This window comes from Bufo gargarizans, chromosome 2 (assembly GCF_014858855.1).
Source record: "Bufo gargarizans isolate SCDJY-AF-19 chromosome 2, ASM1485885v1, whole genome shotgun sequence".
NCBI lineage: Eukaryota > Metazoa > Chordata > Amphibia > Anura > Bufonidae > Bufo > Bufo gargarizans.
The window spans coordinates 689464754-689536842 of NC_058081.1; positions in this window are offsets into that span (position 1 = coordinate 689464754).

Consider the following 72089-nt stretch of genomic DNA (forward strand, 5'->3'; position numbering starts at 1 on the left):
GCTCCCTACACAAGATACGGAGGGAGTCAGGGTCACCTGGGATCCAGCAAACAGATAATAACAGATGAAGGTACAATACTTAGCTTTGAAGCAAACAGGAGGGCAGAGTCAGCGTGCACACACACTCCAGGAAGAAGTATAAGCCGCCCAGAAAAGCCTTCTGGGGAAGAATTTAAAGGGAAGCAATTAGTCCAACACATGACAGCTGAGAGATGCTGACGAGAGAAGGAGCTGAATACCACAACACAGAAACTCAAGGAGGAGGTTCTGAAAGGCCTCTGTCAGAGCTTCTCAGCTGTCTGGTTGTGACAGTACCCCTCCCTCTACGAGTGGACTCCAGACACTTAGAACCCACCTTCTCAGGATGGGACCTATGGAAAGCCCTGATGAGACGAGAGGCCTTAATGTCCGTCACTAGGACCCACATCCTCTCCTCAGGACCATACCCCTCCCACTGAACAAGGTACTGAAGAGAACCGCGGACAAGACGAGAATCCACAATCCTAGAGACCTGAAATTCAAGATTCCCATCAACCATAATCGGAGGAGGAGGCAAAGGCGAGGGTACAATGGGTTGAACATAAGGTTTCAATAAGGACTTATGAAAAACATTATGGATCTTCCAAGTCTGAGGAAGATCAAGACGGTATGCAACAGGATTGATGACAGACAGGATTTTGTAAGGCCCAATAAACCTAGGACCCAACTTCCAGGAGGGAACCTTCAATTTGATATTCTTGGTAGACAACCACACCAGATCACCAACATTCAGGTCCGGACCAAGCACACGTCTCTTATCTGCCACACGCTTATATCTCTCACTCATGCTCTTTAGATTATCTTGAATCTTTTGCCAAATAGATGACAAAGACGAGGAGAATCTGTCCTCATCAGGTAAACCAGAAGACCCCTCTCCCGAGAAAGTCCCAAACTGTGGATGAAACCCATATGCACCAAAAAATGTTGACTTATCAGAGGACTCCTGACGACGGTTATTTAAAGCAAACTCAGCAAGGGACAAAAAAGAACACCAATCCTCTTGATTCTCCGCCACAAAACAACGCAGATATGTCTCCAGATTCTGATTGACGCGCTCCGTCTGGCCATTCGACTGCGGGTGGAAAGCAGAAGAGAATGACAACCGAACCCCCAAGCGAGAACAGAAAGCCTTCCAGAATCTGGAAACAAACTGCGTGCCCCTATCAGAGACTATGTCTGAAGGAATACCGTGCAATTTGACAATGTGATCAACAAATGCCTGCGCCAGCGTCTTAGCATTGGGCAAACCAGGAAAAGGGATGAAATGCACCATTTTGCTAAAACGGTCCACCACCACCAGAATCACAGTCTTCCCCGAGGAACGAGGCAGGTCCATTATGAAGTCCATGGACAGATGTGTCCAAGGACGGGAAGGAATGGGTAAGGGAAGGAGAGGACCTGATGGCCGTGAATGAGGGACTTTGGCACGAGCGCAAGTCTCGCAGGCTGCCACAAAACCCTCAACCGACTTACGAAGCGCAGGCCACCAGAATCTCCGAGCGATGAGATCCAGTGTGGCTCTTACCCCCGGGTGCCCAGCAAAGACCGTATCGTGGTGTTCTTTAAAAATCTTGTGTCTTAAAGCGAGAGGCACAAACAACCTCCCAGGAGGACAAAGATCAGGAGCCTCTGACTGGGCTGCCTGCACCTCTGCCTCCAATTCAGGAAAAAGAGCAGAGACCACCACACCTTCAGCCAAAATGGGACCCGGGTCTTCAAAATTCCCGCCTCCCGGAAAACAACGTGACAGGGCATCTGCCTTCACATTCTTAACTCCAGGGCGGAACGTGACAACAAAATTAAACCTAGAAAAGAACAACGACCATCTGGCCTGTCTCGGGTTCAGACGTTTGGCTGACTCCAAGTAGGCCAGATTTTTATGGTCAGTAAATACGGTAATAGGGTGTCTGGCTCCCTCTAGCCAATGGCGCCATTCCTCAAAAGCCAACTTGATGGCCAACAATTCCCTATCTCCCACATCATAATTTCTCTCTGCGGAGGAGAGTTTTCTTGAGAAAAAGGCACACGGTCGCCATTTGGCAGGAGAGGAACCCTGAGACAAGACCGCCCCCACACCCACCTCAGAAGCATCAACCTCAACTATGAAGGGTAAAGAAACATCAGGTTGCACCAAGATGGGAGCGGAAGCAAAACTCTCCTTGATATCAGAAAAAGCCTTACGCGCCTCTACTGACCAAGAAGAAAAATCTACCCCCTTTCTGGTCATATCAGTGAGTGGTTTAACAATAGAAGAATAATTCAAAATGAACTTCCTGTAATAATTGGCAAAGCCCAAAAAACGCATCAGTGCCTTTTGATTCTCAGGAAGCTCCCACTCAAGCACAGCGCGGACCTTCTCGGGGTCCATGCGAAAACCAGAAGCGGAGAGAAGAAACCCCAGAAATTGAATTTCTGGAACCGCAAACACACATTTTTCCAGTTTCGCATATAATTTATTCTCCCGCAGGATGAGCAAGACCTGACGTAAATGTTCCTTATGAGTTTTGAAATCGGGAGAAAAAATCAAAATGTCATCCAAATACACCAATACAAATTTTCCCATCAAATGATAAAAAATGCTGTTCACGAAATGCTGAAAAACGGCTGGGGCATTCATCAAACCAAAAGGCATAACCAAATTTTCAAAATGGCCCTCAGGGGTATTGAAGGCCGTCTTCCATTCGTCCCCTTCTCTGACCCTGACCAGGTTGTATGCCCCTCTTAAATCTAATTTGGAAAAGACTTTAGCCCCAACAACCTGGTTAAATAGGTCCGGGATCAGAGGAAGCGGATAAGGGTCACGAATTGTGATATTGTTCAGCTCCCTGAAATCCAGACAAGGTCTTAAAGAACCATCTTTTTTCTTAACAAAGAAAAAACCAGCGGCAACAGGTGACTTCGAGGGTCGTATGTGTCCTTTTCTCAGACTCTCAGAGATATAAGCACGCATAGCGATCCTCTCAGGTTGGGAAAGATTGTATAAACGAGATTTAGGCAGCTTGGCGTCTGGGATGAGATTAATAGGGCAATCGTACTCCCTGTGCGGGGGCAAATCCTGAACTCCACTCTCAGAGAAGACATCCGAAAATTCTGAGAGAAAAGATGGTACAGTCTTAGTAGCAACCTCAGAAACAGATGTCATGAGGCAATTCTCTCTGCAAGAGTCACTCCAACCATTTATTTGCCTCGCTTGCCAATCAATGGTGGGGTTATGCTTAGTGAGCCAGGGCAGCCCCAACACCAGAGGGGTGGGTAAACCGCTAAGGACGAAACATGACACATCCTCAACATGAGCATCACTCACAATTAAACGGATATTGTGAACTATGCCCTTTAATGATTTTTTAGAAAGTGGAGCGGAATCGATAGCAAAAACAGGAATATCCTTTCCCAAAGTGCGCACCTGGAAACCATGAGTTATCGCAAATTGATTATCAATGAGATTAACCGCTGCTCCACTATCCACAAAAATCTCACAAAAAATGTTCTTGCTCTCTAGCGCCAGCTCAGCTGAATCTTCTATTGTCAGAAGCAATCAACCCCAGCTGCATGGGCTCCTGCTCAGAAGGGGCTGACGGCGACTGAGACCCCTGCGCACAGAGCGGGACCGCTGCACTGTCCTGGGACTGCGTATGACAGGAAGGAGACATCTCTCCTCTCTCTCTAAGACGCCTGTCAATACGAACGGCCTGAGACATAGCAGAGTCCAAAGAAATAGGCCTCTCATGAAAGGCAAATGCATCTTTCAATCCCTCTGAAAGACCTTGGCAAAATTGACTTCGGAGCGCAGCATCATTCCAACCAGTATCAACTGCCCATCTCCGAAATTCTGAGCAGTATATTTCTGCGGATTGTTTACCCTGGCATAATAGACGTAGTTTAGACTCAGCCAGAGCAATACGATCCGGATCATCATATATCTGACCCAGGGCTAAAAAGAATTCATCCACTGAACGGAGAGGCCGTGCCCCCTCCGGCAGCGAAAAGGCCCAGGACTGAGCGTTACCTCTGAGCAGCGATATAATGATCCCCACCCTCCGTTCCTCATCACCAGAGGAGTGGGGAAGAAGGCGAAAATGGAGTTTGCAAGCCTCTCTAAAACGCACAAAATTCTCACTACCCCCGGAGAACGTATCCGGGAGCGAGATCTTAGGCTCAGAACAAACTCCATAAACGCAAGCTGAACCGGTCACTTGAAGCTGAGAAAAAGTCTTACGGAGATCAGCTACCTCCAATGAAAGACCCTGGAAGCGTTCAGCCAAAAGTGAAACCGGATCCATGCTCGAGACGGTTATGGCGGCTTATAATGTCACGGACGGTGTACAGGAAACACGGCAAAGCAACATGTATAAACGACTCGCTGGATCCAAAAACTAAGGAACCAAGGGAGACCCCTGCAGAAGACCTGGCACTTTCCCTGGCTGCTCAGCCTATGCAAAGATCCGAATGGTGGAGGTTTGCATATCCACGAACCTTGACTATAAAGCCCTGAGCACCCTACAATAGTGAGGGGACACGACCACCGGCTCCCTACACAAGATACGGAGGGAGTCAGGGTCACCTGGGATCCAGCAAACAGATAATAACAGATAAAGGTACAATACTTAGCTTTGAAGCAAACAGGAGGACAGAGTCAGCGTGCACACACACTCCAGGAAGTAGTATAAGCCGCCCAGAAAAGCCTTCTGGGGAAGAATTTAAAGGGAAGCAATTAGTCCAACACATGACAGCTGAGAGAGGCTGACGAGAGGAGGAGCTGAATACCACAACACAGAAACTCAAGGAGGAGGTTCTGAAAGGCCTCTGTCAGAGCTTCTCAGCTGTCTGGTTGTGACAGAAGAGTGCTGGATCAGGCTGTAGATGAGCGGGAAGAGGAAGAGGAAGAGTTGTGTTCACCATCACCACCAGAAACAGCCTTGTCATCATCGCTTGCCGGACCTGCAGCAACGCTGCAAGAGGAGTATGAGGAAGAGGAGTCAGAGGAGGAATGTGGCTTTGAGGAGGAGGAAGACCAACCACAGAAGGCATCCCAGGGTGCTCGTTGTTGTCACCTATCTGGGACCCGTGGTGTTGTACGTGGCTGGGGGGAAGAACAGACCGTCAATGACATCAGTGAGGAGGAGGAACGGGAAATGAGTAGCTCGGCATCCCACCTTGTGCAAATGGGGTCTTTCATGCTGTCATGTCTGTTGAGGGACCCCAGGGGCGGACTGGGCCGGGGGGCAGGGGGGCAATTGCCCCCCGGGCCTCTCTGTCAGCTCATTGTCCCGGCCGGCTGGGCCGGAATTATATGTGACTGCACACTGCTGCCTGCCCTGCGGAGGGAGACGGGGAGCTGGGGAGGCGTGCGGCCGGCAGCCTATCAGAGAGGCCGCCGGACCGGCGCAGGCGACGAGATGACGTCATCGCGCCGCCTGACTGAGCCGCTGCGCGGCCGTAAAGTAAGGAGCAGCGCTGGAGGCGGGACGGGAGTATTTCAGTGAAGGTGCTGGACTCGGCTGGAGGTAGGAGGTAAGTATAAGTCTGACTGGCTTTTTTTCCTCCTTATTTCTGTCACTGATAGGGGGGCCTATCTGGCTACTGCCACATTATAGGGGGGGGGCCCTATCTGGATACTTGCACATTATAGGGGGGCCCTATCTGGCTACTGGAACATTATAGTAGGGGGCCTATGGGCTACTGGCACATTATAGGGGGGGTATGGCTACTGGCACATTATAGGGGGGCATATGGCTACTGGCACATTATTAGGGGGGCCTATGGCTACTGGCACAATATATGGGGGGCTATGGCTACTGGCAGATTATAGGGGGGCCTATTGGCTACTGGCAGATTATAGGGGGGCCTATTGGCTACTGGCACATTATAGGGGGGCCTATTGGCTACTGGCACATTATAGGGGGCACTATGGGGACATTAGCTCAACTGGAGACATTACAAGGGTGTATTTTTGACACTGTCTATTATAAGGAGAATTATTACAACTGGGAAGGGGGCATTATGGTGGGCTTTATTACTCCCCCATGGTATGACCCCCTAGTAGCAGCACCAGCCTCTCCCTGCTCTGCTATCCCTCTGCCCCTTCTCCAAATCCTTATTATGATATTTTTCTCATTAGGATAAAACACATCAGCTCCGCTGAGCCCCCGGACAAAGTGTGGAGGTGTCCGAGATCCCCAAGGGCCAAGCCAAGTAATTGTAAGTTTTCATATGAAATATGTTTATGTTATACACACATAGCATATACCGTGCCCCACAATATACAGCTGACGAAAGTGTCAAGGGGGGGGGGGGTCAGGAGGAGGCAGGGGAAATGGGTAAGCAGGAGGGGGGCTCAGTGGGCCTCTGCGTGTTACTTGCCCCCTGGGCCAAAAGTTGCCAGTCAGCCCCTGAGGGACCCTCATATAAAAAGGATGAAGGAGAACAACCTGTACTGGGTGGCCACGCTACTAAACCCCCGGTATAAGTAGAAAGTGTCAGAAATGTTACCAAATTACCGGAAGTCAGAAAGGATGCAGCAGTTCAAAACCAAACTAAAAAATATGCTTTACACACCTTCTAAGGGGGATGTCACAGCACAACGGGAATCTAACTGGGGAAGAGGTGAAAGTAATCCTCCTCCTACCACGACCACGGCGGCAAGGACAGGACGCTTTACAGAAGTGTTGTTGATGGAGGACATGCAGCGCTTTTTAAGTTCTACGCATCGCCACAGCCCTTCGGGATCCAGCCTTAGAGAACGACTCGACCGACAGGTAGCAGACTACCTCGCCTTAACTGCAGATATCGACACTCTGAGGAGCGATGAACCCCTTGACTACTGGGTGTGCAGGCTTGACCTGTGGCCTGAGCTATCCCAGTTTGCGATAGAACTTCTTGCCTGCCCCGCTTCAAGTGTCCTGTCAGAAAGTACCTTCAGTGCAGCAGGAGGCATTGTCACTGACAAAAGAAGTCGAAGTGTTGATTACCTCACCTTCATTAAGATGAATGAGGTATGGATCCCGAAGGGACTGACAGTAGGGGATACGTTTAACTAACAAAAGGCCTGATGACATGCCTTGGCCTCAAAATGGTCCCCACGCTGCTGTATTTAATGTCTGCATACCGGATGACTTTCGTGAATTCTCCGCCACCAACTAGGGTGCGCAATGCTTTAGTCACCTTTCTGCCTTGAAAACATCAATTTTTCCGGCCGCTGCTACAACAGCGGCTGAAACAATAACATTATTTCTCAGGCATGTGTACATGCTAAATTTTTCTGGCCTCTGGTGCTGCGCTGTGGCTGCAAAAACAAAACAAAAAAAAAGGCACATACAAGTGTCAATTCCCCTTTCGTGATCGTTACCTTGTTGTGGTGAAGTGGCTTGTGTATCACAATGAAGCGATCATCACCTCTATGAGTGTGTTGACAATGTTGCCACACCCCAGATGATAAGGCCGTTGCTTTATTATGATCAGACCAAAAGCGATTGGGACGGCTGGATGTTTTTTCTTAGAAAAAAAAAAATATATATATATTTTTATTTTTTAAGTTGTATGGGTGGGTTTTTAATACATAAAATAAAAAAATCATAATAAAGTCTCTTAATAGTTTATTAGAAATAATGCAGACAATTTAAAAAATCCCCATCAATTCCAATACAAATCAAGTACAAAGCTCAGAACGAAATTATTCCAGGATGTCGTAATGGTTTGTTAATTCGACAATGGTTAATCAATTCGACACACGTCCCCGGACAGGGGACGTAACAGGGATTAAACTGATAGGAATAGTACTAGTTAAGACACCACTCATATAGGGTGTCACAGTACATTGCTCCGTGCACGTGCAGTGCCCCAACTTGGGAGTAAGAGGACCAACCAAGCTGCTTTTTCCATCTCCCGGTTCCTAAAATCAATTCAGTTTGGTGTATCAGAGTTTGGTCTGTCACTGTGAAGGCAGTCGAAGGTACCCGGCCTAAATTTTTTTTCACAAAAGGCAATCCCACCCTGATATGGGACGTAACAGTGATTAAACTGATGAGAATAGTACTACAGAAAATAGCACTCATATCGGGTGTGACAGTAAATTGCACGGCGCAGTGACCGTGGCGTGGATTCAAACAAAGGGGAGGGAGCCAGCGTTTTTTTAACCATCTCCCCGTTCGAAAAATCTATTTAATAAATGGACCCCAGATTGGGGATGTCACGTAACAGGGATTAAACTGATGAGAATAGTACTACAGAAAATAGCACTCATATCGGGTGTGACAGTAAATTGCACGGCGTAGACACAGTGACCGTGGCGTGGATTCAAACAAAGGGGAGGGAGCCAGCAATTTTTTAACCATCTCCCCGTTCGAAAAATCTATTCAATTCACCTTTCCGGGACCCTTGGTGTTGTACGTGGCTGGGTGGAGGAAGAAACCTTCAATGACATCAACGGGACATGGCTAGCTTGGTATCCAACCTTGTGCAAATGGGAAGTTTGCGGTTGGGCAAATGGACTGTTTGCGGTGCATTAAAAGGGGAGTTTGGTCTGTCAATGTCTGTGAAGCAGGCGTAACCCTTACACTACCTGATCGATACAACATCATACCTGATCGTATACACACACTGGATGTTTTAAACCACGTTGTTCAAAAAAAATTGGATTGTTAGGTGATTTATGCCCTTTATGGATTAAAATCCAACTCTGCGTCAACTATGTAATTTTCCATGGAAGTTTTGCCATGGATCCCCCTCCGGCATGCCACAGTCCAGGTGTTAGTCCCCTTGAAACAACTTTTCCATCACAATTGTGGCCAGAAAGAGTCCCTGTTGGCTTTAAAATTCGCCTGCCTATAGAAGTCAATAGCGGTTCGCCCAGTTCGCACGTTCGCGAACATTTGTAAAAATTTGCGTTCGCTACTCGCAAACGGAAAATTTTATGTTTGCGACATCTCTATTTACAATTCGACTTATTGTCTGCTGAGGCATGGCATCCCACTCTTCTTGAAGGGTGGCCCTCAGGTCATTGAGGTTCTGGGGCACAGAGTTACGAGCCTCTACACGGCGACTCAGCTGATCCCATAGGTTTTCAGTGGGATTTAGGTCTGGAGACTGAGGGACCTCAAATGGAAAGGCCTGCACTGTCTCCAGCAGCCATTCCGTAATGATGCGACCTCGATGAGATGGCGCATTATCATCGATGATGATGAAATTAGTCCTGTGTTGTTCATGCAGAGGCACAATGACTGGATTAATGATGTTATTCAAGTAGTATGGGCTTGTCACTGTACTATTCACACAGTTCTGTATTGACTAGCCACACCTGCCCACACTGTATATACACCACCACCAAAGGCCCATCTGGTGACAACAGTGGCTGATGCATAGCGCTCCCCTTGATGTCTCCAAGATCCTTGGCAGCCATCATTTCTGCTCAGCGTGAATTGACTTTCATCAGTGAACAGCACTGAGGTCCCCCTGGTGCCTCTTCCAGTGTATATGCTCCTTGGCCCATGCCAGATGATGAAGCCTATGTCTGGTGGTGTGGTCAGGTACCCTTGCAAGTCACCTAGCACACAGACCATCCTGATGTAAATGGTTTTGAATGGTCTAACGTCACACTTGGGTGCCTCTCACCTCCCTTATATGTTCGTGGAGTTTGGCATTCATCATCCAGTTCCGCAGGGCATTGTTCACAATGAAGTGTTCATCAGTGTGGGATGTAGATGTCCACTTCTATGCCTTTCTGTGCCTCTTCCAGTCTCTCTGTATCTCTGTTGCAACCTGCTGATGACACTCTGTGACACTCTAAACTCAGTGGCCACTTCCGTCTAAGAACATCCTGCTCGAAGCCTCGCAATGGTATTGTTGATCAATTGTTAGGTGTCATCTGGGTCTCATAATGTCAAAATGTAAACAGCATGATGAGGAAGACTGTTTAAATACCAATTCTAATTGAACCAGTAAATTTATTGGGCGATTCATGGATCAAACACCTGTTGTGAATTTTGCCGTTAAGCTCCTTGTTATAGAAAGTATTGAACAGTTGGACATGTGCATTCAAAAGTTTAGGGAGGGTCATATCAAATGGAATCTGTCACCTAGAGAATGGATATTAAACCAAAAGTTTGTACTTATGATACTTTATACCTTCCTTGCATATGTTTTTGTTTTTCTTTGGAGCTTGTATTATATCTTCATAATATCCACTTTAATCCATATGCTAATGAGGAATTAAGGTGCCCAGATGGGCATTTTTTTCATTCAAAGATCCCAGGAATACCCCCATCGAGTGCCTAGGCCTGACCCCATACAGAAGCATGCCACTCTCTCTGCTCGTACAGTACTCCACCAGCAGCACTGTTGCCACCCCTCCACTATGTCATTAGCAACCAATAACCCTGCCCACCCTTTACCTTTAGCATAGCCAACAGGTGCAGTGCCCAACACTGCATATGCCTGCGCTCTTCCAGTTTAACTGAGGGCATCAGGTTCAACTGTTTCATTGGGGCATGCGTCGAGCCCAGTGGCTTTTTTGGCGCATGCCCAGTGAAGTGCAGGTGTAGGCAATGTTCGGCACTACACCTGGTGGCTATTATGAAGGGAATAGGGTGGGCGGAATTATTGGCTGCTAGTGATGTAGTGGGGGGGGGGGGTAATGGTGCTACTGGTGGAGTAGTGTAAGAGCGGAGAGAGAGACGTGCTTGGTTTCTGTAGGGAGCGGGCCTGGGCAATCGATGTGGGGAATTCCTGGACACCTTTGAATAAAAAAATAAAGCCCCTCTGGGAACCTTAGTGCCTCATTAATATATGGACTAAAGTTAATTTTATGAAGATGTAATGCAAGCTCCAAAAAATAATAAAAACATATGGAAAGAAGGTATGAAGTACTATAAGGGCATACTTTTGGTTTAATATTGATTCTCTAGGTGACAGATTCCCTTTAAGTTCACTTGTAAAGATTAGAGTGCATTTTAGGTTCATCCTTTTTCATTTTCATAGCCAGGTGTTTCTAAATGCTATGAACTGCCTGTGGGGTCAAGGCATTCCATCAAAATCTTCTCTCCAAAAGATAGATGGCACTTCTTCCCTTCTGAGCCCTGCTGTGTGCCCATGCACCAGATTACGACCACCATGCGGTGTTTCTGTGAACTGCAAAATCAGAGTAATACATATTTAGGTTTGTTCTCTGTTAACTATTGCTGTGCTACTGTAAAAAGTGGATTAAAATGGAAAATTTTCCAAGAAAGTGAAATTTAAAAAGTCCTCTCTATTTTCCTTTAATTGTTGTGGAACACCTAAGTGATTAACAATGTTTTTAAAATCAGTTTTGAGTAATTTGCACAGTGTCGTTTTCTAAAATGACCTGATTCATTGGTGGTTTCTATTATGTAAGCCCCTCAAGGTGACTTCAGGACTGAACTGGTCCTTAAAAATTGTCAGAACTTTTCTTGAAAAATTACTTCTAAAATCCTAAACCTTCTAATGTAATGACTAATAAAATGACATTTACAAAATGATGTCAGGAGACTTATTAATACTGTGAATGTTAATGAATAACTATTTTGGGAGGCATCACTGTCTTAAAAGCAGAAAGATTAAAATTTCAAAAATAGCAAAGTTTTGTATAATTTTTTTAAAAATAAATAAAGGTCAAATATATTGACTTAAATTTACCACTAACATGAAGTACAATGTGTCATGAGAACTGTCTCCGAATCTGTTAGATTCCAAAAGTTTCTAGCACATAAATTGACCTATTAGATTTGCAAAAATAGGCTTTGTCAGGAGACTGTGCCTTGATATAGTCCTCTGCTTGTCCGACTAGTTAGGAGAAGGGCGAAAAGGAATATGATTGTATTGCCAACCTTACACTCTAACTCTTTCAATTATACCCATTCTATATACTTAGTAGTGTACAAAACCTGTTTCCCGTCTTCCTTCTGATCAATGTCTGCTGTCTTTTGCTGAAGGTCCATTGCCTGTTACCTTTGTGTTGTCTCTTTCCTGTAGTATTTTGCTTATCAAATGTCATACAAAGTTCAACTAAGTAATTGTAATACAAGAGCGTCCCTTGAGCTGTAAATGAGCATCTAGCATAATACAATGCTATAATAAACATCGTAGCAAGATGAAATGCAATTAAAAGCAATTATTTCTTGCAGCAGAGTTGCCATCTTGACTCATAAAGTAAAAAACCAAAGATAGACTGAAACATGTCAGGGTTGAGTGAATGTTGTTGTCGGCTGTCTGAACTGCAATAATAGATTTCTTTATATAAGTGACCTGCAGGTTTATTAGAGGACTTGTTTTATTGTACTTCGTGTTGTCTATTATTCTCTAGTTTCTGTTTTAAATGTCACATGTGTGTGCTGTGTGTGTAGTGTTGTATCCGGCATAAAGGGCATAGATGATCTGAGTCACACCTAAGGACAATACAAATAACTAATCCTATAAAATCACAACCTATACCACTATGTGCATACCCAAATCACCAAAGAAAAAGCGACCATATGTAAGCAAAAAATATATACTTTATTCGAGCAACACAATAAAAACACATATAATGGAGTCTTACATCACTGGGTGGAGTAATACAAGTATAAAAGAGAAACATGGGGGGGGGGGGCGATAAATCTAAATACATATAGGGGAAGCAACAAATGTAATTAAACAAATAAATACACAAGTGTAAACGCTACCCCAAGTTAGTAACAGAAAATAAAGGAAATAGATACTATAGCAGGTTTCCACACACAGACAAAGAGCCTAGTAAAGTGCATAACAATAGTGCCTCAGGTAGACCAGGAACCACATATACTGTATATTTCTGCGTATAAGACTACTTTTTAACACATGAAAATCTTCTCAAAAGTCGGGGGTCGTCTTATACCCCGGGTATGGCGGGCGCTGCAGTGCCGGGACGCCCGAATTATCAACAGAGAGAGCCCGGGCTATTGCCTTGTATCGCCAGCAGCTGAGAGCTGCGATGTAACCCACAGCATATGCCCCCCCTGCGCTGTACCTTGTATACCGCCCCCTGCTCTGTACCTTGTATGCCTCCCCCCTGCTCTGTACCTTGCTCTTTGTACCGCCATCCTCCCGGCCGCTCGCATCTCGCTCCTACGCATGTGCGAGATTTCATGCGGCAAGCGTGGATACACGGGATCCTCACGGCCGCTCGCATCTCGCTCCTGCGCATGTGCGAGATCTCCGTGCGGCGTATCTAAGTGCGGCGCAGATGTGCATATGTGAATGTGAATATGAAGAATAACATAACAAAAACATGTTCAGGGTATAGGTGGCACATGTTTAGGGTCTGGGAGGCAGGGAGGGAGGACAAGGAAGGTGGTGGGATGCAGGGATGGTGGTGATACCATGGGATGGCGGTGGTACCTAGGGATGGTGGTGGGATGCAGGGATGGCAGTGGTATCTAGGGATGGTGGTGGGATGCAGGGATGGTGGTGGGATGCAGGGATGGCAGTGGTTCCAAAGGGGTAGTGTGTTGGCAGTGTGTTGAAAAAGGGGTAGTCTTATACGGCGAGTATATCCCAAACTCTATATTTTCAGTGTAAAAGTTGGGGGTCGTCTTATATGCCCAGTCGTCTTATACGCCGGCATATACGGTAATAGCTCAATCAATTGTAAACAAAGGTATTAACGGTCACATCACCCATCCAGTGTCCCTCACTTACCCTACGTGTTTCGCCAAATGGCTTCGTCAGGGGAAGTGAGGAGCAGTGAGATGGATGTCTTATTTATATCCAGCACATAGTGCTGAATTACAGACACCTGTGCGGCGTTTGAGACTCACGAGTCATGTTGGCACACAGCCACGCCTCCCAGCATGTAATCAATAGGGCAAAAAGAATCCTGAAACCCTAGAAGTATCCAATTGGAACTTGAAGGACAAGGTAGGGGCGTTATTAATACCAAACCACATCCCCCACTCCCAAACACATGACCGCTAAATCTAAGCAGTCATTGGTGCACATGTCTTGATGTGTCCGGCTCCTTGTCACATGACCACTTGTTTAATTGCAACACCAGTAGAGACATTCTTGGTACACAGGCAGTATACATAAAAGTTGCGATCACGTGATTAAGGTAGGTGACCACAGCAGGTCATGAGACCCATAGTCAAAAGGTCCTTCACTGGTGAAGACCTTCTTGATACACAAACAACATGCGAAGGACTTGCAATAACGTGACTAAGTCACGTGACCGAAACAGGTCAGTTGACCCATAATTAAAAGAGGAGCCGGACATGGCCAGACAGGTAATCTAATAGAAAAAGGAAATAGGAACATCCCTTAAGAATATGCCCAAATTAGAAGAATGCAGTGTGCTCTGTGACACAGACCTACAGACATTTTAAAAACTGAATTATAGACAATTGGATAAACACCATAATACTGGTGTGTTAAAACAAAGTGGCATGTAGATGATTACATCTAAGATGAATGTCTTAGATCATGTGGCAATAAATATGAACCTTAATGAATACATAACCCCTACATATACAGGTCCTTCTAAAAAAATTTGCATATTGTGATAAAGTTCATTATTTTCTGTAATGTACTGATAAACATTCGACTTTCATATATTTTAGATTCATTACACACAACTCAAGTAGTTCAAGCCTTTATTGGTTTAATATTGATGGTTTTGGCATACAGCTCATGAAAACCCCAAATTCCTATCTAAAAAAAATTTGCATATCATGAAAAGGTTCTCTAAACGAGCTATTAACCTAATCATCTGAATCAACTAATTAACTCTAAACACCTGCAAAAGATTCCTGAGGCTTTTAAAAACTCCCAGCCTGGTTCATTACTCAAAACCGCAATCATGGGTACGACTGCCGACCTGACTGCTGTCCAGAAGGCCATCATTGACACCCTCAAGCAAGAGGGTAAGACACAGAAAGAAATTTGTGAACGAATAGGCTGTTCCCAGAGTGCTGTATCAAGGCACCTCAGTGGGAAGTCTGTGGGAAGGAAAAAGTGTGGCATAAAACGCTGCACAACGAGAAGAGGTGACCGGACCCTGAGGAAGATTGTGGAGAAGGACCGATTCCAGACCTTGGGAGACCTGCGGAAGCAGTGGACTGAGTCTGGAGTAGAAACATCCAGAGCCCCCGTGTACAGGCGTGTGCAGGAAATGGGCTACAGGTGCCGCATTCCCCAGGTCAAGCCACTTTTGAACCAGAAACAGCGGCAGAAGCGCCTGACCTGGGCTACAGAGAAGCAGCACTGGACTGTTGCTCAGTGGTCCAAAGTACTTTTTTCGGATGAAAGCAAATTTTGCATGTCATTCGGAAATCAGGGTGCCAGAGTCTGGAGGAAGACTGGGGAGAGGGAAATGCCAAAATGCCTGAAGTCCAGTGTCAAGTACCCACAGTCAGTGATGGTCTGGGGTGCCATGTCAGCTGCTGGTGTTGGTCCACTGTGTTTTATCAAGGGCAGGGTCAATGCAGCTAGCTATCAGGAGATTTTGGAGCACTTCATGCTTCCATCTGCTGAAAAGCTTTATGGAGATGAAGATTTCATTTTTCAGCACGACCTGGCACCTGCTCACAGTGCCAAAACCACTGGTAAATGGTTTACTGACCATGGTATTACTGTGCTCAATTGGCCTGCCAACTCTCCTGACCTGAACCCCATAGAGAATCTGTGGGATATTGGGAAGAGAAAGTTGAGAGACGCAAGACCCAACACTCTGGATGAGCTTAAGGCCGCTATCGAAGCATCCTGGGCCTCCATAACACCTCAGCAGTGCCACAGGCTGATTGCCTCCATGTCACGCCGCATTGAAGCCGTCATTTCTGCAAAAGGATTCCCCACCAAGTATTGAGTGCATAACTGAACATAATTATTTGAAGGTTGACTTTTTTTGTATTAAAAACACTTTTCTTTCACTGGTCGGATGAAATATGCTAATTTTTTGAGATAGGAATTTTGGGTTTTCATGAGCTGTATGTCAAAATCATCAATATTAAAACAATAAAAGGCTTGAACTACTTCAGTTGTGTGTAATGAATCTAAAATATATGAAAGTCTAATGTTTATCAGTACATTACAGAAAATAATGAACTTTATCACAATATGCTAATTTATTTAGAAGGACCTGTATTCTACAGTCTACAGGGTGGGCCATTTATATGGATACACCTTAATAAAATGGAAATGGTTGGTGATACTAACTTCCTGTTTGTGGCACATTAGTATATGTGAGGGAGGAAACTTTTCAAGATGGGTGGTGACTAGAGTTGAGCGAACACCTGGATGTTCGGGTTCGAGAAGTTCGGCCGAACATCCCGGAAATGTTCGGGTTCGGGATCCGAACCCGATCCGAACTTCGTCCCGAACCCGAACCCCATTGAAGTCAATGGGGACCCGAACTTTTCGGCACTAAAAAGGCTGTAAAACAGCCCAGGAAAGAGCTAGAGGGCTGCAAAAGGCAGCAACATGTAGGTAAATCCCCTGCAAACAAATGTGGATAGGGAAATGAATTAAAATAAAAATTAAATAAATAAAAATTAACCAAAATCAATTGGAGAGAGGTTCCATAGCAGAGAATCTGGCTTCCCGTCACCCACCACTGGAACAGTCCATTCTCAGATATTTAGGCCCCGGCACCCAGGCAGAGGAGAGAGGTCCCGTAACAGAGAATCTGGCTTCATGTCAGCAGAGAATTAGTCTGCATGTCATAGCAGAGAATGAGGCTTCACGTCAGCCACCACTGCAACAGTCCATTGGCATATATTTAGGCCCAGCACCCAGGCAGAGGAGAGAGGTCCCGTAACAGACAATCTGGCTTCATGTCAGCAGAGAATCAGTCTTCATATCATAGCAGAGAATCAGGCTTCACGTCACCCACCACTGTAAGAGTCAATTTTCATAAATTTAGGCCCAGCACCCAGGCAGAGGAGAAAGGTCCCGTAACAGACAATCTGGCTTCATGTCAGCAGAGAATCAGTCTTCATATCATAGCAGAGAATCAGGCTTCACGTCACCCACCACTGCAACAGTCCATTGGCATATATTTAGGCCTAGCACACAGGCAGAGCAGAGAGGTCCCGTAACAGACAATCTGGCTTCATGACAGCAGAGAATCAGTCTGCATGTCATAGCAGAGAATCAGGCTTCACGTCAGCCACCACTGCAACAGTCCATTGTCATAAATTTAGGCCCAGCACCCAGGCAGAGGAGAGAGGTCCCGTAACAGAGGATCTGGCTTCATGTCAGAAGAGAATCAGTCTGCATGTCATAGCAGAGAATGAGGCTTCACGTCAGCCACCACTGCAACAGTCCATTGTCATAAATTTAGGCCCAGCACCCAGGCAGAGGAGAGAGGTCCCGTAAAAGAGGATCTGGCTTCATGTCAGCAGAGAATTAGTCTGCATGTCATAGCAGAGAATCAGGCTTCATGTCAGCCACCACTGCAACAGTCCATTGGCATATATTTAGGCCTAGCACACAGGCAGAGCAGAGAGGTCCCGTAACAGACAATCTGGCTTCATGACAGCAGAGAATCAGTCTGCATGTCATAGCAGAGAATGAGGCTTCACGTCAGCCACCACTGCAACAGTCCATTGTCATAAATTTAGGCCCAGCACCCAGGCAGAGGAGAGAGGTCCCGTAACAGACAATCTGGCTTCATGTCAGCAGAGAATTAGTCTGCATGTCATAGCAGAGAATCAGGCTTCATGTCAGCCACCACTGCAACAGTCCATTGGCATATATTTAGGCCTAGCACACAGGCAGAGCAGAGAGGTCCCGTAACAGACAATCTGGCTTCATGTCAGCAGAGAATCAGTCTGCATGTCATAGCAGAGAATGAGGCTTCACGTCAGCCACCACTGCAACAGTCCATTGTCATAAATTTAGGCCCAGCACCCAGGCAGAGGAGAGAGGTCCCGTAACAGACAATCTGGCTTCATGTCAGCAGAGAATTAGTCTGCATGTCATAGCAGAGAATCAGGCTTCATGTCAGCCACCACTGCAACAGTCCATTGGCATATATTTAGGCCTAGCACACAGGCAGAGGAGAGGTTCATTCAACTTTGGGTAGCATCGCAATATAATGGTAAAATGAAAATAAAAATAGGATTGAATGAGGAAGTGCCCTGGAGTCCAATAATATATGGTTATGGGGAGGTAGTTAATGTCTAATCTGGACAAGGGACGGACAGGTCCTGTGGGATCCATGCCTGGTTCATTTTTATGAACGTCAGCTTGTCCACATTGGCTGTAGACAGGCGGCTGCGTTTGTCTGTAATGACGCCCCCTGCCGTGCTGAATACACGTTCAGACAAAACGCTGGCTGCCGGGCAGGCCAGCACCTCCAAGGCATAAAAGGCTAGCTCTGGCCACGTGGACAATTTAGAGACCCAGAAGTTGAATGGGGCCGAACCATCAGTCAGTACGTGGAGGGGTGTGCACACGTACTGTTCCACCATGTTAGTGAAATGTTGCCTCCTGCTAACACGTTGCGTATCAGGTGGTGGTGCAGTTAGCTGTGGCGTGTTGACAAAAGTTTTCCACATCTCTGCCATGCTAACCCTGCCCTCAGAGGAGCTGGCCGTGACACAGCTGCCTTGGCGACCTCTTGCTCCTCCTCTGCCTTGGCCTTGGGCTTCCACTTGTTCCCCTGTGACATTTGGGAATGCTCTCAGTAGCGCGTCTACCAACGTGCGCTTGTACTCGCGCATCTTCCTATCACGCTCCAGTGCAGGAAGTAAGGTGGGCACATTGTCTTTGTAGCGTGGATCCAGCAGGGTGGCAACCCAGTAGTCCGCACAGGTTAAAATGTGGGCAACTCTGCTGTCGTTGCGCAGGCACTGCAGCATGTAGTCGCTCATGTGTGCCAGGCTGCCCAGGGGTAAGGACAAGCTGTCCTCTGTGGGAGGCGTATCGTCATCGTCCTGCCTTTCCCCCCAGCCACGCACCAGTGATGGACCCGAGCTGCGTTGGGTGCCACCCCGCTGTGACCATGCTTCATCCTCATCCTCCTCCACCTCCTCCTCATCCTCGTCCTCCTCGTCCTCCAGTAGTGGGCCCTGGCTGGCCACATTTGTACCTGGCCTCTGCTGTTGCCAAAAACCTCCCTCTGAGTCACTTCGAAGAGACTGGCCTGAAAGTGCTAAAAATGACCCCTCTTCCTCCTCCTCCTCCTCCTCCTCCTGGGCCACCTCCTCTTCCATCATCGCCCTAAGTGTTTTCTCAAGGAGACATAGAAGTGGTATTGTAACGCTGATAACGGTGTCATCGCCACTGGCCATGTTGGTGGAGTACTCGAAACAGCGCAACAGGGCACACAGGTCTCGCATGGAGGCCCAGTCATTGGTGGTGAAGTGGTGCTGTTCTGTAGTGCGACTGACCCGTGCGTGCTGCAGCTGAAACTCCACTATGGCCTGCTGCTGCTCGCACAGTCTGTCCAGCATGTGCAAGGTGGAGTTCCACCTGGTGGGCACGTCGCATATGAGGCGGTGAGCGGGAAGGCCGAAGTTACGCTGTAGCGCAGACAGGCGAGCAGCGGCAGGATGTGAACGCCGGAAGCGCGAACAGACGGCCCGCACTTTATGCAGCAGCTCTGACATGTCGGGGTAGTTGTGAATGAACTTCTGCACCACCAAATTCAGCACATGCGCCAAGCAAGGGATGTGCGTCAAATTGGCTAGTCCCAGAGCTGCAACGAGATTTCGCCCATTATCACACACCACCAGGCCGGGCTTGAGGCTCACCGGCAGCAACCACTCGTCGGTCTGTTGTTCAATACCCCGCCACAACTCCTGTGCGGTGTGGGGCCTGTCCCCCAAACATATGAGTTTCAGAATGGCCTGCTGACGTTTACCCCGGGCTGTGCTGAAGTTGGTGGTGAAGGTGTGTGGCTGACTGGATGAGCAGGTGGAAGAAGAGGAGGAGGAAGCCGAGAAGGAGGAGGTGGCAACAGGAGGCAAAGAATGTTGCCCTGCGATCCTTGGCGGCGGCAGGACGTGCGCCAAACAGCTCTCCGCCTGGGGCCCAGCTGCCACTACATTTACCCAGTGTGCAGTTAGGGAGATATAGCGTCCCTGGCCGTGCTTACTGGTCCACGTATCTGTGGTTAGGTGGACCTTGCTACAGATGGCGTTGCGCAGTGCACACTTGATTTTATCGGATACTTGGTTGTGCAGGGAAGGCACGGCTCTCTTGGAGAAGTAGTGCCGGCTGGGAACAACATACTGTGGGACAGCAAGCGACATGAGCTGTTTGAAGCTGTCTGTGTCCACCAGCCTAAATGACAGCATTTCATAGGCCAGTAGTTTAGAAATGCTGGCATTCAGGGCCAGGGATCGAGGGTGGCTAGGTGGGAATTTACGCTTTCTATCAAATGTTTGTGAGATGGAGAGCTGAACGCTGGCGTGTGACATGGTTGAGACGCTTGGTGACGGAGGTGGTGGTGGTGGTGTTGGTGGTACATCCCCTGTTTGCTGGGCGGCAGGTGCCAACGTTCCTCCAGAGGCGGAGGAAGAGGCCGAGGCGGCAGCAGCAGAATAGGCCGAGGCGGCAGCAGCAGAAGAGGTAGCAGGGGGAGCCTGAGTGACTTCCTTGGTTTTAAGGTGTTTACTCCACTGCAGTTCATGCTTTGCATGCAGGTGCCTGGTCATGCAGGTTGTGCTCAGGTTCAGAACGTTAATGCCTCGCTTCAGGCTCTGATGGCACAGCGTGCAAACCACTCGGGTCTTGTCGTCAGCACATTGTTTGAAGAAGTGCCATGCCAGGGAACTCCTTGAAGCTGCCTTTGGGGTGCTCGGTCCCAGATGGCGGCGGTCAGTAGCAGGCGGAGTCTCTTGGCGGCGGGTGTTCTGCTTTTGCCCACTGCTCCCTCTTTTGCTACGCTGTTGGCTCGGTCTCACCACTGCCTCTTCCTCCGAACTGTGAAAGTCAGTGGCACGACCTTCATTCCATGTGGGGTCTAGGACCTCATCGTCCCCTGAATCGTCTTCCACCCAGTCTTGATCCCTGACCTCCTGTTCAGTCTGCACACTGCAGAAAGACGCAGCAGTTGGCACCTGTGTTTCGTCATCATCAGAGACATGCTGAGGTGGTATTCCCATGTCCTCATCATCAGGAAACATAAGTGGTTGTGCGTCAGTGCATTCTATGTCTTTCACCGCTGGGGAAGGGCTAGGTGGATGCCCTTGGGAAACCCTGCCAGCGGAGTCTTCAAACAGCATAAGAGACTGCTGCATAACTTGAGGCTGAGACAGTTTCCCTGGTATGCATGGGGGTGATGTGACAGACTGATGGGGTTGGTTTTCAGGCGCCATCTGTGCGCTTTCTGCAGAAGACTGGGTGGGAGATAATGTGAACGTGCTGGATCCACTGTCGGCCACCCAATTGACTAATGCCTGTACCTGCTCAGGCCTTACCATCCTTAGAACGGCATTGGGCCCCACCATATATCGCTGTAAATTCTGGCGGCTACTGGGACCTGAGGTAGTTGGTACACTAGGACGTGTGGATGTGACAGAACGGCCACGTCCTCTCCCAGCACCAGAGGGTCCACTAACACCACCACGACCATGTCCACGTCCGCGTCCCTTACTAGATGTTTTTCTCATTGTTATGGTTCACCACAACAACAAATATATTATTTGGCCCAATGTATTGTATTCAAATTCAGCGGGATATAAATTTGAGGCCTAGTATTTAGGCGCTGGGTGACCGGTATGGATTTAGTGACAGAATTAGACTTGGAAATGCACAGAAGCGTGTGTGTGAAGTTATTCTGAATGACCCAATGTGCACCTTGAATATTATATACCCTTTTTGGGATAGATTTCAAATAGCTCTGATATAGCAGGAACCACTAAATTATGAAATTGCTAAATTGGGAATTGTACTTCAACCCAGAACAAAAAATGTGCTTTGACGGGCACTAAATAACTTTCCCAGCTACAACAGGACAGCGGTAACGAGAGATTTAGAGGGATTTAAATTTGAGGCCTAGTATTTAGGCGCTGGGTGACAGGTATGGGTTTAGTGACAGAATTAGACTTGGAAATACACAGTAGCGGGTGTGTGTGAAGTTATTCTGAATGACCCAATGTGCACCTTCAATATTATATACCCTTTTTGGGATAGATTTCAAATAGCTCTGATATAGCAGGAACCACTAAATTATGAAATTGCTAAATTGGGAATTGTACTTCAACCCAGAACAAAAAATGTGCTTTGACGGACACTAAATATCTTGCCCAGCAACAACAGTACAGCGGTAACGAGAGATTTAGCGGGATATAAATTTGAGGCCTAGTATTTAGGCGCTGGGTCACCGGTATGGATTTAGTGACAGAATTAGACTTGGAAATGCACAGAAGCGTGTGTGTGAAGTTATTCTGAATGACCCTATGTGCACCTTCAATATTATATACCCTTTTAGGGATAGATTTCAAATAGCTCTGATATAGCAGAAACCACTAAATTATGAAATTGCTAAATTGGGAATTGTACTTCAACCCAGAACAAAAAATGTGCTTTGACGGACACTAAATATCTTGCCCAGCAACAACAGTACAGCGGTGGGTAACGAGAGATTTAGAGGGATTTAAATTTGAGGCCTAGTATTTAGGCGCTGGGTCACCGGTATGGATTTAGTGACAGAATTAGACTTGGAAATGCACAGAAGCGTGTGTGTGAAGTTATTCTGAATGACCCTATGTGCACCTTCAATATTATATACCCTTTTAGGGATAGATTTCAAATAGCTCTGATATAGCAGAAACCACTAAATTATGAAATTGCTAAATTGGGAATTGTACTTCAACCCAGAACAAAAAATGTGCTTTGACGGACACTAAATATCTTGCCCAGCAACAACAGTACAGCGGTGGGTAACGAGAGATTTAGAGGGATTTAAATTTGAGGCCTAGTATTTAGGCGCTGGGTCACCGGTATGGATTTAGTGACAGAATTAGACTTGGAAATGCACAGAAGCGTGTGTGTGAAGTTATTCTGAATGACCCTATGTGCACCTTCAATATTATATACCCTTTTAGGGATAGATTTCAAATAGCTCTGATATAGCAGAAACCACTAAATTATGAAATTGCTAAATTGGGAATTGTACTTCAACCCAGAACAAAAAATGTGCTTTGACGGACACTAAATATCTTGCCCAGCAACAACAGTACAGCGGTGGGTAACGAGAGATTTAGAGGGATTTAAATTTGAGGCCTAGTATTTAGGCGCTGGGTCACCGGTATGGATTTAGTGACAGAATTAGACTTGGAAATGCACAGAAGCGTGTGTGTGAAGTTATTCTGAATGACCCAATGTGCACCTTCAATATTATATACCCTTTTAGGGATAGATTTCAAATAGCTCTGATATAGCAGAAACCACTAAATTATGAAATTGCTAAATTGGGAATTGTACTTCAACCCAGAACAAAAAATGTGCTTTGACGGACACTAAATATCTTGCCCAGCAACAACAGTACAGCGGTGGGTAACGAGAGATTTAGAGGGATTTAAATTTGAGGCCTAGTATTTAGGCGCTGGGTCACCGGTATGGATTTAGTGACAGAATTAGACTTGGAAATGCACAGAAGCGTGTGTGTGAAGTTATTCTGAATGACCCTATGTGCACCTTCAATATTATATACCCTTTTAGGGATAGATTTCAAATAGCTCTGATATAGCAGAAACCACTAAATTATGAAATTGCTAAATTGGGAATTGTACTTCAACCCAGAACAAAAAATGTGCTTTGACGGACACTAAATATCTTGCCCAGCAACAACAGTACAGCGGTGGGTAACGAGAGATTTAGAGGGATTTAAATTTGAGGCCTAGTATTTAGGCGCTGGGTCACCGGTATGGATTTAGTGACAGAATTAGACTTGGAAATGCACAGAAGCGTGTGTGTGAAGTTATTCTGAATGACCCAATGTGCACCTTCAATATTATATACCCTTTTAGGGATAGATTTCAAATAGCTCTGATATAGCAGAAACCACTAAATTATGAAATTGCTAAATTGGGAATTGTACTTCAACCCAGAACAAAAAATGTGCTTTGACGGACACTAAATATCTTGCCCAGCAACAACAGTACAGCGGTAACGAGAGATTTAGAGGGATTTAAATTTGAGGCCTAGTATTTAGGCGCTGGGTGACAGGTATGGGTTTAGTGACAGAATTAGACTTGGAAATACACAGTAGCGGGTGTGTGTGAAGTTATTCTGAATGACCCAATGTGCACCTTCAATATTATATACCCTTTTTGGGATAGATTTCAAATAGCTCTGATATAGCAGGAACCACTAAATTATGAAATTGCTAAATTGGGAATTGTATTTCAACCCAGAACAAGAAATGTGCTTGAACGGACACTAAATAACTCGCCCAGCTACAGCACTAGGGACAGATTTAGCTGGATATAAATTTGAGGCCTAGTATTTAGGCGCTGGGTGACCGGTATGGATTTAGTGACAGAATTAGACTGGGATATGGCCAAAAAATAAACAGACTATTGCTGGTTAAATGCACTTGGTGTGACAGCTTCACCCTGATGTAGGCTTTAGCCAAAAAACAACCACACCATTGAGGGTTAAATGCACTTGGTGACAGGCGCAGCTTGCCCCTGATTTTGTATATGGCCAAAAAATGAACAGACTATTGCTGGTTAAATGCACTTGGTGTGACAGCTTCACCCTGATGTAGGCTTTAGCCAAAAAACAACCACACCATTGAGGGTTAAATGCACTTGGTGACAGGCGCAGCTTGCCCCTGATTTTGTATATGGCCAAAAAATGAACAGACTATTGCTGGTTAAATGCACTTGGTGTCACAGCTTCACCCTGATGTAGGCTTTAGCCAAAAAACAACCACACCATTGAGGGTTAAATGCACTTGGTGACAGGCGCAGCTTGCCCCTGATTTTGTATATGGCCAAAAAATGAACAGACTATTGCTGGTTAAATGCACTTGGTGTGACAGCTTCACCCTGATGTAGGCTTTAGCCAAAAAACAACCACACCATTGAGGGTTAAATGCACTTGGTCGCAGCTTGTGCTGGCGCACCACAAGACACAAAATGGCCGCCGATCACCCCAGAAAAATGAGACTGACAAACGGTCTGTGCAGCCTAAAAACAGTGAGCAATTGAGGATCAGCAGCTCAATGATCCACAGCTGCAGATCGATCAGTTAATCAAGTCCTTTGGAGGAGTTAATCTGCCTAATCTCGCCCTACTGTCGCAGCCGCAACCTCTCCCTACGCTAATCAGAGCAGAGTGACGGGCGGCGCTATGTGACTCCAGCTTAAATAGAGGCTGGGTCACATGGTGCTCTGGCCAATCACAGCCATGCCAATAGTAGGCATGGCTGTGATGGCCTCTTGGGGCAAGTAGTATGACGCTTGTTGATTGGCTGCTTTGCAGCCTTTCAAAAAGCGCCAAGAAAGCGTCACAAAAGCGCGAAGAAAGCGACGAACACCGAACCCGAACCCGGACTTTTACGAAAATGTCCGGGTTCGGGTCCGTGTCACGGACACCCCAAAATTCGGTACGAACCCGAACTATACAGTTCGAGTTCGCTCATCCCTAGTGGTGACCATAGCGGCCATTTTGAAGTCGGACATTTTGAATCCAACTTTTGCTTTTTCAATAGGAAGAGAGTCATGTGACACATCAAACTTATTGGGAATTTCACAAGAAAAACAATGGTGTGCTTGGTTTTAACGTAACTTTATTCTTTTATTAGTTATTTACAAGTTTCTGACCACTTATAAAATGTGTTCAATGTGCTGCCCATTGTGTTGGATTGTCAATGCAACCCTCTTCTCCCACTCTTCACACACTGATAGCAACACCGCAGGAGAAATGCTAGCACAGGCTTCCAGTATCCGTAGTTAAAGGTGCTGCACATCTCGTATCTTCACAGCATATGTATTTATTTATTTAATTACATTTGCTGCTTCCCCTATATGTATTTACATTTATCGGTCCCCTCCCCCCTGTGTCCCTCTTTTATACTTGTTTTACTCCACCCAATGATGTAAAACTCCATTATATGTGTTTTATTGTGTTGTTCTAATAAAATATATATTTTTTGCTTACATATGGTTGCTTTTTCTTTGGTGATCTGGGTATACACATAGTGGTATAGGTTGTGATTTAATCAATATATGTGGCCCTTATAGGTCGTCTGTGTAGGTTTTAATCCTGTAAAATGAAGCAGAGGAAAATTCTACAAAAAATAAATCAATCTACAATCTGTTCAGACAGGATGAACCGGGAATTTCCTGTGAAATTTAGAATCATAATGTTATTCCTCCTAGTCATACTGCTTCAGTAATAATATCACATAGGAAAGAATGTTACCCTTCAATTTTTCCATTAAACGTAATAGACTTTAGTTGCTGTCTTTTGCAACTTTTTTTTTTCCTAACAATTATATTTGTTCACGAAAGAAGAATACAAAAGCTCAGATAGAGCGGATAACAGAGTTATTTGTCACATGGTGAACATTTTACATTATAATAAGGACAAAACGTATCAGAAACAAAACTAAAACAAAAAACAAAAGTCTTCATGGGTTATGTTGTATTACCCTAAAAAGGGTTTGGATTATTTCCGTCAATAAGGGTTCACATAATGGAATACACCAACATTAAGAATGTTCCCTAGGTAGGGAATGTATTACTATAAAAGATTTAAGATCTCTGTTGTAATCTACCCAAAGAACCTTTCAATTGTTCAGTCAGATACCATTTTGTTGAAGTAAAAGGCCTCATTATGTTATCTATCTCTGAATCTGAGAGTATATGCGTCAAGAAACCTCGCCATTTCCTTATAAACTTCCCTATTTTCTTTTTTTTGTTTCTCGCTACCTCCCTTCTTTCCAATGTCAGTAAGTTTTTAAAATTTTGTATTATGTTCCTTCGTGGGGTAGGCAGGTTGTATCCAGTTCTGCAACAGGCTCTTCTTCGTGACCAGACAGATAGCATGGAACAAAACCGGTAGCTTCTGTACAACCAGGCCTTTTCCCAGTAATGGAAAAGATAAATCATAGGGTCAAGTGGTATATCAAGTGCCCAGATATCCTTTATGAGGCTTGCCATTTGACTCCATACTTCCCAAGATTTTGGGCAGGACCACAACCGGTGGAACAAGTCAGTTTTTTGTGTATGACATTTCGGACATTTCAGCCTGTCTGGTTTGCTCGGTGTTGGAGGGAGATTAAAAGCATATATGGCATTATGCATGATCCTGAAGTGCGTGTCCCTCCAAGTTTCATTTATGATGTTATTTCTCACTGCCCACCATCCTGTCAAGATTTTCTTTCCTGCCTCCTGATCTTCTAGTACTCGTGCCCAGGACCTAAAAGCCTGCTGAGGTAGCTCATCTCCCAAGACATCCCTGATTTGTGCGTACAAACAAGAAATGGACTGTGGGCCTGTACCTCTCTGTATGATTTTATCAAAGCTGTTTTGAGTAGTTTCCCTAGAAGCATTCAATAAACTTTCAGTAAGGAAATGTTTTACCTGTGCAAAAGAGGCTCAACCGATATTTATCTATGATCTCTCGCTGCATTAACTATCTGATTTCTGTCTGGTGCATCATATGCTCCACTATTAAAATACCTTTTCTCTCCACTCTTTAAATAGTCTATTACATTTCCCGTGTATAAATTCAGGATGATCCCAAAAGGGCAGATATTTAGATATTTTTTGGCTAAGGCAAAATTGTTTCCTGAGGGCCTTCCAGGCAGCCCAGGTATGTCTAAAAATAATTGAGTTTCTCAGATGCATAGGTAAGCCTTGCAGACTCGTATGAAGTAAAGTACAGGGAGCATATGGCGAGACAAGGGCCTTCTCTAAAACAAAATCTGAGTAGTGGCTTGTTTCCCTTACCCAATCTATTATGTGCCTAAAAAGACATGCCAAGTTGTACAATCGCACATCTGGCAAATTTACACCACCTTTAATTTTAAGTGCCATTTAAGTTTTTTTATACCTATTCGGGTAACAAGGTCACTGTGGAGCTTAGTAATATCCATATGTCTAATTAAAAGAGGCAGTGTCTGCATTGGGTATAGAAGCCCTGAAAAGCTAATCAAGAGAGACAAAGGAAGACCCTGCCATTTTCTTAGTTCTTGGGCGATTTTGTAAATAAAAGAGTATAGTTAAGCCTGTATAACGAGTCTGCAGTGTGACCTAGCTTAATACCTAGATATTTAATAGTTTTCCTCGCTATAGGTATTCCACATATGTGTGACTCTTGGCTAGCCATATTTCTCCCTCTGTTCAGGCTCAGGAGAGCGCACTTTGCCACATTTAATAGAAAACCAGAGAATGCTCCAAAATTCCCGTTCTTATCTAATATCATTTGAAGCTCCTCTTGGGGCTTTTCTACAAATAAGAGAATGTCGTCCGCATAAAAAAACTGCCTGCATCATCTTATTTCCTACTTTAATACCAGTGAATACCAGTTTAATACCTGTGTATTAAGATAATGCACCAAAGGTTCTAATGCCATATTGAACAGGAGGGGGGACAGGGGACATCCCTGCCTGGTGCCCCTGTATAATTCAAAAGGGGTAGATAAGAAACTTGGCATGCTCAATCTAGCCTGAGGTCCTTCGTACAACCTCGTGAGGTAGGTCCTGAAAGATCCCTGAAAAACAATTTTGTCCAGAACCTGCCCCAGCCACTCCTAATGTATATTATCAAAAGCTTTCTCTGCGTCTAGAGTGACTAAGGCAGGTGCCGAACTTGGATGAGCCCTGCAGGCCACCCCATCCATGGCTGCCAGTACTCTGCGCACATTAGTGATCGCGGACCTCCTCTTTACAAAACCAACCTGTTATGGGCTAATCAGACTCGGGAGAATCAGCGCCAGCCTGTTGGCCATGAGCTTGGATAGTATTTTCACATCCTGATTTATCAGGGAGATCGGGCGGTATGAAGACGGATCGTTCGAGGGCCTGTCTGGTTTTGGTAACAGTATGATATGCGCCATAGTCATGTGAGTCGTAAATCGCCTCCCCTGTAGGATCGCATTTCCCATTGAGGAGAGAACTGGCGATACCTGAGTAGCCATAATTTTATAGAAGTCCCAGAATATCTGTCTGGCTCCGGCGCCTTGTTCCCTGATGGTGTAGCAATAGTAGCCTGTATCTCCTCCTCCGTGATGGCTTTATTTAAATGCTCTAGTTGCTCTGGGGAAAGGGCCGGCAAATTCACACCTCTGAGAAAATCCAAAGCTCCCCCTTCGTTACTACTAGGTGCACTATAAAGTCCAGAATAATACTCCCTAAACACTAGTAGACCCTTCCTTCAGGGTCTCATATGCAGTATATCAGATGCCGCCCCTTCGCCCGGTTAGCCAATAATCTGCCTGCCTTATTTCCAAATTTATAGAGTTCAAGCTCCATTGAGATTTGTATAAGCTTTCCCATCTGTCGGCTCATAGGTCAAATCCCTACGTGCCTCCATCCAGTTCTATTTATGCCAAGGGGAGTGGGGTTGTATAAATTCCCCTTATGCCTTCTTAACCCTATTGCTGGTTTCCAGGTATTTTTCTTTGGTGGCTTTTTTAAGCCCGGAAATATAAGCTATCAACCTACCCCTAAGGACCACTTTACCCTCCTCCCAAAAAAGCATTGGATCATCGCAATGCTCCTGATTCAAAATGCTATACTCCAACCACCATCCCCTCACCAGGTCTGCAAAAGATTCATCTTCTGCCATAAAAGATGGGAATTTCCAATCGGGGAATGGTCCGCTTATCACCAATTCCCCAATTATTACATCTTGCACCCGCTGTATCAGTTGAGAGCCCAAGAGCCAGTAGTCAATCCGTGACCATGAGTCATGTGCATGGGAATAATTAGTAAATTGCCTCTCATCAGGACAGAAGACCATCCAGGAATCTAGCATGGCCAAGTCTGTAAGGAAATGTTTCAAAATCTCCCCATCAGGTCGAACGGCCCACCCTGATCGATTTACCCGTTGACGGCCTTCTACCCTGCTGACTACAGCATTGAAATCCCCCCCCCATAAGTTTGTCCCCTATGGGGTCCTGCAACACCATAGCACTCAGCTTCGCACAAAAGGGTCCCTGGGATACATTAGGAGCATATACATTATATACGGCTATGTCCCGGGCTGGCCAAGATAATTTTAAAGCAGATACTCTACCCTCTTCATCCCTGAAATGTGCCTGTGTCCTATGCGACAGATTCTTATGTATTAAAGTGAGTACCCCGGCCTTTCCCTTTATTGCGGAGGATCCATAAACCTCGTCAACCCATAATTTCTCCATTCTATGAAAATCCGGCTCCTCAAGATGAGTTTTCTGCAGAAGCGCAATGTCTGCGCCTAGGCGTTTAAGATGACGCAGAATCATTAAGCGCTTCTGCGGGGAACGCAGGCCTTTCACACTCCACGTTACTAAGTTAAGCATGTTATGGTAAGTACATATACACAGGGCCGGGGTCATAACCCGGCATCCCCGGGCAAGTGCCGGGGCCCAATGCTCCTGGGGGGGCCCACTGAGCTGCTATGAGCACTTCCATCAATACAGATGGGAGCTCTCACTGCTGTCATTTCACTTACGCAGTACCCCCCTGGAGGGCCCTCTGAGCTGCAGAGACTCAGACACGCCCCCTCTACACAGGACACGCCCCCTCTACACAGGACACACGCTGCCTGAGGAGAGAGATAACCGGAGGGCTGGAGCTGGAGCAGAGAAGTGAGAAGACAGTCTGTGAGTGAGTCTGCACTGTGACTGTCTCTTGTCTGTGGGACAGAAGAGGGGGGACTCTTCGATCGGCTGCTGCTTCATTCTATTTAGTTGTGTTACTGTTTCATTAAGCAGTTTGTCTCCATGACACCTGCCCCCCCATATCCTGTCCTATCTCATCCTCATGGGGCCCCTGCTGTCTCCTTTCCTCCCTCATGTATCCAGAGCTCTTGTTTCACCCTCCTATCTCCTATTGCTGCCCTGCACAGACCTCCTGCCCCTACTTCTTGTATGAATCCCCCTCAGAGCCCCTTCAACCTACTTGCTGTGTCCACCCCTCCTGTCCATCCAGGGCCCCGGGTCCCTGTCTCACTCCTCTGCCTCTCATTATGGTGGCATCTGAACAGCATTCACCATAAGGACCTTCTAACGTCACAGGGTCATGTGACTGTGCCCCCCACCCCGTACTGTGCCCCTTTATACCCTGCATTGTGCCCTCTTACCACACCCTGTGCAGTGCCCCTAGTCATTCCCTGTACTGTGCCCTCTTATACCCTTTTATCCGGTCACTGTATGGTGGTTTTATCATTGTATGGCGGTGTTATCACTATATGGCGGTGGTATCCAATAACTGTATGGCCATAACTGTATCCCCTTCCATGCCCACACCACTTTTTTTAGACCTGGCATGAGCGGGAAAAGATACAGATTGCGGTGCTAAGGACCTTTGCGCCACAATCTGTTCAGAAATATGCCTAATATAGACGTATTTCTATATAATAAATGACCACCTAATTGTATTATTATTCGGGGGTAGGGCTAATATCTTTATACTATATAGATTCTAGTGTATTATACTGTGCCCTGTATTTCCCAGTAGAAAATGATCCTTGGGAAGCACAGTCCTCATCCCTGACCACCAGGACCAGGTAGCGCTCTGTCAGTACATGGCGGCCTCCCCTCTCCGCCACGCTGCTCCGCTGTGTACTGGTGCTTATTCTGACACTAGGGCTGGGTCCACATCACATTTGTGCCATCCATTTAATGCATACCAAAAATGTATGCGTTACCAGATGCCTCAGACTGATGCCGTACAGTGGCGTCCGTTCACCATACAGTTCCATTGTAAAAAAACATATACGTTAACGTATGCATTTTTTACTTGACTCTGCAGGATACAAAAACGTGGAGTGCTGCACATTTGTATACATCAAACCGATAGGAAAAACGTGATGTGAACACACATTGGGGGGGGAGGGGGGCGTACTAAAATTTGCTGTGGGGCCCAGCCAGTTCTAGCTACATCACTGCACATCTCCTTCTCTCCTCCAGGCCTGGCTCACTGCTGCAGCGGCCGCCGGAGAGAAGGAGCGCAGGGAGCTGCGGTTAGTGAATGACAGGACCACCGGCTCCCCTGCAATGATAGGTATGTGAGGGGGGCCACTGGGGGGTCATTCATCACACTGAGGGCCCCTTACACAGTATAATGACTCCCAGTGCCCTCCATTTAGTATAATGATCCCCATTGACCCTCCATTTAGCATAATGACCACCAGAGCCCCCATTAAATATAATAACCCCTCGTGCCCCCTCCATACAGTATAACCCCCAGTGTGGGGGCGACTGGGGGTCATTATTCTGAATGGAGGGAAAATAAATATATTCAGGAGCAGCAACACAAACGGCTTTTGAAGAGCAGGAAATGGTGTTTACGCAGCAGCTGAGCAGGGGATCGCAGATCCAAAGCGATCCAATGGCATGTAGAAAAATAGGAAAGCCACAGCAGCGTCTCACCAAAGGGTTTCTTTATTCAGGAACAATCCTCATAACAAGTCATAAAAAAAGCATTTCGCAGCAACGTTTCGGCTAATGTTAGCCTTTGTCAAGCATAGCAATCACTAAAAATCACAGCCTATAAATAGCTATTCATAAGTCCACCCACACCGCCAAGTAACCAATAGAATTAAGAATTTATATGCAACACACCTGTATGTGAAACCAGCATGCATCGACACCCTAATCAGCTGGCACAAAACATACCTATTTGAGGCCATCACCTATGAGTCCCCGCCATCCGTCCCGCGTCCCATAGCTTGCAATGCGCATGTCTGCATGCGTCATCGCACGCGCCGCCACAAGGCAGCGTGCGTATGACGCAACCGGATGAGCCTCGACGCATATTCCACGCTGGACCGCATACGTCATCAGTCGGCGGCCGGCGAATATCGCCTAAACCACTCCCACCTGGCGCGCCAAATTGGAATATGCATGAGGGACCAAATAGGGCTGTGTGCAAAGGGCGATCGCACCGCTGTTATACATAAACAGCGTGCAAGAAGCGCCTATCAAGAGCACAGCAATAAACCATGTCAAAGCACATCGCCAATATTATTAACGCCAGGGCAGAATGAGGGGATATAAAGAGGCGTGTGTGCCCCAAACAGGTACAAAAAACATACTAGAGAAGTGAGAGACACCAGATGTTGATAACAAATGGCGTACTCACTAAACATAGGTGCCAACTAATGGGTGATATCACATACAGGTGTGTATAGCAAAGACCACAATGATCATTATGGTACTATAAGCGGTGCGGTTAGAACACATAATTAAAAGTACACAGCAAAAAAATAGCAAAAATACTGTAACAGAAGAGGGATATGAAATCAAACTGAAAAAATGTCCGATCTTTAACTAATACCAGCCACATTAAACTCTAAATTTAAACCAAATGGCTGTAAGGATTTCAATGTGTAAATCCATTTGAGTTCCTTCTTCCTTAATATTGCATCTTTGTCACCCCCTCTCCGTAATGGCCCTACACCATCAATAACTCTAAAGCGAAGCTGGTTAACAGAATGCCCCGCTTCCACAAAATGTTTCGCAACGGGCTTATCCATGTTCATCTTGCGTATGGTGCTCTTGTGTTTATTGATGCGTTCTCTAATTTCCATAGTGGTCTCCCCCACATAGATAAGGCTGCAAGGGCACTGGATAGCATAGATCACATCCCGTGACCTGCAGGTATAATAGCCCTTGATTTTATATTTCTTCCCACTATACGGGTGGGAGAAAGATTCACCTTTGAGAACGTTACCACAATTACAGCAGGATAAACATGGATAAGTCCCGTTTTTGCGTGGTGCAAGAAGTTTCTGTGAAGGTGACTGCCCACCTACATCGGACTTAACAAGTCTATCACGGAGACTAGGGTTCCGTCTGTATGCCATCATCGGCGGGGATCTGAACTCTTCTATATCTGGCAATCCCCGTTGGAGTATATGCCATTCCTTTCTAAGGATGTTAGCAATATTGCCACTATCCCGGCCGTAGATGGACACAAACGGAACCCTAGTCTCGGGGGTCATCCTTTCTGACTTCCGAAGTGCGGTGCACCTGTCAACCAGCCTCACCCTACGCTTGATTTGGGTGAGTAGAGGTTTCGGGTAACCTCGTTCCAAGAAACGTGTGCACATCGTATCAATCCTCTGCGCACACGTGTCTTGGTCTGAAACAATTCTCTTCACTCGTAGAAGTTGACTCCATGGGAGCGAGTCAAGCATTCTGTGTGGGTGATAGCTATCATGCATGAGCAAAGTGTTGCGGTCAGTAGGCTTCCGATAGAGGTCCGTAGCCAAAAGACCCTCCATCACATAGACACGCACATCTAGGAACTGCAACTCACTAGAAGAAACAGTGACAGTGAATTGCAGATCCGGGACACCCGCATTCAAATGAAGATGAAACTCGTCAAGTTCATCTCTTGTGCCTGTCCAGATCATAAAGATGTCGTCGATGTAGCGCCACCAACACAGGACTCTCCCAAAAAAAGGGGAGCGATACACGAGTTTGTCCTCCACCGCAGCCATAAAGATGTTAGCGTAGGTGGGGGCCACATTGGACCCCATGGCCACACCCCGCTGCTGCTGGTAGAAGGTGTCCCCGAAGAGGAAATAACTCCTCTTCAGGACCACCTCCAAAAGGCGGAGGACAAACCGGCACACACCCGGGGAGAGTCCCATGTCGGACAGGGCCACATCGACGACATCTAGCCCATATGTAGTGGTCAATCGATGTGTATAAAGATACCACATCGAAACTGACCAACAAAAATTGGGCGGGCAATTGTAAATCCTGTAATTTAGAGAGAAATGCCCAGTATCCTTGATATAGGATGGGGCGGAGGTCGCCCGGACCTGCAATAACTTGTCCAGAAAGACAGACAATGGATTGAAAACCGAGCCCCTGCCAGAAACAATCGGTCGGCCCGGTGGATCAATCAATCTCTTATGGATCTTGGGGAGTATGTATAGCATTGGGGTGATAGGGTGGGGCACCGTAAGATATTGGTACAAACCATCATCTATGATGAAATTTTGAAGTGCCTCCTCCAATATCACCCCAATGCTACTCCTAATATCCCATTTGGATCCCGGGTAATTTTTATATACCTCAAGATATTGAAATTGATTGGATCCGAACCTAGTGATGTTTCCTTCTTAAGCACCCCCTCGATTGATCTGCTTAAACGAAAATGTGAGCAGGAGTCTAAAAGACTTACTACGATGGAGTTACATCTGAGCACTCTAAGGGAGTACTATAGGAACCGCCGGATCCCTAGAGGTTTACGGTCCCATTTACGACCTAACCTCTTTCCCAACGATACGGACTTCTGTATGAAATTTGAGGCGGTGAGTAATAAATACTCTTTTGAATTGATTTTGCTCAACATTGACTTTCTGTGTAAGGAAGTGGAAAAAATTAAATGTGTGATTACCGAATTAAACACGCAAATCCAGGCTTTAACCAGTGTTGAGGAATATACGCTACACACTGATAAATTAGCACAACAAGCTCTACGCCATAGAAGTGAGACGGAGCGTGTTAAACGTGAAAAATGGCACCGTGATCTGGAAGATTACCAGTCCGGCAAAGTGTACAATTGGCGTAACCAGCAGCCACAAGGGAAGCCTAGGAGGAGGCGTAATAAGAGATTCGACCAGAATCATTTTGGTTTCTCCACCGTCTCTGATTCTACTGATGAACCTTCCACATCAGCCCCTTTTTTAGGTCAACCAGGCGACGGGGATGTCGCCGGGGTGGAAGAAAACACCATCGGTCACGTAAAGGGGAAGCCACCACAGAATCAAGTGATGTCTGCGAGATCAACCAGACGCAATCCACGAAGATAACAGAATTAGTCATCAATATCTCTTCAATACCGCTCACCCCCGTACAGACACGGGTATTGAGTCGGGGACTCAGTTTTTCTCCCACTGTTGATAGAGATCGGTTTTCTTTAGAGTTGGACTTACAACGCTTCTTTAGAAATTTACGTTTGAAATGTTTTTTTGCAACTAAAAATGTGGAAGTAAATAAAACACCTGTGATTAGCAATAACAACACAGTGTCACTCACATGCAAAGAATTCCAACTCAGGAAACCTAGTGTCTTTTCACCACCCCACACTAACCATGTGGTTGAATCTTACATTCACATCGTACATAGACAGATTGAGTCCCTATGCCCCATTGGTGGCAGGAACAATCTCTCTATGTCTGAACGACAGGCTATCATGTCATTGGAACAAGACACCCGCATAACCATTAAGCCTGCTGATAAGGGTGGGGCGGTGGTCGTTATGGATACTGCGATGTACGTTGGAGAGATAGACAGACAATTGAGTGATCTTGAGGTATATAAAAAATTACCCGGGGATCCCAAATGGGATATCATGCGTAGCATTGGGGTGATATTGGAGGAGGCACTTCAAAATTTCATCATAGATGATGGTTTGTACCAATATCTTACGGTGCCCCACCCTATCACCCCAATGCTATACATACTCCCCAAGATCCATAAGAGATTGATTGATCCACCGGGCCGACCGATTGTTTCTGGCAGGGGCTCGGTTTTCAATCCATTGTCTGTCTTTCTGGACAAGTTATTGCAGGTCCGGGCGACCTCCGCCCCATCCTATATCAAAGATACTGGGCATTTTCTCTCTAAATTACAGGATTTACAATTGCCCGCCCAATTTTTGTTGGTCAGTTTCGATGTGGTATCTTTATACACATCGATTGACCATACATATGGGCTAGATGTCGTCGATGTGGCCCTGTCCGACATGGGACTCTCCCCGGGTGTGTGCCGGTTTGTCCTCCGCCTTTTGGAGGTGGTCCTGAAGAGGAGTTATTTCCTCTTCGGGGACACCTTCTACCAGCAGCAGCGGGGTGTGGCCATGGGGTCCAATGTGGCCCCCACCTACGCTAACATCTTTATGGCTGCGGTGGAGGACAAACTCGTGTATCGCTCCCCTTTTTTTGGGAGAGTCCTGTGTTGGTGGCGCTACATCGACGACATCTTTATGATCTGGACAGGCACAAGAGATGAACTTGACGAGTTTCATCTTCATTTGAATGCGGGTGTCCCGGATCTGCAATTCACTGTCACTGTTTCTTCTAGTGAGTTGCAGTTCCTAGATGTGCGTGTCTATGTGATGGAGGGTCTTTTGGCTACGGACCTCTATCGGAAGCCTACTGACCGCAACACTTTGCTCATGCATGATAGCTATCACCCACACAGAATGCTTGACTCGCTCCCATGGAGTCAACGTCTACGAGTGAAGAGAATTGTTTCAGACCAAGACACGTGTGCGCAGAGGATTGATACGATGTGCACACGTTTCTTGGAACGAGGTTACCCGAAACCTCTACTCACCCAAATCAAGCGTAGGGTGAGGCTGGTTGACAGGTGCACCGCACTTCGGAAGTCAGAAAGGATGACCCCCGAGACTAGGGTTCCGTTTGTGTCCATCTACGGCCGGGATAGTGGCAATATTGCTAACATCCTTAGAAAGGAATGGCATATACTCCAACGGGGATTGCCAGATATAGAAGAGTTCAGATCCCCGCCGATGATGGCATACAGACGGAACCCTAGTCTCCGTGATAGACTTGTTAAGTCCGATGTAGGTGGGCAGTCACCTTCACAGAAACTTCTTGCACCACGCAAAAACGGGACTTATCCATGTTTATCCTGCTGTAATTGTGGTAACGTTCTCAAAGGTGAATCTTTCTCCCACCCGTATAGTGGGAAGAAATATAAAATCAAGGGCTATTATACCTGCAGGTCACGGGATGTGATCTATGCTATCCAGTGCCCTTGCAGCCTTATCTATGTGGGGGAGACCACTATGGAAATTAGAGAACGCATCAATAAACACAAGAGCACCATACGCAAGATGAACATGGATAAGCCCGTTGCGAAACATTTTGTGGAAGCGGGGCATTCTGTTAACCAGCTTCGCTTTAGAGTTATTGATGGTGTAGGGCCATTACGGAGAGGGGGTGACAAAGATGCAATATTAAGGAAGAAGGAACTCAAATGGATTTACACATTGAAATCCTTACAGCCATTTGGTTTAAATTTAGAGTTTAATGTGGCTGGTATTAGTTAAAGATCGGACATTTTTTCAGTTTGATTTCATATCCCTCTTCTGTTACAGTATTTTTGCTATTTTTTTGCTGTGTACTTTTAATTATGTGTTCTAACCGCACCGCTTATAGTACCATAATGATCATTGTGGTCTTTGCTATACACACCTGTATGTGATATCACCCATTAGTTGGCACCTATGTTTAGTGAGTACGCCATTTGTTATCAACATCTGGTGTCTCTCACTTCTCTAGTATGTTTTTTGTACCCGTTTGGGGCACACACGCCTCTTTATATCCCCTCATTCTGCCCTGGCGTTAATAATATTGGCGATGTGCTTTGACATGGTTTATTGCTGTGCTCTTGATAGGCGCTTCTTGCACGCTGTTTATGTATAACAGCGGTGCGATCGCCCTTTGCACACAGCCCTATTTGGTCCCTCATGCATATTCCAATTTGGCGCGCCAGGTGGGAGTGGTTTAGGCGATATTCGCCGGCCGCCGACTGATGACGTATGCGGTCCAGCGTGGAATATGCGTCGAGGCTCATCCGGTTGCGTCATACGCACGCTGCCTTGTGGCGGCGCGTGCGATGACGCATGCAGACATGCGCATTGCAAGCTATGGGACGCGGGACGGATGGCGGGGACTCATAGGTGATGGCCTCAAATAGGTATGTTTTGTGCCAGCTGATTAGGGTGTCGATGCATGCTGGTTTCACATACAGGTGTGTTGCATATAAATTCTTAATTTTATTGGTTACTTAGCGGTGTGGGTGGATTTATGAATAGCTATTTATAGGCTGTGATTTTTAGTGATTGCTATGCTTGACAAAGGCTAACATTAGCCGAAACGTTGCTGCGAAATGCTTTTTTTATGACTTGTTATGAGGATTGTTCCTGAATAAAGAAACCCTTTGGTGAGACGCTGCTGTGGCTTTCCTATTTTTCTATTCTGAATGGAGGGTCGCTGTGGGGTCATTATACTGTGAGGGCCCTTTATATAGTATAATGACCCCCAGTGTCCCCCATTTAGTATAATGATCACCAATGACCCTCCATTCAGTATAATGACCCCCATAGCCCCCTCCATACAGTATTCCCCCAGTGTGGGGGCTACTGGGGGTCATTATTCTGAATGGGGGCGACTGGGGGTTATTATTCTGAATGCAGGGCCACAGGTGGTCATTATACAGTGGGGGGGGGGAATTGTGGGTTCATTATACTGTGTGAAGGGCCACTAGTAGTCATTATACTGTATAGGGGCCACTGGGGGTCATTATACCGTGTGGGAGCCACAGGGGGACATGTCAATGTAAAAAAATGCCTCATGGGGGCCCACTGGAATTTATCGCCCAAGGGCCCACATGAACCTGGAGCCGGTCCTGCATATACAGAACCCTTGATGGAAACGTTCACAAAGAAATTAATGAAACTTAATATTAACAGAACATCTTTAGGATGTCCACAGATAAGAAACAAACATATAGCGGTAAAATGAACTGTTCCCACTATATAATAATTAAAAACTTTGTATATTACGGACTTCACTTTTTTCTGGTACCGCACATCTCTCCGTCACCTCCTATATGAACTCAAATAAGTATAAGAGACGCCTACCTGGGGCAAAGATTATACTGAGTTTACCCATTAAAAAGAGACCAAGGGGGTATGAACCTTGAGTCCTCAGCGACGATTTCTCCGCTGTTCTTTTGCTGGCATCTTGACGTTATCACGTCTTTATCACGCTGTCCTTGGGATGACGCAGAACCATTCGGGAGTCGCTGCGAAGATCTGGATCCTCCCCTTTTCTGTAGATTCCACTTCATCCCTTCCGCGAACATATGGACCTTGAGCGAAAAATGCTTCAGTCTCCCTGGATGAGATAAAAGTATTGTAAGACCCATCCGCACATCTAGCACGGAGTATTGTGGGGTATAACAGCTGGAAGCGAATGTTGCATCGGAAAAGAGATGTGCAGATGTCACTCTCCTTTTCTTTGTGACAGCTGCTGAGTAGTCGTTAAAAAGTATAACAGTAGAGCCTTGAAAAGTGAGCGCCTCTTTCCGAGCCTGGAACGCTCGCATTATTTCCTCCTTATCCGTGAAGTCCAAGAACTTCATGATAACCTGTCTTGCTTTGAGTGGCCTGTCCATATTTTTCATATGTCCCCTGTCTCCAACATTAAGCGGCCCCATTCTATGTACCCGCTCTACTCTACATGGGACCAAAGCTCTGGGCAACTCTGATTCACAAAGGCGCCATAATTCAGGACCCTTTATCTCGTCAGGCGGTGTCACAAGGCGTACATTGCTGCGCCTGGAGCGGTTCTCCAGATCAATTTTATTTTCTGTGAGTTCTCCAATTGTGCGCTTCAGAGCTTGCACAGGTGATTTGGTCCCCTCAATATCTTCTTCTGCGCATGCCGTGCGCTGTTCAAGTTCATCAATCCAATGCTCTTGTAGGGAAAAGGCCTCCTGTAGGTCATTTAATGCCGCCTATACAGTGGCTGATAACGAAGCCTTAAGATCTGGGGCCAAATGACTGGCCACTTCTATAGCCAGCTTCTTAAGATCCTGTGCTGAGAGGGGGTTAGTGCTGAACATGTCCTCCTGTGAGGAGACAGGCATCCTCTCTGGCGATCCCCACAGCTGCGCCTCTGCGCTCACAGGTACATACGCCGCCATCTTGGTCGGCATGTTAGTTTCGGGACCCTGCTCCTCTCCGTCCCCAGTAGCCTTCCCGTTCCTGAGCAGGTACCTCTCCATCTGTGCTGTAGCTTCCTCCAGTTCGGCTCCCGTGCTATGGGGAGAAGAAATGAGCCGTTTGGCGATCTCAGGAGGGTGATTTGCTGTGGAAGTGCACGGAGCTTCTTGCTAACGTGTCACTCCATACCAGCGCCGGAAGCTCCGCAACCTTTTTTTTTATACGAAACACTGACAAAAACAACATCTGCGCTGTTGAACATGCCTACAGTAGCTGTCTCTTTATATGGTATCATTATTGTCAAGAATCAATAATGCATCTACTGTATGGCTCACAAAAAAAATAAAAAATAACCAGTTGAATGACAGGGTCATTTACTCCGCTTCCTGACCAGGCTCATTTTCAATTTTTTTTTAGTATATGTGTCTTTAAGAGCCATAACTTTTTTTTTCTGTTTTTATATAAAGAATGTTTGCATCTTTTGGGGCTTTTATTTTATGTCAAAACCCTGCAGTCCACCTACCGCACCCACCTCCTGTGCATATATGTTTGTTTAACTTATTTTTCTATTATGTAAAAAACTAACTAAATCGTGGTTTTTGTTAAGTGCGTTTTATTAACGTTCAATGTTCGGCCCTTTCTTGGCGCTTTTTGAAAGGCTGCACAGCAGCCAATCAACAAGCGGTTAACTGTCTGACCTTAGAAGTAGAGATGAGCGAACTTCTGTTTTAAGTTCGGCGTCTAAAGTTCGGGTTAGGAATAGCGGAGAATCCCGATCTGGAACCGGATATGGATTCCGACTTCCGTTGTGGTCCGTGGTAGCGGAATCAATAATCGGCCATTATTGATTCCGCTACCACGGACCACAACGGAAGTCGGAATCCATATCCGGTTCCAGATCGGGATTCTCCGCTATTCCTAACCCGAACTTTAGACGCCGAACTTAAAACAGAAGTTCGCTCATCTCTACTTAGAAGCCATCACAGCCATGCCTACTAATGGCATGGCTGTGATTGGCCAGAGCAGCATGTGACGCAGCCTCTATATAAGCTGGAGTCACGTAGCGCCGCACGTCACTCTGCTGTTACAAGTGTAGAGAGAGGATGCTGCTGGACTGGTGATTTCAGGTAGAGAATAGGAGAAAATCTAACTCAGCGATCTACATAGAAATAGTTGTGTGGGTGCAGGGCACAATCTTTTTACCCTGCCCTGAGCACATTGACCAAAAAAACAACAACTTTTATCCATCTGTTAGTTAGGTGGGAGGCGACGCCGGACATTTTATGCAAGCTCAGTGCACCAGCACTGCATCAAAGCTTTTGGGACATTGAAAATCACAATTTTTTATGGCAATATACAATATCTGGATCAGTGTGCAATTTATGCTAGAAATACAGCCATCATTTTCTGGGGTTTTAAAAACACAAAAAACAGTATTTTCCTGATCTGCAAGAGTTAAATTCAAGTTTAATATATACAGGTTTCATATTCTGTTACCAAAAAAACACTTTTTTGGCAATATACAACATCTAGATTAGTCAGTGTGCAATTTAAGCTAGAAATACAGCCTTCATTTTCTGGTGTTTTAAAAACACCCTTTTTTTTTGCCAAAAAAAACTGTATTTTCCTGATCTGCAAGTGTTAAATTCAAGTTTAATATATACAGCTTTCATATTCTGTTACCAAAAAAAACACTTTTTTGGCAATATACAACATCTAGATTAGTCAGTGTGCAATTTAAGCTAGAAATACAGCCATCATTTTCTGAGGCTTTAAAAACACACTTTTTTTTGCCAAAAAACAGTATTTTCCTGATCTGCAAGTGTTAAATTCAATTTTTATATATACAGATTTCATATTCTGTTACCAAAAAAAACACTTTTTTGTCAATATACAACATCTGGATTAGTCTCAGTGTGCAATTTAACCACACAAAACCGCTATATCAGTAGATATCCATAAGGGAAGAAAAAAGCAATATAACCATGAACACCTTCCCAAATTTAAAATATACCTTTTAATAAATCTGCTTAAAAACTGGCCTGCAACCGGCCTACGTGCAAAAAGAGGGTCAAGAAAGCACATACAACATGAACTATGTAATTGTACTCAGCATTAGATATACTCAGTGTTTACTCACGGTTAGCTGAAATCACATAGGATAAACAGACAAACTATATAGTTGCATTCTGTACTGAAATACTCAGTATTTTACTCACGGTTAGCTGAAATCACATTAGATGAAGTAATTCTCAACTAAATATTCAGCCAAAAATGATGAAAAAAGGGGCGGTGGTCCAGGTAAAGTGATGACAATCGGTCCGTGGTGGGTGATACTCAATAACCAAGGTCACCCTTATGGTAAAAAATGACCTAGACAATTCCCTATATGACCTTAGAAAGGCTCAGCCCAGGGACACCCCTTAATGGTAGGGGCTCCCTGTCCTCGTACCTAACCTAGTATACCCTAGAGCGCCCTATCCTAAAGTACACTGAGTGACAAACATAGATCTCAACACACTAACATATAGAAGAAAAAAACAAAAACAATTCCCAACGTTACGTTTCCCCAGCCGCTATATCTTGCGACTGGTTCATCAGGGGAAGAGGAGAATGATGCTCCAGCAACAAGATCTCACAATGAAGATTTTCTATTCAGTGTCCCACAATCGAGACCCTCTAGGAGCAGGAGCACAGATGCAGACTAGAGATGACCGGTGTCCCCATGTCTGTTTCAAACTTGGTGTCTTATAAAGGATCCACCTACAGTTAGTCCCTCCCCCCTCCATTACCATATCCCTTATGCCTACAATACAAAAGCCCTAACTTATGTCTATAGAAAGCGCATCCCCCCAACTGATCCATTATGAATGAGCAGTTTAAGATAAGTATCCAGAGGTATCTTAAACATAGTGTAACATGATATTCCATAAGGACGCCGGTTTGGAACGCAAATGCGTTCCACAGGCCGGAAGTGATGTTAGGAGCCAGCGACCAGAGGGAAATGACATAGGTAGTAAGGCTCCGAACGCATATGCGTTCCACCAAGTGATTCATAGGCTGATGCTCCACTCCCGGACCGGAAATAACACCATCCTATTTAGTTCATGCTCCGGAATATAAATACAGATACTGAACAATTATGTCTTGCAATCGGAACATTAAAGAGATGACCATATGCTACCAAAACACATAAATGGATATGCCAAACCCCATGAGTGGATATGCCAATCAGTCCTATCCGGTGACAGTGCTAATATTATACTATGCTCCTCTTTCATAATTTAATAAATATTCAATTATATGGCCATGGGGTAGACTCTATAAAGCAATAGTGTTCATGGTCTATTTATGAAACAGGAATGACATGACGGTAGAGGCCCCAAGGGGGTAGAGGTATGGGGGGGGAGGAGAACAAAAAGGGGGTGGGAGTTGGACAATATTAAATATAACAAGAAGGGGAAAAATGAGACATCAAAATCACCAGACATTAACTCTTAAACAGCATTCAGCCACTTAGAGGGCAACCACCCTTGATAAGGCTAACCTAATTGTGGCTATATGATGCATATATTAGGATCATTTTCGATCCGATAATTCATAGAATAGCAGGGATAACGATATAAATAAAAATCCCATTGGTAGCTGGTTTTGTTTGGAGAAGGAGGAGGAGACAATCAGGAGGAGCGGAACCACAGTCGACAAAAATAAAAAAGAAAGATGACACAACAGGAGAGAGAATACAGTTGTGCCTGCGTGGGTTGGATATGGGGAGGAGGAGGGTAGCATCCGGATTATAGAAAACAGCCAAATGATAGCTGTTCATTCAGACCATCCGGACTGGACGATTTTAATCTATAGATCCACTGGCACTCCTTCTGTAAGATCCTTTTATCCCAATCCCCCTTACGTGGAGGGGGTGGGATTATCTCAATGATCTGAAAACCCAGGGATTTAACATTCCCACCATGGAACTCATAAACATGGTTTGCCACAGGTTTGTCTCGTCCATGTTTGATATCCCCAAGATGCTCTCCCACCCTCCCCCTCAACTCCCTCTTAGTTTTACCAACATAATTCATGGGGCATTGACACGTTATCAAGTAGACCACTCCACAACATTTAAAATTGCCAAAATCCCTCATTTCAAAGATTCTACCCGTTGAGATACTTCTGAAAGCTTTAGATACAGTGATGTAAGGACATGCAATACATCCACTGCACCTGAACATTCCTAACCGTCTCCTATCAAGCCATGTACCTGCGATTTTGGGTGTAGTATAGAGACTTTGAACTAGAAGATCCCTGATCGATCTCCCCCTCCTAAAGGTAATCCCCGGTTTTTGTGGGAGTACATCAACGAGGTCCCTATCGGTCCGAAGGATACCCCAATGTCTTCTAAGGATTTCAAAAATTCTCTAATGGGAGTTATAAAAAGTCCCGATCACTCTTATAACCTTATCCTGTACTTTAACCTTTTTTTTGTGGGTGTAGAAAGCAGTCTCTATCTGTGGCCAGGGAGTGTTTAAAAGCTTTCTTCAGTGTCTCATCCGGGAAACCTCTATTCAAAAACCTGTCCCTTAGGTCCCTTGCGTCACGAATGTTAAGGTATCAGTGCAGTTCCTTCTGATACGAATGTATTGGCCCTTCGGAATACCTTTTTTGACTGGGTTGGGGTGGAAACTGCCCCAGTGTAAGAGGCTATTGGCAGCTGTTGGCTTCCTGAACGTTTCTGTACACAACATCCCATCCTTTTTAGAGATTTTAATATCCAGGAATGAAATTTCCCTGTTACTAATTTCATAGGTGAATCTCAGACTGATTGGATTGTGATTAAGTGATGTGACAAATGACCTAAAGGCAACCTCTGGACCATCCCACAATAGAAAGATATCATCAATATACCTTCCCCAGAAGGTAATGTGGGTGGTCCAGGGTTCCTCCACATCACTAAACACGAGTTCAGCCCAGGAGCAAATTTTCGTAAGTTGGTGCACAGGGACTACCCATTGCGGTGCCCCTGAGCTGGTTGTAAAACACATTCTTAAAAAGAAAAAAATTATGCGTAAGTACGAATCTCAGGATAGAGATGATAAAAAAGTTATGGGCCCTAAACTGAATGCCCCTAGTTGCCAAGAAGGAATCCACTGCCCTAATACCCCATTCATGAAGTATACTGCTGTAGAGAGCCTCAACATCAATAGAGTGTCACGGCTGAGGATGGGGGAAATCCTCAGCCGTGTGATGTTAGAGGATGTCCGGTTGCTGCTTGGCCAGGACCACAGCATTAGGGAGCAGGTCACCTCCTATTGCATCCCTAACGCTGACCCTGTCTCCTGTCAGTATGAGCCGACCTTGATGGTAGGAGGGCTCATACGCTGGAACCTAATAGTCCCTACAAGCCCTCAAGTCGGCCCTGACCTAGGTGACAGAGTAGGACAACCCACTCCTCCAAGACAGGGAGGAGCAGGAGTCCCAATGGCCAAGCTGTAGGGAAAAGGGGAACACAAATGCAAACCAATGTATATGGCAGGTGCTGCACTAGTTCCAGCCACCTGCCACAGCCCTGCTGACTGGACCAGTGTGCAGGAAATCTGAAGTCCACAAATACATCCACACACCGGAACCCAGATACATGGCAGCACAGAAATATACAAGAAAGCATAAACCGAACATCACACAGACAAAGACAAACTGAACATAAACATATGACCACAGTGGTGGCTCTCACAGGCAGATCAAATACACAGGAGGCTGCTCCAGCTAGCAGGGCTGAAGCAACCTACTGAAGCCTGCAAGAGACTCAGGCTATATAGGCCAAAAAGCCACACCCACCGGTCAACCACACCCAGTGACATCACACACACTGGGAAGGAAGTTAACCCTTCCAGCACACAGAAGGGAAAACACACATATAAGGGGAAGTGCACACAAAACATAATACACCGTGCACACAACACACACACCTAACAAAAAGGGAGTCAGGTGGGACCGCATGCTACTGCAGCACGCTGCCTAGCCACGCTCAGACTGCTGCTGCACATACACATGAGCCAACGGGTTGCCAGCGGCAACCACAAGTTAGGCCACACGCCAGCGGCCCTCACCTGTGGTTTTAACCCACACGAAACCGCAGGCAACCGCATGCGGATAGAGAGTCACGGTCATAGCCATGGCCGTGACACTCCCACCCCTCAAAGCCCCCCCACCGAAAAAAAAAAACGAAACTGGTGAGGAACTCACACAAGGGGATGGGAGAAGGGGACGTCCACTCTCAGCCGGTTCCAAAAAAGGGTCGCTGTCAGCTGCATCCTCTCCCGGATCACACTAGCCAGTCCAACGAGGACTGCAGCCCGCACCAGCGACAAAGGGGAAAGAACCACTGAGAGATGGGCGAGGGGACTCTCCACTAACCTCCCCACTCCAGTCGCTGCCAGCAGACACTCCTAACCAGCATGCAGCCGGACCACTCACGGAGTGCTGCCAGCAAACGACCAGAGATGGGAACATGGAGAGGGACGAGGGATCACCAACACGGACACGGAAGGTAAGGTGGCGGGGAATAAGCCACCAACCGTGCCGTTAACGGTGATCCCCCTGGGACGTTCTCCCTCCGGAGAACGCGCATGCAGGCCACAAGGGTATGGCACTGCATGCTGCACCCTCTTCCGAAGGTGTGCAAAAGCACACACCAAATAACACCACGTGCACCAAATAAACACCACGTGGAATAAAATCAGGGGGACGCCAAACGAGGCAACGGTGAAGGGAAGGCGGGGAAACGCCACTCACCGCGCTGTCAGAGGCGAAACCCCCAGAACGCTCTCCCTCCGAAGAGCGCGCATGCACCCCATCCATAGACGGCGGTGCATGCTCTACCCTCTTTCGAGGGAACGCCACATGAGATGCCGCTGTGGTCATACTGTCACGGCTGAGGATGGGGGAAATCCTCAGCCGTGTGATGTTAGAGGATGTCCGGTTGCTGCTTGGCCAGGACCACAGCATTAGGGAGCAGGTCACCTCCTATTGCGTCCCTAACGCTGACCCTGTCTCCTGTCAGTATGAGCCAACCTTGATGGTAGGAGGGCTCATACGCTGGAACCTAATAGTCCCTACAAGCCCTCAAGTCGGCCCTGACCTAGGTGACAGAGTAGGACAACCCACTCCTCCAAGACAGGGAGGAGCAGGAGTCCCAATGGCCAAGCTGTAGGGAAAAGGGGAACACAAATGCAAACCAATGTATATGGCAGGTGCTGCACTAGTTCCAGCCACCTGCCACAGCCCTGCTGACTGGACCAGTGTGCAGGAAATCTGAAGTCCACAAATACATCCACACACCGGAACCCAGATACATGGCAGCACAGAAATATACAAGAAAGCATAAACCGAACATCACACAGACAAAGACAAACTGAACATAAACATATGACCACAGTGGTGGCTCTCACAGGCAGATCAAATACACAGGAGGCTGCTCCAGCTAGCAGGGCTGAAGCAACCTACTGAAGCCTGCAAGCGACTCAGGCTATATAGGCCAAAAAGCCACACCCACCGGTCAACCACACCCAGTGACATCACACACACTGGGAAGGAAGTTAACCCTTCCAGCACACAGAAGGGAAAACACACATATAAGGGGAAGTGCACACAAAACATAATACACCGTGCACACAACACACACACCTAACAAAAAGGGAGTCAGGTGGGACCGCATGCTACTGCAGCACGCTGCCTAGCCACGCTCAGACTGCTGCTGCACATAAACATGAGCCAACGGGTTAGGCCACACGCCAGCGGCCCTCACCTGTCGTTTTAACCCACACGAAACCGCAGGCAACCGCATGCGGATAGAGAGTCACGGTCATAGCCATGGCCGTGACATAGAGGCCAAGAATGTCTTCTCCTCTACAGCAGTATCCTGAATGCGCAAGAGTAAATCCGTTGTATCCCTGATATAAGAGGGTAACGCAGAGACAAAAGGTCTCAGGACATGATCTATATAAATACTGGTGTTCTGAGAGAAAGAATTAACCCCAGATACTATCGGTCTCCCTTTCAACAGATCCACTCCCTTATGGATTTTCGGGAGTGCGTAGAAAGTTGGTATCTGGGGATTTCTGGGAATCATAAACTTCAACTCTTCCGATAAAATCAATTTCTCTTCAAAAGTTGTCAGAAGAATCTGATTGAATTCTTCGATAAACTCATTAGAGGGATCGCCCTGTAGGCGGCCATAACACCCAACATCATTGAGAAGACACCTACACATCCCACTGTAGAGGATGTGGTCCATAATCACGATGTTTTCCCCCTTATCGGCAGGCTTCACAATGATATTGTGGTCCCTTTGTAGCCTTTGTCAGGGCGTCCATCTCTTGTTTGGTAAGGTTACAATTAGAATCTTTCTGTGATCTTATCTTCTCTAGATCTGAATAACCAATCTAGAAAAAATATATATTGCTGAGTTCTCCTGTGTGGGGGGGGGGGGGGGGGGCATCTTTTTACTCCTGGGACGCAGTTCAGTGAAAGGGCCCAGTCCATTTTGTTGGGTTAGACCCTTATTCAGGGAGAGGAGGAGTCTAGTATCCACTAGACAATCCATCGGGATACCAAGTCTAGCACATTTCTCCCTGTCATTGTTTTTGTAGAATTTGTGCCATCTTAGTTTACGTGTAAAGAGGCTCAGATCTTTAACCCATGAAAATGTGTCAAAATTCACGGTTGGTACAAAGGAGAGACCTTTAGACAGAATTTCCATTTCACATGCTGTCAACACTTTATCTGTGAGATTAATGATTCATTTACTTGCATTTTTCTTCCTTCTGTGCGGGATCTCTGTCCCTCAAATGATATGGAGGACCTGCTTGATCCTCCCCTCCCTTCCCTAAAAAAACCATGGGTACTCCCCCACCACCACCAGCAACAGAAGAATCCAATGAGGATGAGGTGTATCCCCTGCCACTTCTCTGCCATCCTCTTCCTCCTCTCGGTCGAAAACTACCCCTATCTTCTATTGGGCACTTTGACCCTATTATGCCTCTCTGTATCAGAGGAATCTATGTCTGTATTAAAGTCCTTGATACTTTTGGGTTCAGATTTTTCTTTAAGGAAGTCAAAGGCTATTTTTTCTCTAAAGGTAGTTAGATCCGTAACAAAATGTATTCTCTCCTTGAGTTGTGTTTGGAAGTGTTCGACCGAGATTTGGAGAGTGGCTTCAACTGATTGGCATATCCACTCATGGGGTTTGGCATATCCATTTATGTGTTTTGGTAGCATATGGTCATCTCTTTAATGTTCCGATTGCAAGACATAATTGTTCAGTATCTGTATGTATATTCCGGAGCATGAACTAAATAGGATGGTGTTATTTCCGGTCCGGGAGTGGAGCATCAGCCTATGAATTGCTTGGTGGAATGCATATGCGTTCCAGAGCTACTTCCGATGTACGGAGCCTTACTACCTATGTCATTTACCTCTGGTCGCTGGCTCCTAACATCACTTCCGGCCTGTGGAACGCATTTGCGTTCCAAACCGGCGTCCTTATGGAATATCGTGCTACACTATGTTTAAGATACCTCTGGATACTTATCTTACACTGCTCATTCATAATGGATCAGATGGGGGGGATGCGCTCTCTATAGACATAAGTTGGGGCTTTTGTATTGTAGGCATAAGGGATATGGTAATGGACTAACTGTAGGTGGATCTTTTATAAGGCGCCAAGTTTAAAACAGACATGGGGACACCGGTCATCTCTAGCCTGCATCTGGGCTCCTGCTCCTAGAGGGTCTCGATTGTGGGACACTGAATAGAAAATCTTCATTGTGAAATCTTGTTGCTGGAGCATCATTCTCCTCTTCCCCTGACGAACCAGTCGCAAGATATAGCGGCTGGGGAAACGTAACGTTGGGAATTGTTTTTGTATTTTTCTTCTATATGTTAGTGTGTTGAGATCTATGTTTGTCACTCAGTGTACTTTAGGATAGGGCGCTCTAGGGTATACTAGGTTAGGTACGAGGACAGGGAGTCCCTACCATCAAGGGGTGTCCCTGGGCTGAGCCTTTCTAGGGTCATATAGGTAATTGTCTAGGTCATTTTTTACCATCTTCCATAAAAATGTGACCTTGGTTATTGGGTATCACCCACTAAGGACCGATTGTCATCACTTTCCCTGGACCCCCCCCCCCTCCCCTCTTTTTTCATCATTTCTGGCTGGCCATTTAGTTGAGAATTACTTCATCTAATGTGATTTCAGCTAACCGTGAGTAAAATACTGAGTATTTCAGTACAGAATGCGACTATATAGTTTTTCCGTTTATCCTATGTGATTTCAGCTAACCGTGAGTAAACACTGAGTATATCTAATGCTGAGTACAATTACATAGTTCATGTTGTATGTGCTTTCTTGACCCTCTTTTTGCACGTAGGCTGGTTGCAGGCCAGTTTTTAAAGCAGGTTTTTTAAAAGGTATATTTTAAATTTGGGAAGGTGTTCATGATTATATTTATATCAGTGTGCAATTTAAGCTAGTCGAATTCAGTTGTTAAGCAAACACTCGTTTGGGGAAAAAAAAAATTAGTTTGCAGCCTTTGATGCAAATGTCATTGTGAGATACACCCTTAATACATTTGGGTTATATTCAGAGATTTGAAATACCGCCATTTGGTGCACCAATTTTTTATTCAGGCCTACACTGGTTCAGGCCATGTGGAATACACCCTTTACATATAGGGGTTTGATTCAGGCATTTGAAATACAGCCATTTTGGGCAAATAAATCTTTAATTTAGGCCTACAGTGGGTCAGGCCGTGTGAGATACACCCTGTATATACAGGGCTTACATTATTTTATTAATAAAACACCCTTTTTGGGGCTAAATGCACAAAATTTCAGGCCTCGCAGCAAAAGCACTTTTAAAATTCTTGGGTTATATACGGCTGCCATATTGAGTTATTAAACAAACACCCGTTTGGGCAAAAAAAGTTTATTTGGCAGCCTTTGTGCATATGTCATTGTGAAATACACCCTTAATATATTTGGGTTACATTCAGAAATTTGAAATACCGCCAATTGGTGCACCAATATTTAATTCAGGCCTACAGTGGGTCAGGCCGTGTGAGATACACCCTGTATATAGAGGGCTTATATTCTTTCATTAATAAAACACACTTTTTGGGGCAGGGAATAAAATGTAATAAATTATTCAGTAATTAATGCGCGCCACATTCTTTCATTCAATGCTTAAACTTTGAAAAGTTGTCACACTTTTATGGTTTAATAATTTCTCCCATATTTCAACTCTATAATTTTAAATTTGAAAAAATGAATCCTCCCTTGGATGTGGTCTTTTTTTCTCACGCTCCCTCTCCGGCCTGGAACCCTGATTCCTCGCAACCGGAAATCACCATGATAGGCGCATAAAAGAACATTGAAAGTTGATAGAGCAGATATCAAATTGGATCGTGAACATCACAGGAATGTGCGACATGGTGGGGCAGTAAGTGTGCACATGACTACACAAACTGACTGACAGGGGTCAGCCCCTGCAACTTCTGGGTCTCCAAATTGGGCACATGGCCTGAGCTTGCCCTTTACCCCTTGGAGGTTCTGGCCTGCCCTGCAGCCAGTGTATTGTCTGAACGTGTGTTTAGCACGACTGGAGGGGGTTATCACAGGATATATTTCCCAATGTTTTGGGGTGTACCCCAATTTTAAAAATAAAATTTAAAACCAAAAAGCAGTGTAGGCTACCTCCTCCTCCTCCTCCACCGCCGCTTCCACCTACACTGCCACATCCACCTCCTCCTCAACCTCCTACTCCATATGGACCTCGTCCTCCTAGATCAAGATTATTATTTTTTATTTTTACCTATTTTATGTTATTTAAAGTAATTTCCCTATCCACATTTGTTTGCAGAGCACTTGCCATGCTCTTAACCACATTTTAATGCCATTTGCAGCCCTCTAGCCCTTTCCATGACATTTTACAGCCATTTTAGTTCTCAAGAGTTCGGGTCCCCATTGACTTCAATGGGGTTCGGGGTCAAGTTCGGGTCCCGAACTCGAACTTTTTTCTCAAGTTCACTCGAACCTGTCGAAACCGAACATCCAGGTGTCCGATCAACTCCAATCATATGGTTTGGAGGTTTTTGATCCACACTCCTCTGCATCTCTTGATTGTATTTTATTATGTATGTCAGCATAGCATATTTTTTTAATAAAGAATTGTATATGTTCATTATCCGTGGGTTTGTTGTGCATTGCGGGGAGGAGACTGGGATCGCGTGCTTCTACAACACGGAGCACGATGGATCCATACTCTACGTACCGCAGCCCCCAAAGGGTTAAATGAGCAACTTTGCTTTGGTTGCTTTATATGACAGCCATTGGATAATTTAATAACACAGGAAGGGGTATGCACCCCCACATATCATCCAGAGAAGCTCATTTAAACCCCAAATATACGCTACTAAAAATGAACATACCATCTGTAGGGCAAACCAAACTAACAAATATGCTAATGTAACCCCTGCAATAGGTACACATTTATCAGGTGTCAGAGTATTATGTCATCTGGTACACTTAATGTACCAAAAATATTTTATTATATGCAGCCCGTATATGTATATATCCTTGTGAGATCAAAAATAACCTTTTTTATATACAAAAGCCAACAAGGATACTAATGACTGCCTTGGATCCTGGAAAGGATCATTCTATTACATGCAGTAATTGCTGAGTAGATACTGCAGCCCCTGCATACGTGTCTGAACAAAACCGACCAGAAGACCTCTATTTCTACTATACTGCAACAAATGCCACCTTTAAATACACCGCACTTGCTATAGACGGTGCTATTATAATGGTTGCCTCACAACGTCCCGGTTACTAGGCAACCCACAAAACACTGGCCGTAGGAAAGTATCTGTCCCGGGCCGATGACGTAATCCCAGGCCAGGAGGAATGACGTAGCTCCTCCCAACCACGCCTGTATATGTGCTGTTCATCTCCAGCATAGACAGCGCATGCGCGGCAGTGTCAGCAGGCCCGCTGACGTCGCCGCGCTGCGCTCCAAGCCTCTATCTGAGAGGACATTAGGTGTATATCGTACACTGTCAGCGCATGCGTGAGCACGTCGAACGCTTCATGACGTCATCACGCTGCGCTCCAAGCCTCCTTCTGAGGCGAAATGATGTTTAAATAGAAGCGCCCGGCGTCCGGCAAGTAGGCTACATCACGGCCTCAGGACACACCGCGTCGGTTCAGGAGAAGGACGCGACCATAAAAAGGCTATCCTCTCAACATTGCCTCCATATCATGAGGCAAGAACGGTGCCCTGATACATAAGCGGAGCCTGGACAATAGGTTACCGCTCTAAGGTATCAATTGTGTCAATCATTGCCAAGTACAACTGTGTTGACTATTATACCAAGACCGACACTATATGCTTGTATACTGTATTGCCCCTTTATGTGTGCCTATATGCCCCTGACGAGTTTTTACGAAACATGCATGTAGGGATTAGCTACACTAGGGCACAATAGGGCCAAGTAGCAATAAGGGCAAGGTTCCGGACGGGGTCGTTCTTATTAGAACGGGTGCTCCGTGGTTAGGACGTTAGGGCCGTGATAGTACCCATATATCAGGGCTGTCTAGGTACCTTTAATGCACTAATACCCCAGCCCAGCCCTAATTGCGTTATTTTGTAGCTTATCAATTGCTATCTCAACATCAACAGTGACCAGAGGACCCTGGCCTATAAACGGTGGGACCACTGGTTATTTTAGGTGCTGCCGTACACCAACCACTCCAAAGGTAAGGTGCGGCTGTGCACCATATTATTATTCGTGTATCCCGAGTGTTATCATCACTTTTTCTATATTTAAATTAAACACACAGGGACCGTATTCTATATATAACTAATAAAAGTTAAATTTTAACCATAAATCACCACTTCTATTCTATGTACCTGCTTTGTATAGGAGTTTGATGGCATTCTGTGGCTTCCTCATGTTGCTGCCACCTCCAGACACGGTCATTGTGCCACTCTGTGGCTTCCCCCTGATGCTGTTGCTGCCACCTCCAGACTCTGTCACTGTGCCACTCAGTGGCCTACTAATGCTGCTGCCACCTCCACATTCTGTCATTGTGCCACTCTGTGGCCTAGTCATGCTGCTACCACTTCCACACTGTCATTGTGCCACTCTGTGGCCTACTCATGCTGCCATCTTCGCACTTTGTCATTGTGTCATTTTGTGGCTTCCTCACACTGCTGCCACCTCCAGACTCTGTCATTGTGCCACTCATGGCCTACTCATACTGCTGCGACCTCCAGACTCTGTCATTGTTCCACTCTGTGGCTTCCTAACGATGCTGCTGCTGCCACCTCCAGACTCTGTCATTGTGCCACTCTGTGGCCTACTCATGTTGCTGCCACCTCCACACTCTGTCATTGTGCCATTCTGTGGCTTCCTCGCGCTGCTGCCACCTCCAGACTCGGTCATTGTGCCTCTCTGTGGTTTCCTAATGATGCTGCTGCTGCTTCTGCCACCTCCAGACTCTGTCATTGTGCAATTCTGTGGCTTCCTCATGCTGCTGCCACCTCCAGACTCTGTCATTGTGGCACTCTGTGGCTTCCTCATGTTGCTTCCACCTCCAGACTCGATCATTGTGCCACTCTGTAACCAACTCATGCTGCTGCCACCTCCAGAGACTCTCATTGTGCCACTCTGTTGCCTACTCATGCTGCTGCCACCTCCTCACTCTGTCATTGCGCCACTGTGGCTTCCTCATGCTGCTGCCACCTCCAGACTTAGTCATTGTGCCACTCTGTGGCCTCCTTCTGATGCTGCTGCTGTTGCCACCTCCAGTCTCTGTCATTGTGCCACTCAATGGCCTACTCATGCTGCTGCCACCTCCAGACTCGGTCATTGTGCCACTCTATGGCCTACTCATGTTGCTGCCACCTCCAGACTCGGTCATTGTGCCTCTCTGTGGCTTCCTCATGCTGCTTCCACCTCCAGATCGGTCATTGTGCCACTCTGTGGCCTACTCATGCTGCTGCCAGCTCCACACTCTGTCATTGTGCCATTCTGTGGCTTCCTCATGCTGCTTCCAGCTCCAGACTGTTTAATTGTGGCACAATGTGGCTTCCTCACGATGCTGACACTTCCAGACCCTGTCATTGTGCCACTCTGTGGCTTCCTAATGATGCTGCTTCTCCTCACTCTGTCATTGTGCAACTCTGTGGCCTACTTATGCTGCTGCCACCTCCACACTCTGTCATTGTGGCATTCTGTGGCTTTCTCATATTGCTGCCACCTCCAGACCCTGTCATTGTGCCACTCTGTGGCTTCCTAATGATGCTGCGGCTGCTTCTGCCACCTCCTCAGTCTGTCATTGTGCCACTCTGTGGCCTACTCATGCTGCTGCCTCCTCCACACTCTGTCATTGTGCAATTCTGTGGCTTCCTCATGCTGCTGCCACCTCCAGACTCTGTCATTGTGGCACTCTGTGGCTTCCTCGTGTTGCTTCCACCTCCAGACTCGGTCATTGTGCCACTCTGTGGCTTTCTCCTGATGCTGCTGCTGCCACCTCCAGACTCTGTAATTGTGCCACTCTGTAACCTACTCATGCTGCTGCCACCTCCAGAGGCTCTCATTGTGCCACTCTGTGGCCTACTCATGCTGCTGCCACCTCCAGACTTAGTCATTGTGCCACTCTGTGGCCTCCTTCTGATGCTGCTGCCGTTGCCACCTCCAGTCTCTGTCATTGTGCCACTCAATGGCCTACTCATGCTGCTGCCACCTCCAGACTCTGTCATTGTGCCACTCTGTGGCATACTCATGCTGCTGCCTCCTCCACACTCGGTCATTGTGCAATTCTGTGGCTTCCTTATGCTGCTGCCACCTCCAGACTCTGTCATTGTGCCACTCTGTGGCTTCCTCATGTTGCGTCCACCTCCAGACTCGGTCAGTGTGCCACTCTGTGGCTTTCTCCTGTAGCTGCTGCTGCCACCTCGAGACTCTGTAAATGTGCCACTCTGTAACCTACTCATGCTTCTGCCACCTCCAGAGACTCTCATTGTGCCACTCTGTGGCCTACTCATGCTGCTGCCACCTCCTCACTCTGTCATTGCGCCACTCTGTGGCTTACTCATGCTGCTGCCACCTCCAGACTCTGTCATTGTGCCACTCTGTGGCTTCCTAATGATGCTGCTGCTGCTTCTGCCACCGCCAGACTCTTTCATTGTGCAACTCTGTAGCCAACTTATGCTGCTGCCACCTCCACACTCTGTCATTGTGGCATTCTGTGGCTTTCTCATGTTGCTGCCACCTCCAGACACGGTAATTGTGCCACTCTGTGGCTTCCTGATGTTGCTTCCACCTCCAGACTCAGTCATTGTGCCACTCTGTGGCTTTCTCCTGATGCTGCTGCTGTCACCTCCAGACTCTGTAATTGTGCCACTCTGTAACCTACTCATGCTGCTGCCACCTCCAGAGACTCTCATTGTGTTAATCTGTGGCCTACTCATGCTGCTGCTGCCACCTCCTCACTCTGTCATTGCGCCACTGTGGCTTCCTCATGCTGCTGCCACCTCCAGACTCATGTGACCTCCTTCTGATGCTGCTGCTGTTGCCACCTCCAGAATCTGTCATTGTGCCACTCAATGGCCTACTCATGCTGCTGCCACCTCCAGACTCGGTCATTGTGTCACTCTATGGCCTACTCATGTTTCTGCCACCTCCAGACTCAGTCATTGTGCCACTCTGTGGCCTCCTCCTGATACTGCTGCTGCCGACACCTCCAGACTCTGTCATTGTGCCACTCTGTGGCCTACTTATGCTGCTGCCGCCTCCACACTCTGTCATTGTGCCATTCTGTGGCTTCCTCATGCTGCTGCCACCTCCAGACTCGATCATTGAGCCACTCTGTGGCCTACTCATGGTGCTGGCACCTCTAGACTCGGTCATTCTGCCTCTCTGTGGCTTCCTCATGCTACTGCTGCCACCTACAGACTCTGTCACTGTGACATCGTGGCCTCCTCTTGATGCTGCTGCTTCCACCTCCATACTCTGTCATTGTCCCACTTTGTGGCCTACTAATGCTGCTACCACCTCCAGACTCTGTCATTGTGCCACCCGCTGGCCTCCTCATACTTCTTTCACCTCCAGACCCTATCATTGGGCCACTATGTGGTCTCCTCATGCTGCTTCCACCTCACTACTATGTCATAGGTCCACTCTGTGAACTTCTCGTGCTGTTCCCACCCTCCCCACTTCATGACTGGTCCAATATTTTTGCTTTCTGCCTTGCTGATATCATCATCATTTATTTGACACTTCTGATCTGTCAGAAGGAAGGAAAAATGAGACGCACACTGGATCATGTCTGTGTAGCAGCTTTAAGGTCTTTATGGTTCCATCAGAATTGGCTTATGATTGCCAAAAGCAGAAGTGGGTGCAAAACACAAAATACATGCAAATATTCCATTCACATGTCCATTCATTATGTTTTAGATCCACTCCTGTTTTTTTTTCCATTAGCAATACTGATGGATTATTGAGCAAATGCTGACCGAGTGAAGGCGTATGCTCCACAGACAAGATCCATATTTTGTGGGTTATTGTTCTGACGGATCAGAGAATGGGCAAAATAAATCAGTGACAACAACACAAACTTACTGCTGACACCCTCTTCACTCTGTCGGGGGCTCTACTTGTAAAAGCGTTTAAAAGAACAGGTTCTGTAGACATCTATGTGGAATTAGCTGACGACGGTGTAAAAGGAGTGCGCTTCTTCTTGACGCTAACAGCTTCCTGTAAGGCTGAGTTGATACTTCAGTTTTTTGGTCAGTTTTGGCCCCGTGAGTGCCCTAATAAGTGAAGTGTTCAGTGATTCTAAGAGCAACCCCTGTCATCTGCATGTCATACTGACTCACAGCATTTCACTACCACAGCAGACTTCCTATGCATGTTACTGCAAGGCACAGTGTTCTACACCCCTAGAAACGCTCTCTGCAGCCCAGAAATAGCCGTTTTTTAACGTAATTCGGCGCAAATAAATTCGGATCTAGACAAATTTTTCCAAAAATATTGGCCAACCGGCCGAATCTAATTTTTCCTAATTTTTCCAAATTTTTTATCATCTGTAGTCACCAGTAGTGATGATCGAGCATGCTCAGCTGAACAACTGTTTGGCTCGAGCATCTCGATGCTCGGCAAAGGCGGTACTCGGCCGAGTACCGCACGTTTCGTTGCTGCTATGCAGCTAATAAACGTGCAGGTAAGTACTGCCCTCACTGTAATGGCATTATAGTGATTGGCTGGCCGGAACACGTTATCGGGTGCTATATAGCACCTGATCACGCATGTTCGGCTCATTTGGGCTCAAAAATATTAGTGTAATTGAATATTTTTTATTTACAAAAACGTTTCAGAGAGCCAAAAGTCCTTGTAAGGACTATTGTATGTGACAACAGCAATATCTGGTTGTAGTGCAACCTGCGCTAAATTGCTCAGTGTTATGGAGAGCTGTGTATAGGAAGGGCTAGACAGTGTAGGGAGTAAAATAGGAAGATTACATGAAATTATCCACGCCACATCTCCTGCTTAAAGTGTGCGCATTCCTAAAATATCTGTGACATCTAGTGTACTTTTTCTATAGACGGTGTCTGCTGCGGACAGTTAAATTATCTGTGCCACATCTCCTATGTAAAGTGTGCGCATCCAAAAAATATCTGTGACATCCAGTGTACTTTTTCAATAGACGGTGTCTGCTGCAGACAGTGAGATTAGCTGCGCCACATCTCCTGTGTAAAGTGTGCGCATCCCAAAAATATCAGTGATATCCAGTGTACTTTTTCCGCCGGCGGTGTCCGCTTCGGACAGTTAAATTATCAGTGCCACATCTCCAGTGTAAATTGTGCACATCCCAAAAATATCTGTGACATCCAGTGTACTTTTTCAATAGACAGTGTCCGCTGCGGACAGTGAGATTAGCTGCGCCACATCTCCAGTGTAAAGTGTGCGCATCCAAAAAATATCTGCGACATCCAGTGTACTTTTTCAATAGACAGTGTCTGCTGTGGATAGTGAGATTAGCTACGCCACATCTTCTGTGTAAAGTGTGCGCATCCCTAAAATATCAGTGATAGCCAGTGTACTTTTTCCTGCAGCTCACCTGCAGGCCCTCACCTAATTATACCTATTAGGTAATTTGCGCGCATGCTGCCTTGCTTGGATGTGGTAGCTAAAGCCGTTTCTCAGGAATCAAACACTGATTCCCCCTTTCCCGTGGTCACCGTAGTTGGCGCTGACGAGAACATTGAAAGTTGATAGGGCAGACATCCGAATGGATCGTCACTATCACAGGGACGTGCGATCGGACCCAGGTTATCTAGAGTAACCAAAGCGGCAGCAGGCCCTCACCCATAATCTTTTAGATGGTCAGATCAGCAGGCGCTTGCTCCAAATGTTTTTGAGGGTCACCATTAGGCCATCAATCATAATTTTTCAAGGCTGTGTATGATGCCTTCCTTTATGTGTAACAAAGGATGCATTGGAGTGCCGGTTCCTTGTAATTTTTGGCATCCCTTTCACTTTATAGGCTTTATGAGTGTATGAGTCCCACTACCTGAACAATTGTACCACAATGTGAATGAGGCCCTCCTTTATGTGATATGCAGGTTGTGTCAGAGTGCTTCTTCCTTGTAATTTTTGGCAGCACTTGCACTTGATATACAAGTAAATATACAGGAAAGAATGTTTCCTAACAATCTTTCCTCTAAAATCGATTTTCTCTTCGGTTTTGTGCGTATTATTGTCAGTCTGTAAAAGTGGCGTATTACTCGGACATCATCGTTCCCAGCAGCGACCTGGGAGTCCAGACATCCTCCCCATGCTGTTCCCAAACTATTTTGGTGGTGTCTCCATTAATTTCTGACCTTTTCCTATGAACCAGGCACCCTCTCCTCTTCAGAGCAGTGGGTACCTGGTTTAATGCTCGGGTTCTCCCATTGACTTCCATTATACTCGGGTGCTCGGCCCGAGCACCCAAGCACTATGGTGCTTGATCAACAATAGTCACCAGTTAAAAAGTCATCAGTTAAAAACTCATTTAGAACTCCTCACATTTACGAACAATTAGCATTAGCACATTTATAACAAACTCTGTGCATGATTGGGGTATTTAAAAACAAATGTCCCCTAAATTCATTTTCTATATTCCTGGCATTTAGAGTTATTCTGGCAATTTACTTTGTGTGAGGAAATGTACAGGAAAAAGAAACGAATATTTACCCTCATAAACTGATGAATAGAGCAGTATAAGGTGATTTCTTTTTTTTTCTTGCCCTGGAGGTCTTGTACTGATTGATGCATCCAATAAAGAGAGTTTTTAACACACTTCTCCTTGATGCCGAAAGGATCTATTATAAAATTGCTCACTTGCTCCTTTCTTACATCTGCCTGGAGGTGAATCACAGTATTAGTGATCATTCAGTTGCTTACTGTATACTGCACCTTTCTTGTACGGCCATTTTTTTTCAATCACAGTACAAAAGTAATATCCAGATATCAGAGAGGATAAAAGGTCTTGCATTAGCAATACAAGGACTGTTAAATAAGATCAAGACTAAGTTCGCAAATTTGTAGGAAGAGAACATTTCCTAAATAAACTTTTGAGCCTCTGCCTAAGTAGAAGAGCCTTATTGTTTTACTTTTTTTTTTAAATGTATGTTTAATGTATATGCTTAAATATTATACTTATTAGTTTAAATTCATAAAAGGATCATATTACCAATATTTTTGTTACTAATTAAAACCAGATACTTTTTTGTTCGTTTTTTTCCCATTACATTTTCTTACATGATTATGGGAAGGCATGAGCGAATTGAGCTTTGGATCATAGATCTGAAGTCGATTTTTTCAAACAATTTGTTTTAATGCTGTACAGAGACCTGTCTCCGTACAGCATTAAAATGTATTGCATCTGTGAAGGCAAAGTTTGTTTCATCCAAAGTCGTGTGTCTAGCTTAGGGGGTTTTTCAGTGCTGACAGATTCCATTTAAAAGTAAATATAAAAAATAATAAAAAAAAAAGGCATTGCATGGCACACTGCAACCTCTACATAACCCATACATCCCATATATCAAACTGACTGTTATGGAAAAGGGTGATAATTTAAAAAATATTTAGTTGCACAATTTGTTTTTAAAATCTTTCTTGTTCTAAAATATAAAAAGATAAAAACTAAAATAAAACTACATAAGATAAAGTCCCATATATCACTGAAGAAAGGCACAAAAAATCATTTAAATAACCAAATGGAAAAAAATTCATGGCTTTTAAAGACAAAATGCTAAAAAATATTTGAAAATGCGCCTGGTCAGGAAGAGGGGTAAATAGCCTGATCTTTAGATGGTTAAAGAGCATTGAGCTGAAGTATATGATTGGTGTCAGATACTGTAGGAGTATATAGAACATTTTGGACTGCACCAGTGAATTTAATACATTAATGGGAGTCTAAGCACTAGGTAACGGCTGGGGAGAGCAGTACAAATGTACTTTTCTCATGCAAAATAGTGTGAATATGAAGCTTTGGTCTGCCATATTGTGGTTCTGCATGTGTCCAAGATAGATCACCACCAAGTGTTCTCTGCTCTCTGAGCTGCTTTACAGTGCCTACACTCTGCCCAGAGTGACAGCTCCACCATCCAACAAACAAAGGCAGCACCTCCTGTGTAGTATTGCCAGACAAATATTAAAATTTGTGGTCATGGCTACGGCAGAGAGCTAGCGCCACGAACGTGCCGAGACCTAACAGAGAAAAACCTACCTGCCTAACTAATATGGCTGGAGAGGTGCCCTTAGCCATGCCGCTGGTAAGCCTAAAAGGGGGCATACCCTGAGGAGTATGGAAAGGAAAGGGGAGGGAGGGAGGGTGGGGCACCGAAAACGCACGCAAATGAGGAGAGGGCGTGCCTCCTTTTAAGCGCGCCTACGCCCCTCCCACAAATGCAGGCTGACATGTCAGCCTTAAGCTGCTTGTGGTCATGGCTACGGCAGAGAGCTAGCGCCACGAACGTGCCGAGACCTAACAGAGAAAAACCTACCTGCCTAACTAATATGGCTGGAGAGGTGCCCTTAGCCATGCCGCGGGTAAGCCTAAAAAGGGGCAAAAACACACACGAGTAGGGAGAGAAAAACCTTTATTGCAGCGGACCAAGTTACAATACCAAACTGTGGAATGCCTGGGATATCTCGGCCTGAGGGTTAGGTATGTAGCGTGTGAAGCAAGAGGAGCGCCAGCGACCCATTTTGCGGATGACGTGGCCGGGGACGTTGTGCTTTGAAGCCGCGGATGCAGCTCCAATACGGAAGGAGTGTCCTGAAATGGCCTTGGGGTCGAAACCCAAGCCCGACGCCAGGGTGCGAACGTGCGAGATGAACTGCGAGGCCGTGAGGGCCGAGGCCTGGAACGGGAGCAACGGGCTGTCAGGGGCGGAGTCCCCCAGAGCTGCCAGCAAACTCCTGAGTACCTGGACCGGGCACCACACGTTAGTGGACTGGAAGAACTTCACCTCCACTGGTGGTCCCACCTGCGAGGTTTTGGAAGTGAGGAGGTGTAAGGAGAAATGGTCGTTGTGCCATACTAGCTGACCCCTGGTTGGACCCTTGGACCTGGCTGAAGTGCGGGTGAATTTGCCGGGTCTTAAGAACCCATAGAAACTAAGGTACATTGCGGCCTTGATGACCGTGCTGGGAAGGAGCCCAAAAGGAAGACCATCTAGGGAGGTTTAAAGGTTTCTAAATAATTCCCCTGACACGGGCTGCCTGCCCGGGATGGCTGCGTGACCACTCTTCTGAACACCCCTGAGTGTTGCCCTGACTGCTTGGGACAGAAAAACCGACCTACTTTCGGGGTCCTCCAACATGTGGAAATGTTGGACACCGGCCAAATACAATCTGATGGTATTGAAGGATAGCTTTAGATTCATGTGACAGTAGGCTATGAAAGCTGTGATGTAAGTGGTCTTGTCAGTGTCTTGTCTCGGATGTAAGACCATGAACCTGTTGAAGGTGTTCCAAGCGGTCCTGTAGTTTCTGGCAGTACTACAAGATAAAGACTTCTGCATCAAAGACTTTGCTGAAGCAATGAAACGGTTTAATCCATCACCAGATTTTTAAACAACGGAGGAGGTATCCCCACTCGGTCTGCCTCTGGCATGACCTGAAAGAAAGTTTTGAAATTAAAGCGGGACAAGGCGTCTGCGGCCACATTATGAACACCCTGAATGTGCCGGCACGCCACATGGAAGTTGTATTCCAGCGAGAGCCAGACCAGCCTGCGGACAAAAGACATGATCTGTGGTGACTGCGATCTGCCCTTGGTGATGATGTCCACCACTGTCTGGTTGTCAGTGACGAACGCCACGGAAGAGTTGGCCCACTGGCTGCCCCAAACCTGGGCCACCGCTACGATTGGATAGAATTCCAACAAAGGGGGTGATTTTAAGGCGGCTCTGGCTGATGAAACCTCTGATGGCTAGGGGCCCGCAAACCATTGGTTTCCACAGATCGCCGCGAACCCTCCGGAGGCGGCGGCGTCCGAAAAAATCAAGGTGGATGCTGGTTCCAGCTGAGGTACGAATAAAGAGACTCCGTTTCAAGACGCCATGAAGTCCTTCCACATGGCCAGATCGGCCATGGCTTGTTCGTGCAGAGTGATGAGGCTGTCTTGCTTGGGGGCTGAGGGGAGTAACTGAAGGAGCCTGGACATAAAGGCCCTGCCCTGGGGCTTGACTTTAATGGCAAAATTGAGAATGCCTAGTAGGGACTGCAACTCGACCTTGGCGCACGTCCTGCTGGAAGGTAATTACCGTCGTGGGGCCTTCTGTTTTTGAGGGCGCCACTGGAACATTGAGTTGGGCAAACAGCTGAAGCAGAGCGTGGAGCTTGCTCGGCTGGCGGTCTGGGCTTTCGATTAGAAGAAAGTCATCCAAGTAATGGATGACCAGAGGGCAATCGCAGTGGTTGACCAGGATCCAGTGCAATGCCTGAGCGAACTGGTCGAACAGCCAGGGGCTGCTCTTGGACGCGAACGTCAGGCGATTGGCAAAGAAATACTTTGCCATAGAACCTCCAAAGCTGTGTATGAATGGGCAGCAATTTAAAGGCATCGGCGATGTCCGCCTTGGCCAACCATGCCCCTCGACCAACTTGGAGAATCAGTTGGATGGCCTCGTCTATGGTGGCGTAACTCATGGAAAACTCCTCGGATGGCACTAAGGAGTTTAGACTGGGTGTGCTGGAGCCATGAGGTGCCGACAAGTCATAGATGAGACGTTTTTTATTCGTAAACTGCTTGGACACAATACCAATGGGGTTTATCCTCCAGAGGTCAAACGGTATGAAGGGAAAGGGGCCGATGAGAAACCCCTTCTCCAATTCTGACCTGATCAGAGTCCCCACCGGCTCGGGATCCCTGGTTGCCGACAGCAGATTGGGCCCTTCCCATGAGGCCCGTGTGGAACCCGGTGGTGAACCCGGAAACCAGGAACTGTACAAACTGAGGGTTGTGATGATTGCGCAACAGGGATTCTAGCAGAACCACATTGACCCCGATTAGTCAGGATGGCCTTGATCTTTGTGGACACCCCATCTGTGGGTGAGCCCTGAAACAGACTGCGCACACATGAAGGGCCCTGCATTTGTTGTAGTAACAAGCATTCTGATTGAAATTATTACAAACCTGGCTGTTGCCCAGGAAGACTATTGGCCGTCCTAGTTTGTCCGTGGCTGAGCCAGACCTTTGGAGGGACCCGGAGCTACTGGGAAGGGATCTGCCCTGGGACGTGGAGGGACCTGCATTGGGGCACCAATCAGCGGATGCCGGCAGAAAAGCTGGAATTGGATCAGTGCGGCGGCGGCTTTGGCTGAAAAGGAGCAATGATAGTCGTAGAACGCCTGCCCGCCGTACTTGTGGCCCAAGTCCGTGACCCTATACAGGTATATGTCCAACTCCTCCCGCCTCTCAGGATGAACCGAGCAGATGAAGTCCCTGAATAGGCTGAATGCCAGGACGAATTCCGTAATTGAGAGCTTTTTGTTGAGGCGGGGATCCCTGGCCTTGAGGACAATGGATACATCGCCGCAAGCTATCGTTTTGTTGTCAACCGTGTTGTGGGTGGCTATCAAGATGGATGCCAAATTAACATCCTTCCCTTCTAAGATGTCTTTCTTGATGTGGCAGGGAATGAAATGCGAGGGAGCAATCTCGGGAGAATGCGGAACCCTACCTGGGGGAATGGGCCCTGGGGTGGAGGTTACAGGTAAGGCTAGAGTGGACCGGTCAGGTGGCAGCCCCTGGAAGGACTCGACGGCCGAGAGTCTGGACTGGACGTCTGAAACCGAGGAGGCGATGGAGTTCATCATGGCATGTAATTGCGTGAGGGACACCTGAAGGGTGGACATGGAGACTTGCTCCAAGTCCGGGGCTGCTGGTTCAGCCATAAGCAGGCGGAGGCAGGGTATTAGACCCCTCTCCGGTTGAGCTCCGCAATCAATTTCGGAATTGTCCAACTCCTTAACGATGAGGAGCTGGGCCGCTCGGATGCGGGGGTTTCCGGTACCGATAGGGCCTCCTCGATATTTGACACATGCGACATACTGCAGCTGCAAAGCGACAAATAGAAATAACATTTGACCAGGAAGCCTCGTATTAGTGAATGACACCCGAGTCGTGAATGGTGATTAAAGGAGGACTAGCGGAAGCGAGTGTCTAGTGCTCTGAAGAGCGGGACCATGGACTAAGCGTGAAGTGACGTGAGAAGGCTAAATGGGCTCGGCCCCGGACAGGGAAATGAAAACTGAAAAGAACAAAAACAACATCAAACCTGAAATCGTACCGAAGTAGGAAATACTGAAACGAATCTGAAAAATGACAGGCGACAGAAGCAGGAAATTAACAGTGTGAATCGGCCATGTGACAGGCAACAAAAACACAAAGTGAGACCTTGAGTGATGTGCGCACTGGCAGACATAAATGAACTACGTATGCTTGAGCGCGATAGACTATGGTGTGAGAAGTAACGAACGTGCACTCTAGACGTTAGAGTCAACAGAACCGGGACGTACATCAACTTCCAGCCGGTGGCAAACATGTTGACATAACGCACGCCCGATGTGTGACGGGCAGCAGATGACCAATAACAACGTAGTTGAACAGTTTAAACACATGAGCCTGAGCCGTTGCAGGCGACAGATAATACACGGAGAAACGTAGGCCTGAAGCGTAACAGACAACAGATTTATGAAAATGAAAATGTAAGCCTGAAGCGTAACAGGCAACAGATGATGAATTAAAACGTAAGCCTGAAACGTAACAGGCAACAGATGATGAAAATGAAAACGTAAGCCTGAAGCGTAACAGGCAACAGATGATAAATTAATAACGTAATCCTGAAACGTAACAGGCAACAGATGATGAAACATAAAAAACGTAAGCCTGAAACGTAACAGGCAACAGATGATAAAATAAAACGTGAGCCTGAAAACGTGAACAGGCACCAGGTGATAGTTGTGGACAAAACGTGAGCCTGAACCGTGGCAGGCACCCGACATGGTGGGATGTTAATGTAAGCCTGGAGCGTAATAGGCTGAAAAGTCAACAACACGTGAGTCTGAAAGTGTCAGGCCAATGAAAAAAGAGGGAGCGGACGCCTTGGCGGGACAGGCCTGGTGGCCAGAGGCGAAGCCTTGCCGAAAATGTCCATTGATATACAGGCCTGACACGTAACAGCATGTTATTTACTGACATGACAGTGAAGAAAACATGGTGACATGAGTAACACGTGACCTGAGCCGTGACTGGAGACAACCCGGTGACTAGGAAGTGACCCTGATGTGGGTGACACGCGGGATTGGAAGTTGCATTGCAGCGTGGACTGAGAGACGGCGAATGTGTGGGAGACAGAAGCAGTTACCGGCAATATCCGCGGAAGTGGCGGAGTAGAAGAGCGATGGTCATTGTAGACGGCACCAAGAGAGCAACCTGGCTGACGAGCGCCGCAAGAGTGACGCTGCACCCGGGGTCTGTAAAACAATTGGTGACGTGAGGGGCAGGATATGAAGACCAGAACGCCCCAAGGTGACCTACCCGTATTTTTATTTATTTTTTTGAAAGTGCTGCTGCACTGCACAGAGTGTTGGATGAAGTTTGGGACTAGAATGACCGACACTGTCATTCCTGGTGTGCATGTGACCTCTGGGAGCAGGCCATACTTGAAATATTGGAGACATGATGTGTGTGAGCTGCTTTTTGAAATGACAACCGCCGGCCAGGAGGGGGAGCCTATCACGTGCCGCCGGCCGGGGTGCCGACTCCGTTGCCGTGGCAACGGAGACGCTGCACGGCGAACCTGCCTGGCGTCCCACGTGGCCTCTGCAGACGGTGCCGGAAGCGCCTGGGAGCATCGCTAAGGCCCCCCATGACCGGAATGCCGCCCCAGGCCTTGGAAGCAGCCGGAGACCGGTAGGCGCAGCCACGCTGAGAACCCCATCGCATCACTGGCTCCGCCCCCCACCCCGCGAGTGTTGGGGCCAGGGATTGAACCAGCGATGCGATGGGTGATGCGAACACGGCGCCGTACTCGAACAGCGCCGAGGTCACGTGAGCAGATGCCGGGGATGCGAAGCCCGTTGCCGGGGAAACCAGGGGGCCGAGCTGCCAGCCCCAGACCTAGCGTCCCACGTGAAGCAGGAAGTGTGGCGGAGCCCGGCCGGGAGCTCATGCGGGGGATCGCGGGAACAAATGAGGACGTGGGGTAAGGAACGAGGGAGCAGAGGAGGGGAGCACTTACCCGATATGTCAGACAAGGGCGGCGGTGGACGAGAGGAGCCCTGCTTACCTGAAATGGCGCGCTGTGAGGGAGGACGTGACGCTCGTGGTGGGAGATAGCACCGAAAACGCACGCAAATGAGGAGAGGGCGTGCCTCCTTTTAAGCGCGCCTACGCCCCTCCCACAAATGCAGGCTGACATGGGTGTACTACACCAGACCTGGGTGTACTACAAACTGTTTATTGTTATGAATTGCATTTCACTAGTTTTACTACCAGCAAAGAAGGTATGGCAAAGGTTGGCAGGAATAGGTTTAACCACCCTGTTCCTCCCTTCTTGGTATGAGTGAGCTGGTCCTGCTTCCTGCCAATAGAGGGGAGTTCCTCTGCAGTTACATTGTAGAGAGGACTTAGCCTGCAGTGCTCCTAATTATTGATGGCCTTGTGGTTCGCCCGGCGGTCATTTCACGGCAAACTTTGCGCTTTCGCGATTTGCCGAAAAGGCGAACATATGGCGATGTCCACCGGCGCCATATTCTTTTGCATTGCGCCAAACTTTGACCCATGACAAATCCATCAGGTGGGATAGGACAGGCAATTGAGACGTTACAGTACATGGACACACCCCCACCCTATAAAAGAACCCGATCTGGCAGCCATTTTAAATTTTGAAGGTCTGGTATGGGTGTGCTATCGATAGGTGTGATATAATGAGTGTGATATATTTATAATATACTTTCTAACATAGAAAGTATATTGTAGTGCATTTTTATTGTGCAGCAGTTGTGTGCGGTTCTGCTGCGATACCGCAGCTATATAGAGGGGCAAACGCTATTGCAACGGGTGTGATATACAGTGCCTTGCAAAAGTATTCACCCCCATTAACTTTTTTTGTATTTTGGTGCCTTACAACCTGGAATTAACATGGATTGTTTGAGGATTTGCATCATTTAATTTACAGAACATGCCCACAACTTTGAGAATTTTTTCATATTTTTTGTTGTGAAGTAAACAACAAGTAGGACAAAATAACAGAAAAAGTCAATGTGCATAACTATTCACCCACCTAAAGTCAATACTTTGCAAAAAAAACACCTTTTACGGCAATCACAGCTCCAAGTCACTTTGGATAAGTTTCTATGAGCTTGCCACATCTTACCACTGGGATTTTTGCCCATTCTTTCTTACAAAACTGCTCCAGCTCCTTCAAGTTGGATGGTTTGTGCTTGTGAACAGTAATCTTTAAGTCTGACCACGGATTTTCTATTGGATTGAGATCTGGGCTTTGACTAGGCCATTCCAACACATTTACATGTTTCCCCTTAAACCACTCAAGTGTTTTTTTAGCAGTGTGTTTGGGGGCATTGTCCGGCTGGAAGGTGAACCTCTGTCCTGGCCTCAAATCACGCACAGAGTGGTGCAGGTTTTGCTCATGAATATCCCTGCATTTAGCACTATCAAATTTTCCCCTCAACTCTGACCAGTTTCCCAGACCCGGCTGCTGAAAAACATCCCCACAGCATGGTGTTCTTTGGGTGAGGATGTGTTAGGTTTGCGACAGACATAGCGTTTTCTTTGATGGCTAAAAAGTTACATTTTAGTTTCATTAGACTTGAGCACCTTCCTCCATACATTTTGGGAGTCTCCCCCATGCCTTTTCGCAAACTCACAACGTGCCTTTTTGTTTTTAGCTGAAAGTAATGGCTTGCTTCTGGCCACTCTGCCATAAAGCCCAACTCTATGGAGCGTACGGCTTATTGTCGTCCTATGTACAGATACTCCAGTCTCTGCTGTGGAACTCTGCAGCTCCTCCAGGGTTACCTTAGGTCTCTGTGCTGCCTATCTGATTAATGCCCTCCTTGCCCAGTCCTTGATTTTTGGTGGGCGGCCGTTTCTTGGCAGGTTTTCTGTTGTGTGATGTTCTTTCTATTTGGTTATGATTAGAGTTGAGCGGACACCTGGCAAATCGGGTTCGGCAGGTTCGGCCCGAACTTGAAAAAAAAAAATCGGATTTGGGACCCGAACTTGACCCCGAACCCCATTTAAGTCAATTGGGACCCGAACTTTTGAGCACTAAAATGGCTGTAAAAATGTCATGGAAAGAGCTAGAGGGCTGCAAAAAGCAGCAAAATGTGCTTAAGAGCATGGCAAATGCTCTGCAAACAAATGTGGATAGGGAAATGAATTAAAAAAACATAAAAGACCTTAAAAGAATAGAAATTAGGAATGATGTAGGAGGAAGAGGTTAAGGAGGCGGTGAATGGGTGGATGTTGCCGTGTAGGCTCACGTGGCAGTCTAGGTGGAAGCGGCAGCGAAGGAGGAATAGGTAGCCAACACAGATGTGTGTTATTTAGCATTTTTACATAGGGGTATCCCCCAAAATATTAGGACATATAAAAAAAAAAAAAGGAATAAGTGCACTTGAGTACAAGGATGGATGGTTAAGGCTGTTAGAACTGTCTATTCTGCACAAGGTACAGACAAGTCCTGAGGGATCCAAGCCTGGTTCATTTTAATGAAAGTGAGCTTGTCCACGTTGGCTGTGGACAGGCGGCTGCGTCTGTCTGTAATGACGCCTCCTGCCGTGCTAAATACACGTTCAGAGAGTACACTGGCTGCAGGGCAGCCAGCACCTCCAAGGCATACAGGGCAATCTCTGGCCATGTGGACAATTTGGAGAGTACGTGTAGGCGTGTGCACAGGTACTGTTCCACCATGTTGTTCAAATGCTGCCTCCTGCTAACACACTCCATATCAGCAGTTGGGGCCGGTTGTTGCGGTGAGGTGACAAAGCTTTTCCACATGTCGGACATTCTAACCCTGCCTTCTGAGGTGCTGGCGCTGACACAGCTGCGTTGGCGACCTCTTCCTCCACCCCTGCCTTCGCCTTGTGCTTCCACTTGTCCCCGGCGTCAGTCGGGAATGCTCTCAGAAGTGCGTCTACCAGCTTGCGCCTGTAGTCGCGCATCTTCTGATCACGCTCCAGTGAGGGAATTAAGGACGGCACAATGTCTTTGTAACGGGGATCCAGCAGGGTGGCCACCCAGTAGTCAGCACATGTTAAAATGTGGGCAACTCTGCTGTCGTTGCACAGGCACTGCAGCATGTAGTCGCTCATGTGTGCCAGGCTGCCCAGAGGAAAGGACAAGCTGTCCTCTGTGGGAGGCGTATTGTCTGCGTCCTCCGTATACCCCCAGCCACGCACCAGTGATGGGCCCGAGCTGCATTGGATGCCACCCCGCTGTGAACATGCTTCATCCCCATCCTCCTCCTCCTCGTCCTCCAGTAGTGGGCCCTGGCTGCCAAAATTTGTACCTGGCCTCTGTTATTGAAAAAATCCTCTTTCTGAGCCACTTCT